We start from the raw sequence: 60,948 nt of genomic DNA on the forward strand, positions 1-60,948 counted from the left end.
GTCGGGTCTCCTGGAGGTCGTCTCTCCGTCCGTCCACTTCTACCCGGACTTCTCTCGCCTCCGAGAGTCCTTCGGAGACCCGAAAGAGAGAGTCAGGTGTGTGAATCCTGCACCTAAAGTGTGTGTTTGTGTGTGTGTGTATCCTGTCATTTAACCTGTCTTTCCTCCAGACGTTACTTCAGGTGATGAATCCTGAAAACTGTCTGGTTTCAGACGAGCGAGACCAAAACACCGCGGTGAATTCCTGCCATTGTTCTTATAATAACAGCTCATGGAGGAGTCAGATGGATTAATTCAGTTTGTCAAATGAAACAAACACATCAAAACCCCCCATTGTGACTTCGCTTTGAGTGTGTGTGTGTGTGAATTTGTTTTGATTGGAGCATCAGCCTCTTCTTACTTGAAGTGACTGTAGTCTGTCACAGTTAATTTACTGCTGGATAGAAACACCCAGGTGCTGCTCTATCTTAGTGAGAACCGCTTCTTCTTTTTTTTAATTCAGTGCCAGAATTAAATCTGACGTTTTCAAATAAAGTCAGAAAATGAAAGGGGTGATGTGGAGGTGCAGACACACCTGAGTGGGGTGTGATACCTGAAATAAACCCATTCCCGTGGCGACAGGGATTGATGAAGACGATTAAAATCTTTCAGGTCACCACTTTTCCCAGATTGGTTTTGTTAGATATTAAGTGAATGTGTGTGTGTGTGTGTGTGTCGGCGGGCTGGGCTTCAGGAAGCTGCGTTGAGGAGAGTGTGTCCTTGAGGAAAACACCGAGGTCTTCAGGATAAAATCCAGACAGCGGCTTGTTTGATGAGCCGTGGTTCAGAGAAGAGAGAAGCCGCTGTTGAAGCCCCAGTCTGGTTCAGGTCTGCTTTCATTTGAACACAGTGCAGCCATTCACACACTCCTCTCCGGCCCACAACACCGCTTTCAAAACTCTGCCACATAAATGTGGAAGTTTTCTGAAGCAAAATGGCGTTTCCACTTTCTTTAAATGTTTAAGCTCCATGGTTTTGAGATGTGGAGCAGCCGAGGAAGAGAAAAACACGTCATTCTTTAAGGGATTAAAACTTCCTAAAAGGTTCCAGAATCTGAGTTTAAGGTTCATCATGTGATGAAGACATGAGGTGTTATTCAGAAAATCCCTCCAGCCGTCAATCCTCTGCTTTACTGGGTCATATGAGCTCTTCCTCCTCCTCCTCCTCCTCCTCCTCCTCCTCACCACACAGCAGTTTGTCCGCCTCTTTAAAAAGCTTTTCTTTTAACTAGTTGGACTCGGTCGTCCTTTTACAAGCCCGCCGAGGTCCAACAACAATCCGGAGGAAAAGCGTTTTTATGGAGAAGCAGTAAAGTTCACACAGAAGCGGCCTTGTTTCGGCCGGCGCTGCCCGGCAGCCGTCGGCCCGACCGTCTGAAGTCAGCTGCTCCGTCACCACAAAGGGAAACACAGGGAGGCTCAGTGTTTACACGTCGCAGCGGATCGGACGCTCTCCTCGGGCGCATTGCTCCGAAAGACTCCGATTCCTGTTTTCCAGACCACGTGCTCGCCGTTTAATCAGCGGCATCGTCAGACTGATGTCCGTTAAAAGTTCAAGAGTCAACAAAGATCAAAACGAATCAAAACTCGGCCTCCAAACTACACAGACACAAAACTTTATTCAGTAACAACAGCTACACAAAGCAATGCAGAGTTTAAAAAAGTAGCTCGGAGAAGAAGTGAGAGGAAACAGTAAATAAGAAATGCTGAACTTTAAGATATATAAACAGAAAGACTTGGAAAACAAAGACCTGTGGTCTAACCGAACAGCTTGAAATGACGCCAAAGACACACAGTCAGTACAAACTACTAGAAAATTGCACAAAATTAACTTCCGAGACTAAAAAATAATTACAAGACAGTGACGAGGTGACTGTGAATGGCAGCGGAAGCATACAGTGTCACCACAGAGCTTTGCTAAGCTGAATAATGGATGAATGTGAGGATGTGTGTTTCAGAGTGTGTTTTCACTTTAATGTCGCCGTCGTCCGGAGACGGTCAGGTGGAAAACAAACCCAGCATGTCACCGTGTTCCGTTAATGGGAAATAAATGCAATTATTAATAAGTCATTATGGGAAAGGCTGACGTGAGCCCCCAGTGGACGAACACACACACACACACACACACACCTTCCACACCAGACCACTGCAGAGCGTCTTCCGTTGTTTTCTGGACAGGCTGAGGTGGTTTCGGCTCCCGGTGAAGTTGTTAACGGTGGAAAGTTTGAGAGTTGGACAGAAACCTGCTGCTGCGTCTCCTCAGACTTTCTTCTTCTGGTCTGACGGTCGTTAATCAGCTTGATTCACTCTGATCGCTCCTCCTTATTACACTCTTATCCCCCTCATCATCTTTTAATGTGTGTGTGGCTCCTTTATGCTTCTCCTTCATTTTTATTACACCTTTTCCAGTTCTTGGTATTCTCCTTATTTTATTTTATTGCTTTATGTCTCTTCCTGGTTTTGAGATTGACTTTATTTTTAGTGTGCGGCTGTTTTTCCCTTTATTCTGCATATTTTTTATTTATTTAAGATGAATTTTAAAGTTGTGTTTTTGAAGATTTCGATCAAATCTGGTTATTTCAGTCTTGCGTCAGCTTTTGTCATTCAGAATCTTGGTCATTTATAATCAACGTTTGATTGTTTCTTTATAATCTTGGACAGATGTTTGATTATTTTGGTTCTTCTTCTTCGTCACTCAGGTTCTACCACTTTCTGATTGTTCTTTCTTTATTGAGAAGGACTTCCTGTGGCAGGTTGTGTCTGTTTAGTGCCTTTGAGATATTAACGCTCCTTTTTAGATGTTTTAGTTTTGAATCTCATTTAGGTGTAATTTTTTTTGCAACACTTTGGAGCTTTAATTCCACTTTTATTTCATAACATTTTTCCTCCCATATTGCTTTGATGTTTTCCATGTTTTTTATAGTTTTGCTCTTAATTTCACTCATTTTGATCATTTTAAATCACTGCATGTAATCTGTATTGTAATGTAATCTTAATTTTCTCTTTTCCAAGATTAATTTAGTAGATTTTAAACATGTCTCATAATTTTGTGTACTGTTTATATACCTTTACACATATTTTGAATGATTTTGATTGTTTTGCATCTCATTTGAATGGATTCATTTCAGGGATTTCACTGGTTTTGTTTGCTTTAATTGATAATCCTGTATAAATTTAGGGTTTTTTTTTTTTGTGTGTGTTTTTCAGGTTTTATGTGCCATTTGATGGTCATATTAGAATGCTCCGTGGTTGATTTTAGATTATTTAGAATGTCTTTTCTTTCTTTCATAATATTACAGAATTCTCTCTCTTGTTTTTCATTTAGCATCACTGTGCAGTTCTTCCTCATCTTCCTTTTGTAGTTTTGCCCATTGTCGGCGTAATTTGATCAATTTTGTGTCTCATTTTACACGGTTAGCACCACTCAGCGGTTGTTGCTCCCCACAGCGCCGCTGTTTTTGATCACTTTCCGTATTATTTTGGCTCGGTCAGCGATCCATCTGCGAGTTTTCATGAGAGGAATTAAAATTAACGGAGCGGCGGCTGGCGGCCGTTAATCCGTCGCTGAGCCGCAGGTTTATGCGTCTGTGGGATTGTACTGCAGTCACTCATTATTACAGGTTCATTCATATCATAGCTTATGTGCTTGTGTGTGACGTATCACCTCCTCCTCCTCCTCCTCCTCCTCTTCCTCTTCCTCTTCCTCAGGTGGAGGACGAAGCAGAACCTGGACTACTGCTTCCTGATGATGTACGCCCAGTCCAAAGGGACGTACTACGTGCAGGTAAAGCAAACTTTTCCACCCAATCACGACGGGTTGAAGTGAGGCGGCCTCTGATTTCTGTTAGTTTCTGCCTGTTCGTTGGATTGACTTCAGTTAAATTCGTGACTCGGTTCAGACCCTGAGTGAACAGATCATCAGACGCTTTCATCTCTAGAAGTTAGCTCAGACTTGCCGTTGTTTCATTTCTCATTTTCCATCAATACGTGCAAAATCATGATGCTTTGACCTTAGTGGCACATTTTTTTCCTCGTGATTTTTGGACACTTGCTGTTCTTTTTGTGTCTGCTTTTCTTCAGCCGTTTGCAGTCAGATGTTACTTTCTGTCTGACTCGATTGTAACAACAAAGGTACAACAGTCAAAAGTGATGAAAAACAATGCAACTAATCACAAAAACGAAAAAAAAAAAAAAAGAAAATGAGGCAAGGTAATGCACAAAACTGAAATCACCGCAGCAGCAGTTTCATCGTCACCAGACCTGTTTTAAACCGAGACTCGGCAACATTTTTAATGTTAATTACAGTTAATGCTGTAAAGTCAGTTACACCTGTAGGTACGTTCAGGTCTGAAACAGCTGGAAAAATGACCAAATGACACGAATGATGAAAAACCAACACGAAAAGAAAAAACCAAATCACTTGTATTCCCTGAATATAGACGCTGTGTGAATCAAAGTGAGGAACATTTAAAGAGACTTCTTGTGCCATCGCTGTGGCCCTCCAACCAGCACATGGTCTGGTTATTCAGCTTCCTGACAGACTCTCTGCTCGTGTGTCTCACACACACACACACACACACACACACACACACACACACACACACACACACACACTCCCCCTTCACTGACGCCTGCCTGCTGTGTGTGTGGAGGAAAAACAATCCAGCAGAGTTCAGACAGAGTTTGAGGTGTCAAAACATTGAAACTCCTGTCGGCGGCCCGGTGAGGAGCAGCGGAGCTCCGTCACATCCAGCAGCATCACCGCGGAGGCCGCGGTGCGTTCAGGGACACAGCTGCACGGCGGAACTCCAGCCTCTGGACACGGTTCAGGTCTCAGAACGCGGTGCATTCAGGGACACAGCTGCACAGTGTAGCTCCAGCCGCTGACAGTTCAGGTCTGAGAGCGTGGTGCATTCAGGGACACAGCCCAGGTCTGAGAGCGTGGTGCATTCAGGGACACAGCAGGTCTGAGACCACGGTGCGTTAAGGCTGATTTTATATTCTCATCTTTCTTTCTCATAAAACAAAACATGATCTTAGGATACTTTTCTGGTGCTTTTGTTGTTGCTTTAAATGTTTTCTGCGTGAATTTTATTGAAGGGCAGTTTTGCTCTGTGTTTTATTTTTTGCATGTTTGACATGAATTTCAGCGTTTCACACCACTGTGCATCATTTTGATCAGTTTGTTTCACCGCATTTGAATCATTTCAGTCATTTTCTGTCCATTTTTTTTCTCAACTTGATCTATACTTGTTTCCTTGCTTTTAAAAAAAGTAACAGCATAAATGATTGACCCGATTCAGCCGTATTAAATGTCTGATGTGTTAATCTCGATGATTAACGAGAAAATCTCATGTGTCACATATGTTATGTATGAGAGTTAGAATCTGAGCTGGACTGACAGCTTTAATTAACATTTATGATCCCAGCGCAGATCAGTGCGTTCCAGCAGCTCCTTCATGTTTGACTTTAATCTCTGGGAGTTCTCAGTCTGACCGGCGTTGATCGCCGGGCCAGATGTTCCTCCTCCTCTCACCTCTGGCTCTCCTCGTGTCCCACAGCTGGAGGACGACATCGTAGCGCGTCCAAACTACTTCACCACCATGAAGAACTTTGCTCTGCAGCAGCCGTCGGAGGAGTGGATGATCCTGGAGTTTTCTCAGCTCGGCTTCATCGGTGGGTCACGGCGCTGCGGATCCATCGGGTGGAAACAGCTTCCAGAGTGACACTTTTGAAAACAGAGAAAATGGTCACAGTAGGAGTTTTTTGTACATGCGAGGCAACACCAGAAAGATGCAAAGCACAGCGTTTACAGTATTTATGTGTGTACAGTGATCTATCAGAGGATTTTCAAATGAATGAGACGACGAGGCGTGTTTGATTCTTCTGCCCTCCTGCTTAACAGAAGCAGGAGTTTGATTAATTTTAATGAAGACGTCGATTCTTTACAGGAAGGAAGGAACATGCATTAGAATAAGCATGTTAGCATATGCTAATTAGCTTTAGGCCAGCTGTACTCGGTGAACTGTTGCAGTGTGGTGTCACACAGTGAGAGCGGTTCACAGACCTGTTAACGGGTTCAGAAATTTCACATCTGCTTTCTAATTACATTGCACGTGGCCGCTGCTACGAGCGCCGGCGATGAACCGGGTTCATAACCCGAACCGAGCTAACCGAACCCTGTACTAACCCGACTAACGGAGGTATGACCAGTCGAAATGTACCCGCTGTAGAAGTGCTTCCTGACTTCATTCCCACTCAGCAGGATGTGGAAGGTCAAAAGTCTTCAGGTTCACGTCACACCTTCTCCCTCACCTGACATCCAGTCACGTCGCTCGTCCCTGCGGCCCGGCGAGGAGCAACCAGCCGGTTCCCCGGGCTCCAGAACACACAGAATGGCTGAATTGATTGTTTTCTGCGCTGCAGTTAGCATGATCAATAATTCACAGTGAAAATGTTGAATTTCTTCTGATGGAGGGAGCGACGCCTGGAGCAGACTCGCGCACATTTCTGTTTCTGCAGCGATTCAGAGCGAAGATTTAGAAGGAGAGCCATTGGATTTAATGGCAGAACACAAAGAGGCTCAGTGGAAATTTCCAGTCCGTCTGCTTCTTCTGAGGCTCAGTCTGGAGCATTAGTGCGTCTCTTTGTGTCGGTTTATCTTTATTTTGTTACTCTCTGTGATCATTTGTACTTCTGGATGCTCTTGAGTCATTTTGTGGTCACTGTTTGTCTTCTTTAAGGTCATTGTTGTGTCTCATTGTTTCTTTTTGTCGTCATTTCTTATCTTCTTTCGTCTCTCTGTGTCATTTCGCCTCCTTTAGGAGTTTTTTCGCACTTTAATATCCTTGTTTCTCCTTTAAGGTCAATAGTTTTGTCTCTTTTTGGGAAGTTTAATCTAATTTTGTCTCAGTTTATCTGTTACTCCGACTCTGGCCCAGAAATGTTTTTCCCCATGTGCTGGACTGTGGCTGGACTGGCACCTGCGGAACTGGGCAGCGTCCTCCATCTTGGATGGTGCCTCCAGTCCAGGATAGTACCCTGGTCCTGGATGGTACTCTGTTCCAGACGGACCCTGGTCCTGGACTGACCCCCCCGGCTGCTGGAACAGCTGACCGGCTGCATCAGATCAGACGCCGGCTGCAGGGCTTCTCTCTAATCCGACTCCTCAAATTCAGGCGTTTGCTAAGTTTAGCTCGGGTCCGGCCTCGCCTGTGTCTGCGGGGTAGACTTCTTCTCGCTGCCTCGTCGAGCGCGCGTCCCTCCAGAGGCCGAGATGTCCGAACGGATCATGGCGGATCAGACGGGGCAGGATGGGAGCGGGACGGGGGCCGAGCTCTCCGCCGGCCTCTCGTCAGCGCGTCGGCCCGGCGAGACGAGCAGCGGGTTCAGACTTTGACCTTTAATTCCCCGAGAAGCCTCTCCGGCCCGGCCGGCTCAGGAAGCGGCGCACTGCAGACGTGCGGTTATTTCAGGCGTCTGGAGGAAGCCACGGGCCGGCTCTGGAAACTGAGAGACCGGAAACTGCCTGAATCATCAGAGTGGGAGAAACAGCTTCTTTCTCAACAAAATGACTAGACTACAACTCCCAGGATGCATTTCATCTTTTAATGAAAGAGGCATAAGGTGGAGGTAGAGGTTACTCTGTTACTGTTACTTCATTGTTTGGTGCTCACCATTAACCATTAATCACCCAATGATCAGTGATTTCCTTTTCTTGCTCTTCTTCTTTTTCTTGTTCAGTTTCTTTTTCTTCTTTTCTTGTTCATTGTATTAGAAAAAAAACTGTATTTAACTTGAGATACATGGAAATTTCTGCATGTTTGAGTTAAATTTGTGTGAACTTGATGTTCCTTCTTCACAACATGTAGTTAAACTTGTTTTTCTGCGTATAAGACAGGATAATTAACATTCCTCCCCCCGTCCTGCTGTTCCTCCGCTGCAGGGAAGATGTTCAAGTCTCTGGACCTGTCGCTCATCGTGGAGTTCATGCTCATGTTCTACAAAGACAAGCCCATCGACTGGCTGCTCGACCACATCATGTGGGTCAAAGTGTGCAACCCAGAGAAGGACGCGGTGAGTCGAGCGAGGAAAAAAAGGTTACTGGAGCTAAAGCAGCTCAAAGTGTTACAGGAAAGAAAAGCGTTTTAAGCAGGAGGATTTCCATTCATTAAATTCAAATGTATTTCAGTTCACGGGTCACACACAGCTGAATTTACACCCTGGTGGGCCAGAATGATAAAATTCCTCCTTCATTCATTATAATTATTTTTTTTTAATGTAAGAAGTTTAGTGTAAAAATCTGTTTGACGCAGTTCATTAAAGTTACATTTATATCCTTTCTCGTTGAACACATTGAAAACGAATGGATGGACGATTCATAGAAGGATAAATAAATGATGAATTGATGGATGGGACCAATAAAACAATAAATGTTCTGTATAGTGGAATATGAATGGATGAATTAATAATGATGTAAAGGTATTTGAATACTTTAGCAGATGGATCTTTGCTCGTCTTGTCTTAGTTTAATCCAGCTCCGCAGGTCTTATCCGGCCTGCTCTGCGGTTTGTGAAATGAGTCCTTCAGTCGTGGTGGCTGGTTTGATTTCCACTGGGTGTTGAAGAGGGCGGGGATCTGACGCGTCTCGTTCCTCCATCAGAAACACTGTGACCGGCAGAAAGCCAACCTGAGGATTCGCTTCAAGCCGTCGCTCTTCCAGCACGTCGGCACCCACTCCTCGCTGGCCGGAAAGATCCAGAAGCTCAAGGTGAGCTGTCTCCGAAATAACACCGCGTCTCCAGAGAACCCAGTTCAAGTTTCGTCTTCAGGACCTTTCTTTCTGGAGTTCACATGTTCTCACTGTGCATCTGCAGATTTTATTCAGATTCCCCCAAAAACACTTGAGAGAATCCTGCGTTATTAAGCTTGGATGTACTCCAACGCCCGGCAAATCAGAGCTGGATAAAGCGGTATAAAAGACGGATGTAGGAAGCAAATCCAAGAGGGTTGGTGGGGAAATTTCCTCAACTGTTCCGGCCAGAGCAGCTGTCGAGCAGCCGGAGGTGAAAATGTGGAGTTTACCGAGTCTGAAGCGGCGCGGTTTGAGTTCAGTCCAGCGTCTCCGGAGGGATGAAGATTGAAAGCCTCTGCAGCCGTTGGCTGCTCGGAGCCGAGCGCCTCGGCTTAATTCCTCTGATTACTGTGTTAAGAGCGATGGATATTAGCCCCGCTGACTGCGGCTGTAATCTGCTCCAATCAATTGGAAATCGATCGGGCTGTCCGGCCCGGCCCGCCGCCTCCTCGCTGTGGAGATTGAAGCCTGGAGAGCCGGCCTGCACGGAGCCCGCTGTGTTCAGGCTGCTGTCAGCCTCCAGAAGGAAGAAAATCAGGCCCGAGGTTTAAAAGAAATCAGACTTTCATTGGAAGAATAAAGCTGGAAGTGGGGTTTATTCATCTGTGGAGAGGCGAGTAATTAAGAAGGAGAGTGAAATCCTGAGGTGTGCTCACAGAGGATGGAGGGAAGCGGTTTGCCATGAGGACGTTCTGACGTCTTCATCAGTTCTTCATCTCGACCTCTCGGTGAGATCAGCGCTCAGGAAGGTGTGTGCAGACGCTTCTCCATGGCAGCAAACATGACTTCTGTTGCTCCTCTCTCGCGTTTCCGCTCTGAACCGAGGGCGGATTAGTCACCGGGGCCGGCCATGATACCGGCGCCGCACATCGTCTTCTGGTCAGCGCACAGCCCGTGTCGGCGCGGCGTTTCTGCCGCACACGTGACTGCACAATGCCCCACGTTTAATCTGTGAGATTCAATCCAGACGGATTGTGCCGCTTCGGTTTAAACTTGGTGTTCAGACTTTTGCAATCAAAAAGTCCGTGACTGGACTGGGAGGCGGTGCAGAGAGGATCCAGGAGATATTTGATTGGAAATGGAACAAATCACATCCAGAGACTCTCCGTGAAACCAGAGAAGCACGGATAATGCAGCATAAAGTCGTGTTATCCACTGACACCGTGCATCTGAAACGTTAGAAAGTATTGAGTGAACCTCTGCTCAGCTTCCTGTCTCTGTGTTTCAGGATAAGGACTTTGGGAAGCAGACTCTGCATAAAGGTCACGCCAACCCGCTGGCGGAGGTGACCACCAGCCTGAAGACGTACCAGCACTTCACCCTGGAGAAGGCCTACCTGGGGGAGGACTTCTTCTGGGCCTTCACCCCGGTGGCCGGGGACTTCATCCGGATACGCTTCTTCACGCCCGTCCGCATCGAGAGGTCGGGAGCTTGATCACGGCGAAATAACCTCCGCTGCTCCCGATCAGCTCCGTAATCCAACCTCCGCCCGTCTCTCTCTCTAGGTTTTTCTTTCGGAGCGGAAACATCGAACATCCAGGAGACAAACTCTTCAACACGTCAGTGGAAGTTCTGCCCTTCGATGTGAGTCTTCACACCCATCACGCCGTGGTCATTCAGCTCACATCCAGATCGTAGAGCATCTTCCTCCCTCTGACATGCAGATTATAGAGCATCTTCCTGTCTGTAACTGAATTAATACTTCACCAAGTAACTAGTTACTCTTTATATGAACTTCCTTCTGAACTTTTAAAGTCTTCTAACTGCTCACAGTGATCGATAAGTAATTTTTACTGGCTCGTCCGACGCTGCGCTGAAGCCATGAGCGCAGCCTCAGCTTGCGGTCTGTACAGACGGAGGCTGATAGATGGATCGCTGCCGGTTTCCGCTGCGAGACCAGTGCTGATTACAGCCGAGAGCCTCAGCAGGACGCTCGGAGACGGATACAGGAGAGGAACAGGAGGCTCTCCTGCTGAGATCTGCCTCCGCCGAGCGGAGAGCGATGCAAGGAGAGGGGGGAAAAAAACACACCACGCGCTCAAAGGAAGCCCGGCGCACTCAGGGAGGAGGGAGGCGGTTTCCTTAGCAACGCTGACCGATGAGGAAGAGGAGGGAGGCCATGCTGAGGGCTGATGGGAAGGACCGGATGAACCTCCGGACAGCGAAGGCGAAGCCTCTGAAATCGACTCATCTGCAGCAGATCGCTCCATTAATTCCAGTTTTATTGGGAGTAAATTTGCTCCAAATCCATCTGCAAATAAACTAATTGAGCTGGACTGTTTATTCTCTATTTGAATGCTTCGTTTTATTTCCTGCCAGTGATGTTTAGGACATTTGTATCATCTTTAATTAGTTCATCAGGGACCTGCCCAAGATAGAAAGATGCGGACTGATCCTACAAAACTTTCATCTCTGTTCAGCTCACTGCTGCCAATCGATTTGTGCCTCATTAAGAGATAAATATTTGAGTGTGTAATGAGCCGGCCTGTGTGCGTTTGACAGAATATCCAGGCAGAGAAGGAGGCCTTGACTGAAGGACGCGACAAAACGCCAAAGTACCATCGAACCGAAGATGGATTCATCAGGATAGGTGAGTGAAACCAAACTGAACCAAACCCAGCGGTGACCTTCAACACCGTCCTCCAAAAACACATCCACGATATCTACGACTGCAGATTTCAGGAAATCCCGCCCAATGTGGCATCCAAGCGTAATAACAGCGTGTCGTGACTTCTGGTGAAGATTTTCTGGGTTTCATGATGAAAATTCTAAATAGGAGGGGGCTTGTTCCCCTTAGTGATCCTCATTGGGGCCGACTGTCCGCAGATCTCTGATGAGCTAAAACAGGCCGCTTCCCTGCAGACAATCTGACGCGCCGCGTCTTGTAAAGGGCAGCGGGTGAGGGTGAGCTCCCGCCGAGCGAGCTGCAGCTCCGTATGATTCACATCCAAACATGGCTTCCAACAGGAGGCGCTCACACCGCGGTTCAGCAGGGGAAGTCAGGCTCTTATCAGAAATAAATACATGGCCAGAGGTCTCCGTGAGGAACGAAATGATCCTCAGTAGAGACAGGAGCAACTAGAATCAGGCAGTTGCTTGGGGTGATTTTGCATTTCTGTGTAACCTGTGTTAAGGATCTGAACATATTAGGGTATTTTCCTCTTTGCTCTGTTGATATGGAATGAACTGATGTGGATCTGGGACTGGCTCTGGACCACATTCAGCCCAGACCGGACTTCACCTGCTCTGTGTCGTCGCTTCTACCGTTTTTGCACCTGGGCCTGAAGGATCTGAGGACGACTCAGGGTGATCCGACATCATAAATTACCAGCAGCTCTTTATCCCCTTCATTAAATTTTCAGATGAGTCGGGCCGATCGATCCGGCCGGCACTCCTTCGCTCTATTAATTCCAGCGTGCTTCTGCTGTCAGACGCAGCGTCCCGCTCCAGACATATCCACTCGATCTGTGAATGTTTGGGTAAATGCCGCCGGTAGATGAGGAAGACGATGCGACCCTTCTCCTCGGTATCCCTTCGCCATATAGATAGAAAGAAGGGACTTTGTTTTTCTTCTTCCGTTTGTTGTGTCTTCTCAGAGTAATACTGTGTTGCTGAGAACATTTCCGACAGCCGTGCACATGTGGCTGGATATCAAGTGAAAGCTATAATACCCACAATAATATGAGATAATACCCGCTGATAAACAATAACACACAGCCCAGACGCTGCTCTTTGTCGGGATTACAGTCGCACTCGTACCTGGGAGCATCGCAGCCTGCTCCATAATCCCAGTGAATAAATCCTCAGAGGGATTACTGCTCCGTCGAGGTGAATTTCCACCCAAACCCGGAGAGTAAAAAGATTTGGTGCCGGCCTGTTCTGATGTAGACGGAGGTTTATTTTGAAGTAAAACCCAGCTCAGAACCACCGTGGTCGGTTAATGGAGTTTGGGTGAATGTAATGGCTCTTAATAACCTTTAATAACCCTGTAAATCTGCACAGGAAGCATAACAATCCTTTAATTACTTCAGCTTCCATCAATAAAGGAATCATAAATAATAAACTAGAACAAATCCCTTTAAAACTTATGAAACTAAACCTGCTCTCCTCTCGTTTTCATGAGTGGATAAAGAAGGGAAACCATGACGGACGCTGAGGAGTTTCGATCCATAAACCCAAACATCTTCTGAAGAGACGTGACTTTTCTCCCGTGTTGATTCATCCCGTCGCTCTCTTCCAGGAAACTTCCAGAACGGGATTGCCGAGGGGGAGGTGGACCCCAGCTTCGGTCCCCTGGAGGCCATGCGTCTCTCGGTGCTGACGGACTCACCGGTGTGGGTGATCCTCAGCGAGGTGAGGGGTCAGCAGCACAATGACGTTTCTACACCTGAGACTGAGACTTCGTCTACAAGTTGCAGCTGTTTTTATTCACACAGCGTTCTCTCTCTCCTTCTCAGATCTTCATAAAGAAAGCAGAGTGACGCTCCTCCTCCTCCTCCTCCTCTCCCCCCTCAGCGATGCCTCCTTCAGCCCAGCCGGCCAGAGGCTCGCCAGCTGCCGTCCTGCCTCCAGTCCAGCTCTCCAGACCCTCACCGCGGTGCCACAGCGCCGCCGTCTGGCCGGCCCTCGCCGCTGCGGGACAGAGACTGAGAACAGACAGGTGTGGGGGTCTCCTCCGAGAGAGCTGCAGATGTAATTAACTCCTGAGGATTCTGTATTTATGTGTACATACGGTCAGATTCATGTTGAAACACTGGTGACCACGGAGGAGGGAGTGCCCGGCCGCCTGCGCCACCGCCTCTGATCATCAATCTGCTGCTTCCAGACTCAAAGGCCTCTTTCCACATGTCCCAGACTCCCCCGCTCCCCTCCCCTCGGTGCACCCCCCCCCCCCACCTCACTAACCACAGATATGCATAGAAACTCTCATGTGTTGGTGTGTTGTCGCTGCTCGGGCATTCAGACGTTCTCCCTCTGCAGCCATTTTGCCTTAAAAACAAGAGCAGATTTCACAAAAGGCGCTCCAGACCAGACCATGTAGCGTACCCAGAATCCTTTGCTGCACCTGAGACCTGCTCACATCATTGTGGCTTGAAACTACTGAAGATGACGGCGGCTGTTTCCCTTTTTTAAACTGTCTTTTCAAATGGTTTTGAGTTAACTGAGGCCTTTTTACTGACGACCGCTCGGTGTCTGACTCCACAGCACTGCACAGCAGCGACTCCCCACCCGGGGAGCCAGGGCCTCCTATTGGGGACTGGTGGATAGCTCAGATTTGCACATGTTGAAGAAAACCGTAATTCAAGTCGTTCTAGTATCCAGAGTTATCCTTTTGTATGTTTGAGGAAAAGGATGGGTCCAAAGTGTCGGTCTGCTGCCTTTCTGTAGCACTCTTTAATGACTATTGGATCTGAACCTGGAAAATTGCCCAGTGCGTTTATGCTTTTATTTTGAAGATGGTCGTGGTTGTGTTGGGTTCCAGTGATCTGGGCCGGGCTGGGTTTGTCTGGGTTGGGAGTGGCTGCTCTGCTGTGCTCTGTCCTCCTGGTACTGTGCTGTAGTTTTTTTCCAATCCAGTGCGCAGACACGTCACGTCTTTACTTTACCTCCTTTGAATCACACAGGTTTGATTTAGCTGTTTTCTGTGAAGACGCCGCCTCCCCTTGTCAAGTCTCTGATAAGCCGTTCCCTTCGGTTGCAGATTCTCCTGCTGATCTTCGTCCACTCAGATGAAGAGTAGGTGCCTTCAGATCTCATTCATGGAGATTAAACCTGTTGAGTCATTTTCTCGTCTCCTCGGCTCTTTTGACTGTTTTTTTTTTTTTTATTGATTTCAGTTTTAATTTGATCTGTATCATCTTTCAGAACCAAATCTCATATAGAAATACAAATTCAGAAGCTGTAACAGTTTGATTAAAACATCAAGGTCTGAACATTTCTCTAACTGTGGCTAGAGAAACTCACGAGGGTCTGATAAACCCCCAACAAAGCTCCACCCAGTTTTTTTTTGGCCTGATTTGCAGCTGCTTTTAAAACGTATGTGCAGTTTCCACATCGAAATCCAGACCATCCCTGGTTTGATCATATCATCGTTTCCTGTTTTCAACAAGCCTTTCCATTGACTAACTTCACTACACACCCGTGCACACAAAAGTCTTATTAGAGACACATCCTCATTATGCACATACACACACACGCACATCCACTTTCCACTACTACACAAGCTCCATATCCAGCCATCGTATGAGGAAGCAGCACTGTAATACTGCTCACTGAATACAAACAAACCCTTCTCTCAGAACCCGGAGCGCGTCGAGACCGACTGTGAGCCTGTGAGCAAAGACTGAGGGCAAAAAAAAACTATTTATGATCTTATATGTGAAATTTACTTGTAGGTACTTGATCTAATCACATGAAGCACATGTCCACACAGCTCTGAGACCACAGTGCAGCATTATCCCACACAGGAAGTGGGTGATGGAACTAATGAGGGAGCAGAATGATTTGTCTGTGCATATTTAAAATTATACAGATATTCCAATTTGTGTGTCTGCAATGAGATGTGTGTCATTAACAAGCTGCACGATGGTTAAAAGATGAGTTAACACACAGTGAACACGGAGCAGCTCACAGCCTGGAAAGAGTGAGCCTTCCAGTCTGTACTGAGGGCAGACAAAACCCAAAACCAGAGACAATCTGCACTAGTGAAATGAGCAGACTGAGAAATCACCCACACACAGATACACATGAAGAAATTCACATAGATGCCAATGTTATTGTCATTGATATCCCCATAAAGATGAATGTAGGCCCACATATAGATCTGTACACACTGAAATTGATGTATTCATACATGACAAAACCCGTATCTAGAGGCAGGCTGAATCTTGCTATCCTCTGATAAAAATAGTGCAGACAGTCACAGGAACATGGGAGGCTGACTAACGTTTTCCCCGATCTGTCCCCAGTGCTCCTCCCAGGGTTAAAACTGAGAGGACCGGTCTCTCCATTCACAAACTCCAGATCGGCACCGTGCGCAGCGCTCATGCCACTCAGAATGGATTCCGGCAAGAATCCAGCCAGTTATGACACAAAGATGAAGACGGAGACGTTTAAAGTCCTTGTCAGCACACAGAAAAGACAATAGACAAATAAATGATATTACATATACATTAATTGAAATACATGCGCAGAGAAATGTAACTACACATTCACAACACACAAAGCTCTCCGCCCCTACGTGTTATCCTAATTCTTTATTCATCCCATTATAAACAGTATAATGTGTAGCAGCTCCACTTTCTGGTCCAGCTGTGTTGTTTTCCATTATGCTGATGGATCTTTTTGTTTTTGTCCGTCTCATTGAGCACAGCGCAGATAAACAGCAGCCTTTTAAACGATTATACAGTCACATAACAGCTCCGAACAACAAAGGCCCTACATTAAAACCTTTTTAAATGACTTTTTTGTTTCTACTTTTACGTATTAAAAGCAGCTGAATCAAGAGTCAGACGTCCGCTACATGTTAAAGCTCATCGTTTCTCAGTCATCCGTGCGTTTGAATATTTCACTGAGGGGGTGAAGCTCAGCCGTGTGGAGAATCTGAGCGATCTGATGGGAACGGGTTACCCAGAAGCAGCTCGTCATCCAGCTGCAGCTCGCAGGAGTTTCAGACGTGGAGTTAAAGCATTAGTGAAGTTAGGTCAGATCAACAAGATGAACCCAAGCTTCACGAAACGTCCTGACCTGTCCTTCCCTTCCTGAGATGCACTGGAATGCATTGCTCCCATGTTGTATTTGTCTTTTGTATCCTTTAGATAAACTCTATTTAATTGAGCTTCTATCTGATCTGTGAATTGTAATAAAGACAGAAATTTAAAGGATTTTTGGATGTGTTCTGCTTTTTGAACCAACTCAAAGAAAACCCTTTCTGTACTTGATACTGAGGGCGAGGTGACGTTAGAAGACAGCTGATGAGACTCCACTCCACAGCAGCAGCAGGTCCTGATGGAGTGATCCCCAGGAGACCTGGAGACCTGCACCCCGAAGTGCATGTCTTAGACAGGAGCCTGCCTCCAGAGGGCCCCTGTGCCGTGGGAGCCGTCCTGATCTAAAGTGGCTGAACAGACCGGTCAAGACAGCCAGCAAAACCACTGGAGCCCCACAGTCCTGCCAGGACTGTATCTGGCTTTACTGCTATGCTTTTATTTTATCGTGATGTATGCCATGTTGTCCATTGCACTGCCGTCACTGATGGAGATGGCATCATTCACAACCCATTTTTGAGTCCTTCAACTACCCAGGCCCTGTGAAATCATTTCATGCCGAAGCTGAATTCTTTTAATGCCTCTGACTCAATTTTACAGAATTTTTGCCATTCGCTTTATGAACGTCTTTTAACATTTTCCTGAATACCTGCTGATGTTTTGGGCTGTCTGTAATAGACAAGAACAGTTTGAACAGCATCGCCAACATGTGCTCCAACATCATTAGGACTTTGACACAGTCTGGGTGGAACAAGTGACTGAAAAGCCGAGAATCATCAGCCAATCAGAAAATGCTCTGTCAAAAGACTCTCTTATGCTTTCAGGCTCCAAAGAAAAACAGACCTCAAAGTCTTTCATTCCCTGCTATCAGGCTTCTAAACACCGATCACACCCATTTTAAATTACTTTTAAATAACTTTTCAGTGATTCTGTCGAGAGGACATTTTTTTATTTCTTGTCTTGTGCACTGCTTTTATGACTCTTCTTACTGCGTTTTTAAAATTACCTTTTATTGGCTTGTTTTTTTTTTTTTTTATCTCATGTGCTTATCTTTATCGTATCTGGCTTTATCTTGCTGTTCCGAAATCTCCCTCTGCCTTTTAAGTCAAGTGTAAATTGTTTCCTTGGCAGATGGATTGATGATTGATTGAACAGATTATTTATTCAGTTGTGCAATGAGTGCTGGGATGTGAGGGAGGCTGTGCATGAATTCCCCATTGTGGGAAAAATAAAGTTTTCTGAACTGAACTGAACACATTGTCCATCTACATGAGGAGATAGACAATCTTTGTCTAAAGAATATCGTGACTCCCAGTCCAGATTCTCCTGAACTTGGCAGTTTGCAATAACAATCCAATTCTTCCTGTTCATTTAATTGTCAGTGCACTCACCATTCTCAATGTTTATGGTGTATATGTGCTCATGTGTTGTTTCATTATATTCAGTGGTGCACACTGGCGGAACTTACAGGAGAACAGAGTATTCAGCAGTGCTGCCATGGAAACGGACATTGCTTCCAAAACATTTCCGTGTTAACGTGAAGCTTATTCAAAATGAAAGCAAAAGACATGATTTCACTTGAAACTTAGTGTGAACGGAGACTAAAAGCGCGAAAATGCATAAGTCACAGGATATCCTTCCTTCCTGTGGACATTCGACTCTAATTCTTACACATATATACTGCTTGTTATGTTTTTCTGTCTCAGTTCAGCCTTGTACATATTATATTTAACACTTACTTATTTAATTTTTATTCTGAATTGTTTGATCTTTTAACGTTCTTTTGTGTTTTAATCTATTCATTCCAATCCGGAGCAATGCTGTAAAAGAATGTCCCTCTGGAATTAATGAAGTATTTGTATTCTACACTGAATCTACAATTCTGTAAATAGATGGGTTTCCAATGCATCGTTGAATTTATAAAAAGCTTCTGTCTGTTATTCTCGACTAAAACCATGACTCAATGTCTTTTTTCGCCTGATATAACATCTAAAAACATAATGTTGCGCTTTTTTAAACTTCCTGTGTTATTCTGAAATCAGTTTCAATCTATGCCAGCCTTTTTTCACCAGCTCCTCTTCAGCCAATCAGCAGCCGCTTCCTCTCACAGCTCAGCCAATCATCGCTGTCCACGAGGTGCAGCTCCGGGGGGAGGGGCAGCACAGATTTCCTCTTGGCCAATCAGCTGATGACAGTTGACAGCAGCCGCCATTCATTTGATGTAAAGGACCAATCAGCGACGAGGGCAGGGAAGCGTATGCCCTCAGACGACCCACGTGACCCTCCCCAGCAGTTCCCAGGCGGTCGCAGTGCAGAGCCGGAGGTGAGTGAAAAAGCACCAAAATGAGCAATTTAACTCCGAAAAACGAGCCGGACATGACTATTTCCGTATTTAATTACTTCTATATTTGCTGCATACGAAGTAAATCTGCACATAATGTCAGTTTTGTAGCGGCTGACTCGGGGCTCCGTGTATCCAGCGTGCTGCTAGCTCTGATAAACCGCAGGTGAACTGCTAGCTTCGGCCTTTTAGCACATTTAATTACCTTCTAATAACTCACTCATATCAACTCACGCCTTTTAATTTCCTTTAATTATATGTTACCTCAGACGTTTATAGCAGTGCTGGAGTTCTCTTAGCGGGGCTGCATTGCGTGCATGCCCTGCCTCGTTAGCAGCTGAGCTAACGTCAGGCTAGCCTGATGACCCACGTCTGTAGCTTCTCCGTCCGGACACTCCTGACATTTAGACCCTCAAAAGACTTTTTAGCCGCTGTCAAAACACACAAAAACGACGGGACGAAGACACAGGAGCGCGTAGTGTGTTGACAGAAAATTAATCAATGTAAACAGTCGAAATTCGTTTAATTAAGATATCTAGTTCATATGTATGGAAGGGTTTTAGACGTCAGTGTCATACTTCATTTCACGATTACACCATTTACAGCTGCAAAACCTGCTAAAATGTACACATTTCTTTAACAAAGCCACTTAGAAATTGAGTGAAAATCAATAATATTGACGTTTTAGCAAAGTTGAAACAGTACTGAGAATATGTTCCTTGTACAACTTTTTTTAAAAATATAAGGAATAACAAAATTTATTTGCAAAGTACTCTGCTGAAAGGTACCGTCTCTCAGCACGTTGCTCAAATAAAGTTAAACTACAGTGTTGTTGCAAACTAAAAACTAATTTGTATGCGGTATACTTGATTGACTTTTTTCTTTGCACCAAAATTACATTTAAATTGTAGGGTAGGTGAGAAATTGAAAAACAAAATGACGATTGCAGGGCATTATTTTTTGTCTTTTAGCTGAATTTGATGAAATTAGCACAGATTAGGCACTGCTATTGGTAACAATAGGTTTCTTCTGGATGAGCTGGAGACATGTATTGCCTTATGGAAAATACAGATGAAAGTATTTTTTTATGATTGCTGTTTGTACCCTTGTTTTGTAGCAACCTGTGATTGTAAAAGTAGTACATTTTAATTGGTGTAGGTTTTACTGTAGTATGAGCATAGTTTCTGAAAAACACTGACTTCATAGAAATTAGAAGTTAAATTACACAAGTTGTTTAGGAGCTGTTGCTTTATGCATAGATATGAATAAAAACAAATGTATTTCGGCCTAAAAACAACAAACCAATGCTCACTTAGAGTAACAGGGGTGTTTCTGTTTAGTCAAAAAAAAAATAAATACAGTCTTCAAAAAAAAATTGTATTTATTAGTGAAAACAAGACAGGTGTTAAATGATCTCGTACACACAGTACGGATAAATCTGTGATGGTTTAGATTAGAATTTCCTCTTAACACTTTCCTGTTCAATTTTTGTGAGGCAACCATTTGACCGAGACCCGTCATATTTAGAGAATTTGTATTTGAAAATACTATTTTTGAAGCAATAAAATGTAATTTTAGTACAGATTCTTAAACCTGTTTGTTTCCTGAGGTGAATATTATCAATGCAGCTCATTAAAAATCTTGAACATTCACTGTGTCGCATGACCTTCAGGTAAAATATTAAATGTGCCCACTGTGCTTTTAGATGATTTAAATGTTTTTTTGTTTTTTTTTAATCTCTTCTGTGCAGAAAGCAAAGCTGGACAATGAGAATATTGGCAACCTCTTTTGTCATAGTGAACGTCAAATGTCCTGCATCATTTCAAATCCAATGTGGTTGTTTATGGTTGTTGAAGATTGTGAGTAAAATCTTTAAAGTGCTTCTGATGCATTCGATATATTTTGTGGGTAAAGCTCTAAGTACTCATAAGCTGAGTGTCTCATCTTAATTTACTCGACAGAGACATTAGTGACCATGACCGTCCCGTCTCTTGGTGGTATTACAGCATCTCGGGGTAAATAGTGTCTAATTGGAACTGATGTAGGTAAATGTGGTGGTTTCGCTCCACTGGAGTGATTACAGACTTCTCAGTTGATTTGAATGCTGCCTGATGGTTCTGTAGTGCTGACTGGTGGCCAGCGGCTGCATGACAGTTTAACTGCGCTTTGTGTTAGAATTAAACAGGAGCAGGTGAGCTCAGCTGACTACTCACACACATCCCTAGTTATCCATTGTCCTATTCCTGTAGATTTCATCTGGTTTTAAACTGACAGTTTGAATATAAAGATATCCAGAGTAAGTCTGAGTCTGCTGCTGACTGCACAGCTCATTAAGGAGTTCACCTGTTTTCATTCCTATCTGCTCAGGTAAAGTGGTGAATCAAGGCAGGAGTGTAACTTAGTAAAAGCATTTAGGCAAAAATATGTTCCTTCTCTGTGTGAAAGACATTAAGTGCTGCAGTGCACTGATGTTGCAATGCCTCTTCCACAGGGACGTTATACAGCCTCTTATCCACAGTTTGACAGAGGCGCCTCTCTCTGCTTATTTAAATAGTAACCTGACCGTCCTGTTGGGTGAAGATTTACCCAATGCCAGCCGTTGGTTGACTTTCATTTCCCAGCAGGAAACGCTCGACCACCTATCTATATGTATTCACCAATAGAGAAAGACCTGTTCTAGATCAGACACTCAATTTTGAACACAAAAATTCAAGTGTTGGCTTTTCTCAATCTGTCTTCAGTCACTCCCTTGGTTTAAATGTTCATCAGACCCTTGTTTGAAGGTTGAACTCATCTCCTTCATGTTCAGTCTGTTCTGCCCAGCTCTCTGGTTGGCTTCTAGCTCGTTAGCTTTTTGTTTCTAAGACTGGAGGCCACGTCTTGGGTCACCTCGTCCTCTACTCGAGACTTCACGCCATCTTGTGATGCCGTGTGGTTTGAGACTGAGCAGGTTGGACCTTCTTCATTTGCTGTATTTGTGGCACAAACTGTGTTATCCGGGTAGCTGTTTTGGGTTATTTTGTTTTTTCAGCAAAATTTAAGACTCAGTTTATCTTCATGTGGTGGATTAATTTATTGAGAGACGTTGGCATTGCAGCAACATCTACAATGATCACTTTTGACCCGGTCATGTCACTAACTCTCATTGTCTGCTGTTGCTGTGAAATTAACGTGCTATCTACTCATCCAGCGACAATGACTGCAAGCTAGCATGTTAGCGTCATAGCTGCTGACTCCCTTTTTCATCTTTTTTTTTTTTTTTTTTTTCATTTTAGGATTGCAACTTGTATCAACTCTCACCGTTTAGCACAGAACGCTGTAAACTTCAGTCATCTGTTTTCACAGGTTAGCATCCGTGTGGCTAACGTTGTTGGCTTTTCCACATTCGCATTAGAACCAGCAGGTAATCGCAGGACTTTGAAGTTTTGACATTTATCCATCAGGTGGCAGTAGTGAGTCACTGTCGTCAGTCTTCAGTCAAACTCGTTGGACTCTGTTTTGCCATTAAGGCCTCTGTTTTTCCAGACTGGACAGACCAAGGCTGGTTAGCTGGTTAGCTCGCTAACTAAAGTAGCTGCCGCACGACACACGGGCATCCATGGGAAAACTGTGACTGACTTTGTTTATTCATATTGAGAAATATGCCATACCATTTAGGTTTATTATTTCAGGTTTTTTTTTCTTCATTCACTTTATTTCCTGTGCTGGACAAACTTCAGGGCACAGATTTATTGCTGCTTTTCAGACTTCTACATAAAAAAAAAAAATCATGAGATTAGGGACCAGATGACCCAATGAAGCTGACTTCAGTACAGTAATTCTCTTTGTTTCATGTGATGGTTAGCAGAGAGCTCAGAGTTTGTGTTTAACGTTGTTAAAAAGCTGTTAGCAGCAGATGTCCCGCAGGCTGAAGGCTTTTTAATATCAGATTACCTGACTTGACATTGGCCTCAGTACTTTCAGTCTGGGTGGACAAGCTCGACTCCAGCCGCTGTCACTGAACTGATTAACATTAAGCGGTTGTTTTATCAGCCAATAAGGAGCCAGCCGAAAGCTCATTACTGCGACCACATTGCTGAGCTGCCGAGCTGTTTCTGTAGGGTGCAACAGAAAGAACAGCGTCTTCAGGGAGCTGAAGCAGAGTACCCCCAACCAGAGCTTTAACCTCAGCAGGAGCTTCACAGTAACACTGAAGGGCTGTCCGATGTTCAAGCTATCTGAAGAAACTCCCAGAAACTGTGTATTTTTTATCAACTCTACGGCCATAAAATCTGACTAAGGTCCAACTGGAAACTTCCCACCTGGGAGGTTTGGTGTTCCAGGAAGCTATCTATCAGCTCAATACAGGTTTTATTTATGGAAAAACAAAATGGTCACCTAACTCATGTAAACATTTTGAAAACACTAATTATCCGGCAGTGAAGTTTTAAACCGAGTCTTTAGAGTAGTTTGAAGTCACTTTGATAGATTCCTCCTCGCTCCTGCCGTGTGCGGTGGATGCTAACAGCTAGCACTGGCGGTTCTGCTGGTTCTGTTAATCCCTTTGCAGCGACTTAATCTGATTACTGACAGTCTGCTGAGAGACAAAGGCAGAGAAACCCGCTTGTTCAGATTTGATTGTCTTTGTGGTTTTAGTTGATGAACCAATCAGAGCGTCTCCTGAAGGAAGACAAGAGGAAGAAAAAAGATGGAAAAACCATCCGCAGTTAAATTTCCCCATAATATTTTCAAAATCACAATTTTCTCATAGGAAATTTTAGGTTTTGTTTGTGAAAATGTTCAGTGTTTTTGTAACTTTGAATATCTGCTGGTCCTTCAGTGTCTCTGTTTTTGATTGGATAGTGGCGCTGTGTAAAGTTATTGATTAATTGAAGGTGGGACATATCCCTGCTTAACTTGGGATGGAAATGCATTGTTGGATCTCTTGTGTGTCTATCGGTTTTAAATATTCCTGCATTGTCTTCCTGTTTACTGGGTGAAGGAACACAGACACACACACAGCTCTGTAACACACTCCATTTAGCCTTCCTCCGGGACCAAACACACTCTGAGGAGTTGAGCTCCTCTGATCAAACCCTGTGAGAAACGGTGTGTTTTATTCACATGTTGCATCTTCTTTCTTTTTATACTGGTTTTAAATATTCAAAATATTTAAGCATCTGTTTTTTTTTTTTATGTATATCTTTGTATAATGTGTGTTGGTGTGTGTGTGTGTGGGGGGGGTAATGTGTTTATGGTGTGTGTTGGTGTAATGAGTAACCTTGTGGTCTCCACAGTGCGGGTGCTCACGGTGTGTGTAATGAGCCGTGCTCGGCTCTGGTGGGGTGCTGCAGTAATCCCGGGGGGTGTAATCTCGTTACGGCTGAAGGAGCCCAGGCTGCGTGCCCTGTGGGTGCCGCTCGGTCTCCGTGGCGATGGGCGAGTGTGTGTTGACATTGGACGTGAACCTCCGTGCACACGGTGCACGTTTTGGCGTGTAGGTGAAGCGAGTGCAGACTGAAGTACAGGATGGTCAAACTCTTACGATTATGGACAGTCGTCTCATCATGGGCGTTGAAATAATCTTTCCTCCTCCTTCTACTTTTATGCCCCTCCCCCTCCTCCTCCCCCTCCATGCAGACGATGAATCCGAGGTTGGGGTTGTTGGTTCTTGTGGCTGTAGGCCTCGTCTGCCTCAGCCTGGCTCAGGTCCCCGAGGACGACGGTCTTGACGACGTGGACGTGGAGGACGAGCTGGACCTGGGTCTGGCTGGAGCCGACGACGAGGAAGACCTGGACGACGACCCCATGGACGACGAAGCTCCGCCCGCTCCCAAGACTCCTCCCACTCCACAGGTAGAGTCCTGTTTGCCCCCCGGGTTCTCAGGCGCAGCGTCGGTTACTCATTAACCAGTCCGATCGGGACTGCGGTTTGATAACCCAGCAGTGCATTGACCCGCTGATCCACTGACCCTCATTCACACTGTAAACCACAGAGACAGACACCAGAAGCAGTTTAACAAGGGCCACAATAAATTCAAGAATCTTTTCCAACATTGCATACATTTCTTACTGTCAACTAAAAATGTTTTCCTAGTTTGCTTTAACAAAACAAATATGACGAACCATTGAAGGTGGTTTGTTCTCAGACAGTAGATCGTGTGTCATGTTGTGCTGTTCTGTGATTTAAACTCCAGTTTGACGGCTTTATGTAATGTAATCAGCAAGGCTGAGTCAGTAAAACAAACAGTCTGAACCAAACTCACCGTTCACAGCCAACTCTTCCTCTTGGAGCATTTTTTACATTCTTTTTCAGCTGCTTTCACTTTGTTTTGTTTGAGCTTGGCTTCAGTCTTGTTCTTGACTGGTCTTTGGCCGATCCTTGGTTTTGGATTAGAATTGAAGCCAGAGTTAGTTTCTGTTCAGTTTTGTGGTCATTGTGAGTTCTTGTGTCTCTAAAGTCACCTTGACCTTCTTATGTCACTTCAGGATTAATTTTTGGGTAATTCAAAACTCGTTTTGGATCCCTTGTGGTTTAGTTTTCCATCAGACATGTTGTAGACCTTTGTGATATAAACTAAAATTATATTGAACTGTGTTGTGAATCTGTTTGTTGCTTCTCTTACATTTGTTTCTGACTGCATTTTAGTGAAATGCTGGATTAGTTGTGGATTGATTTACTTTATATTCAGTTCAGACTGACCTAACCTAGTTTAGTTGTGGTATTTGGCTCGTTTGAGGCTGGTTTTAATAATGTTTGTTTGAAATAAGGTTTGAGCTAGCTTTCATCTCATTTTTTATCAGGTTAGTTTGTAATTTGAAGTAGTATGAGCCTAAATTATCTCTTTTTTTGACTGATTTAGACTTGTTTAATAGCAATAATTGTCTACATAGAGGGGAAAAAAACCATTCTAAGTGAGATTTGTGTGTCAGGTGATGTACAAAGCTCCAGAGCCGATGGGAGAGCACTTCTTCGCGGAGTCTTTTGACCGGGGGACGATGGACGGGTGAGAACACACACACACTTGTCTTGTCCTCGGTGTGTGTGATCCTGAGCAGCTGTGAACGTCTGTGCTCCGTGTGGCTCTCAGGTGGGTGCTGTCCCGCGCCAAGAAAGACGATGCGGACGAAGAGATCGCCAAGTACGACGGTAAGTCTTCCTGACTCGGTGGGAACCGAGCTGTGTGTGAAACGACCGCAGTGATGATGAACGTGGCTGTGGTGTGCTCCGGACAGGGAAATGGGCCGTGGAGGAGATGAAGGACTCCAAGCTGCCCGGAGACATGGGTCTGGTCCTGAAGTCTCGAGCCAAACACCACGCCATCTCTTCCCTGCTGCTGCGACCTTTCACCTTCGAGGACAAACCCCTCATCGTCCAGTAAGACCAGAAACTCACTCCAGCAGTGCTGCCTCCAGCTCACATCAGAAATATATATAGTTAAAAGCAAAGAGCTACATGGACTCAAAGCTTTATCAGATTTTTTTTAATATGCCTTTAATATACCTGGCGAGATGCGGGAAGACAGACGGCGAAGCTAGCACAAAGCTCAAAACAAACTTTGCTGTAGAATTAGATTAGGACTGTGTAATCTCACCTCGGATATCATCTGTTTTCTGGTGCATGTTTAAACAAGAAAATGTGATATTGAAGAGCTGCCTGCACCGTCGAGCTGTCCACACAACCAATCTGAAAAACCACTTGAAACTGTTTTCACCTGCTTCCCTTTATCAGGTATATTTGGCTTCGAGGAAAAGCAGCTTCGTAAAGATCTTATTTTTTGTTTCTTGTTGAAATGAAACACTTTGGAAACGTTTATCAACAATAGAACAGAGAGCAGAGTACCGAGTTATTCATCTCAGCAAATCCTGGTTTCAGTATTGATTCATATAATTCAGAATGTGGTTTGGAGCACAATAGTGCAGCTTCTGAAACGTCGGTTTGAAACAAAAAGAATGTAAAGCCTGACATGAGAATCTAAAATTAACTTAAAGGAGCCCGTATGTCCATCGTCACGTCTGTTGTCTCTAATAAACTGATGCCTCATAGCAGTGCCCTCCTCTTCCAGTAAATCATGATCTGTTCTGAAATATGATTTTATCCCTGAATCCTGCTGCATACATGAGCTTTTTTCCCCAAATTAAATTTAATTCTGCTTTAAAATGACCTGGTAAACACCTAATTCCAAACGAACAAGGTTATTTGGAACTACATTTGGCTGATTTATTCTGATCTCAAAGTGAAATTAAATCATTCCTTGATCCTCTATACCTCGTGCACGTTGCCTCCTCCTTTCACAATGATGCAGATATTCAGAGCTGGCCGCACAGTAATTATTGAACCATTTATTGCAGAAATGCATATAATGAAAGCAGTGGGTGAAAGCCTGAAAATGCGGCTTTAATTTGAAATAATTAATTCTGAATCATTAAACATCATGTAGCTGTGGCCACATTGTTAGAGTTCAGCCTGTGTTACACATATTTAAACATGTTCAACTCTCACAGGTGGAGAAAAGCCTTCATTCTAATCACTCCATCTGAAGAATAAAATGTCTCCATAAACACAAAATTCTTTTTGCAGTTCAGACTCTGGTGAAGGTGGGCTCGTCTGAAATGAGACGGTGACAGTGTGTGTGTATATAACGGGACTGTATCGGCAGGCTGCTGGCCGTTCTGATGGGTGTTTGTGTGTTTACAGGTACGAGGTGAACTTCCAGTCTGGTATCGACTGTGGCGGCGCCTACGTCAAGCTGCTGACTCAGACTCCTGACCTGGACCTGGTCAGTGCCGTTCCTGCTTCCTCTGGATCTGCTCACAGAACTTTACTCATCCACAGTCAGAAGAACTGCGTCTCTTTTTTAAAACAAGCAAACAGACTTATTGCTACTGTTGTTTTTTTTTTTGTCTGTTTTGTGTGTGCAGAACCAGTTTGTGGATAAAACTTCGTACACCATCATGTTCGGACCGGACAAGTGCGGAGAAGATTACAAACTGCACTTCATCTTCAGACACAAAAACCCCAAAACGGGCGAGTTCGAGGAGAAACACGCCAAGAAGCCCGACGCCGACCTCAGGACCTATTACACTGACAAGAAGACACACCTCTACACCCTCGGTAAGAGACAGACGCGCGCACACACACACACACACACACACACACACACACACACACACACACACACACACACACACACACACACACACACACACACACACACACACACACACACACACACACACACACACACACACACACACACACACACACACACACACACACACACACACACACAGAGCAGGCCAGGGCCTGGTAGCGCTAACTGCTCTCTGCTGCCCCCCAGTGTTGAACCCTGACAACAGCTTCGAGGTGCTGGTGGATCAGACCGTGGTGAACAGCGGGAACCTGCTGACCGACATGACGCCGCCCGTCAACCCGCCGGCCGAGATCGAGGACCCCGACGACCACAAGCCGGAGGACTGGGACGAGAGGGCCAAGATCCAGGACCCCGACGCAGTGAAGCCCGAAGACTGGTCAGTCCGGGGGCTTTTCTCCACATGTCTTCCAGATCTTTGTCTGATGTGAACTTTCTGGCCTGTTTTTGTGGTGCAGCTTTACAACTTGATGATACTTTTAAAATATTTTCATTTGTGTAACTTTTACATTGAGTTTTAAAAAGTTTTAATTAGATTTTTGTAATTTTCTCTACTTCTGATATTTGAAGTTTTTATGTTTTTTTTTTTTTTTTTTTTTTTTAGTTTGCATTTGCGCAATGTTTTCATTGCCTTGAAGTTGATTTTTGACCTTCGGTTGTGTCCAGATCAGGTTTTTGCATCTCTTGTTTTGAATTTTTATGTTTTTTGTAAATATTCAGGCTCTTTTTGGGAATTTTTTTTTTTGATGTCTCCAAACTTTTGACTCCATCTGAGTTGCTTTTTGAGTTTCATAGTGTTTCAGCTGCATTTACAGCCTTATTATCAGTTTTTACATTGAGTTGTATTGTCACATTTTCACTTTCTGTAATTTAATTTATTTATTTTTTTGGGTGATGTTTATTTTAAAGTTTGTTTTGACTCAACATTTTTTGTTGAGTCAGTTTTCCTTCATCAGTAAACTCAGTGTTTGACAGCTTTTGATTTGCAGTTTCACAAGTGTGTTGGAGGTTTTCAGGAGTTTTCAGTTACATTTTTCTGACATTTAAACAGGTTTTTCAAGCTTTTTCAGTTCTTTGTAATGTCTCTTGACTTCATGTCGCTCTCGCTCTTTGAAGTCTCCAGTATTAAAGTTGAATGTGTTGTTGTTCAGGGACGAAGACGCCCCCGCTCAGATCGCAGACGAAGATGCGGTGAAGCCGGACGGCTGGCTGGATGACGAGCCCGAGTACATCGGAGACCCCGAAGCCGCCAAACCCGAGGACTGGTGAGTTACTGCTCCCGGTGGACTCGGACCGCCTGGACGAGTCGGCGTTGAGATCAACGTGTGGACCGGTGTGTGTGCGCGCTTCAGGGACGAGGACATGGACGGCGAGTGGGAGGCCCCTCAGATCCCGAACCCGGCCTGTGAGACCGCCCCCGGCTGTGGCGTCTGGAAACGGCCCATGATCGACAACCCCAACTACAAGGGCAAGTGGAAGCCCCCCATGATCGACAACCCCAACTACCAGGTGGGTCCAGAGACCCGCGTTGATGCCGTGGACGCCTGAAGTGATGAGAACCTGAAGGACTCAATGCTGTGCGTTCCACAGGGTGTCTGGAAGCCGAGGAAGATCCCCAACCCGGCCTTCTTCGAGGACCTGCACCCCTTCAAGATGACGCCGTTCAGCGCGGTGGGCCTGGAGCTGTGGTCCATGACCTCTGACATCTTCTTCGACAACTTCTTCATCACCAACGACCGCAACACGGCCGACCGCTGGGCCAACGACGGCTGGGGGCTGAAGAAGGCGGCGGAGGGCGCTGCTGAGGTGGGTTCAGGTTCTCACATCGGCCTCAAGGGGACAGAGGACCTGAAAATACAAAACTCGGAATGGGAAAGACGGTGGAATGTAAATGTGTTTATTGTGTGTATGCGTGTGTGTGTTACAGCCCAGTCTGGCCTCTCAGATGCTGACCGCCGCTGAGGAGCGACCGTGGCTCTGGATCGTCTACGTCCTCACTGTCGCTCTGCCGCTCGTCCTCATCATCGTCTTCTGTTGCACCGGAAAGGTAAACTACACACACACACACACACACACACACACACACACACACACACACACACACACACACACACACACACACACACACACACACTGCCCCCTCCTGGTGGTTTCACCTCAGACTCTTTGAACTCGTACCTCTACAGCCAGAGTTCTCCAGTGAATCATACACACATTCCATAGTTCAACCTATTCCAGATACAAGTTTACAGGTATTAATGTGACTTGTGGTAGGAGTGTATTTTTTAGCTGGTAATTAGCAAGTTGATGTAGTGAGCCCCATTTGCCCCAGAACCAGTTTGGTGTGAACATGCAGCGGATGTTGAAGTTCTCACTTCCAGGGTATTAAAGTGGACCAAGGTAGCTGTGTGTGAAGTTTGAGTTGAGAAAGCAAAGGCTTGACTGCAGTACTGACAGATTGTTTTGTTCGTGGCTGATACTTAAAAATCTGATGTTGTTTTTTTTTTAAATGTGATGCACCGTTTCTTGTTCCCTGGAGATCGTTTAAACTTCAGTATCAAAGCAGAAAAAGTGTTTTCACCACTTCGGGCTAAACGAATCAGTTGGGAATCGAATCGTTGGCTGACGTGAAGGAGTTTTAGTCATTACCACTGAATCATTTTGTGAGTTAAACATTATAGATGGAGAGAAAACTGCTTTAAACTGTTGCAGAATTTGTCTTCAGAAATGTTTTAATGAACATACTGTATATCACAATAAGAGATGTTTATTTGATGTCAGGAACACATTGAAGAAGCTTCTCCCCCCCAGTTGTGAAATAAATTGGTGTTTTATGGTGGTCAGTAGTCCACCAACATCAGTAAAATGTCATTAAACTCAATGGAAAAGACACTTCATACTAAACCATAGAATATTCCTTTTAAAACAGCAGGCAGGGTGACATTTACAAAACTGGAGAAATTCTCTCATGTATTCCGGAATCGATTCAATACTAAGTGTTAAAAAACCAGACAGGCGAAAAAGCTGCTCCAGAGTTTGTCGTTCTCTTTTTCTTCAAAGTGCCTGAACTGTTCTCCGGGTTTGAAGTGGAATGTACCATTTGTTGTCTAGAAGAAGAGCGCAGCCACGCCGGCAGAGTACAAGAAGACGGACGAGCCTCAGCCTGACGTGAAGGAGGATGAGGAGGGGGAGGAAGAGGAGGTGGAGGAGGAGAAGGCTGAGGAGGCTGAGAAGAGCAGTCCAGGTTAATATCACCTCAGCAGCAGCAGCAGCAGAAGGCGTGGCTCCGGCTCTGTGTAACATTTCACATGTTTCAGCTGCAGAGAAGAGCGATGAAGAGGAAAGTCCCGCAGAGAAGGAAGGGGCAGCTGAGGAGGAAGAGGAGGAGGGGGAGGAAGAAGCAGAGGAAGAGGAGAAGGAGCCCACATCTGATGAGGTACATACTCGTTGATGTAATATCAGCTTTGCTCTGAAATCTGTCAGGTTGTAAAGTCTGAGCAAATGACAGGAGTAGAGTTTACAAACCTGTGAGCTACCGAAGAATTTAATCCACAACAAGGGGATGAATAGATCAGAACACTAGAGACTTCATGAATGGAAAATGTGAAACAAGATGACTTACCCATGATGAAGAATATATACTGTGATAAAATGTCTGTATTTCCTATGGAGTGCTTAATCAATCAATTAGTTGGAATCAATGTCAATTCAGGCATACTGTAAATGTTGTCTAGATCAGCTATAAATGTGAGATATTCACCATAAATCTGTGAAATAATACAGAATATAATCTCATTATTGGGTAGTTTTAAGGGAACTGGAGGAAGTAATCAGCATGAATGTACATCCATGTGGAGAAATGTAGACCGTAGTACTAATTAGTGTATAATCTCAGATATAGATTATAATCTATGACTTTGTAGGACATAATATAAATACAATAAATGTAGGACACGATTTAAGTTTGAATGTACATTTCATCTGCAAATTATTCAGTTCTCCACGCAACACCACATAATGACAACATGAAAAGTTTTTTCCTTTTTGTAAATTGAATAAATCAAATCTCAGAAATGACATTTACATAAATTCTCACAGCCTTTGTTCAAGACTGATGCTCCTCTGCCAGCAGTCTGATGCTGCCTCCGCCGTGCTTCACCATAGGGATGGTAAAGGAGGTCCTGGTGGTCTCCGACAGAGATCCTCTCCCCTGATAGCTCAGTTTATGCGGCCAGCTCTAGAAGAGTTCTGGTGCTTCTGAACTTCCATTTGCAGAGGAAAGATTCCGCTGAGCTCAGGTTGATTGGCTGAAACCATGTTTGGTTTCAGCCAGTCACCGCAAAGAAAAAACTCTTGCTGGTCGTTTTTCAAAGAGGCAATAGAGGATTCATCCAAAATAGATTTAATCGCTGTCGGGATATCCCTTGTTTTCGCTAGCTATGCTAATATTATTAGCAGTCCGTCGCTTCCTGCTTTCGTCAAAGCTTCATGCCCCGCCCTAAACGACTCGTGATTGGTCCGAAGGAAAAAAATCCGAGCGCATGAGTGCGAGCAGTGCATGATGGATTCTCGTGGTGTGTGTGAACAAATACCGCGAGAATTCAGCTTGACGGCAAGGTTACTGGATTTGTGCCTGGAGACCGTCCCGTGTTGGAGGTCCACACACAATTCCTGTGACTTCTTACACTGTCCGCTGTGGGACCTCCAGTAAACAGTGTGTCTAAATCATGTCCAATCCACTGGTGAACTACAATGAAGCCGTAGAAAGTTGACCAGTGGAAATGAAAACAACCAGAAGTCAATAAAGAACTCCATGACAAGTGTGTATACTTACGTATATGGGATTTCTTTACTTTTAGTGATTTTGCTCACATTTCAAAAATCTTTTTTTTTTTTTTTTTTTCACTTTTTCATTATAGGGTATTGTAAAGCTTCTGAGGGAAAAGGAATTAATTCAGTAGAAGACAAAGTACCTTTGGATGCACTTTGTGGCTCACCTCTTATTTAGACCTGTAGGTCCTAACATTTGCTGAAGACAAGCGGCAGTTTTCAGAGCAAACTGACATTTTTCTGAACAGCAGCTGAAAGTTTTCTGGAAACGTCCAACATGAAATCCTCAAGTTTCCCCTCCTCTTCTCCTCTGCAGAAGGAGGAGGACGTTCTGCGGAGATCCCCCAGGAACAGGAAAGTCAGAAGGGACTGATATCTCTGAATCCACAGCCCTGACCTCCACACCTTCCTCCACCTCCTCCCTGCCTGAAGCGTCCCCTCCCCCCTCCCCTGCTCCGCCTCTTCTTCTTCTACTCCTCTGCTCTGAGGCCGTGAAGCCTGAAAGGAACCAGTGGAAGCAGCGACAGGAAACCAACCCAGATCTCCAGTGTGGACGCCTGATGATGATGATGATGAAGATAATGATTCCAGTATGAACTGAGTTAGTGTGATTATGATTCTTCTTTTTTTTTTTTAAGATTAACTAAGATTTACTAAAACTTCCTTTGTCATTCCTTTAACTGAGTGGATTTGAACCCACGAGGAGTCTGCCCCCGCCTGCTCCCAGCTCGCCCCGTCCACCAGCTGCCTCGTTAGCCTGTTAGCAAGCTGCTAATGCCCCCGGCAGACGACTCAACTGTCTAATGTCCGTCAGCTGTCAGCGATAACCTCTGAGCAGGCTAGTTAGCTTCGTCCAGCGTGCAGCAAGCTAGCGGCCGAACCATCATCAAGGCCGAGGCGGATTTCAGCTCCAAGTGACCGTCTTTTGGTTTTCATCTCGAATCTTCCAACTCGTTGACCAGCAAGCTAATTATCCTGCAGAGGACCTGACAGCTGAGACAACACTTCAGCCTCCTTTGAAACTCCACGTCTGAGTTATTGTAGAAACTTGTCCGGAGCCGCCCCTTCACTCATGTTGCTTCCTCGCTGCGATCCTGCTAACCATCCTTTGAGCTTCAGGGAGAATAAAGAGGCGACTGGCCCATCTTCACAGAGCGGCTGCTCAGGCCCACAGATAGCGTACGCGGCAGCAGTGAACTAACACTTCTAGAGTTTATGAATTAGCGTGCTAGCTGCCTGAAGTTAGAGATTATCAGAGAAGCACTGTGCTCATATTTAAAGTGATTAACTGGGAACACTCCTACGTTTTCTTCCCTCGTTTGTTTGATTTCTCGCTATTTTGACAAATGTGTTCGCTCTGAAGCAGTCAGCCGAGCGCTAGTCGTTCTGAAAGCAGTTTTCCAAGCCGAATCGAGCTTCAGCGTCTCGGCGTACGATCATGGAGTTTGCAGGACTTGTCGGTGGTTTCGGTTCAGTCGGGTCGGTCCGGACGTTGCATGTCGAGTCAGCAGCAGCAGCAGACCAGCTTCAGGCACCCAGATGTTCTGTCTCCTCTTTCCTTCATCTGCAGTGTGATGCTACAGTAGCTTCCGGGCGGTTATTGTAGATCTTAGCTCGATGAGCTTTACTCGTACTTCAGTTCTGAATCTCTTCTTTCTTCTCTGACGTGTCGCCTTCAAAGTAACGTTTTATACGAAGAAAGTCTTCCAGTTCTCAGCTGGATCAGTTTGATGACAAATCTCGTCTCGTCTTGTATTTTTATCTCAGTGGAGGCAGACACGGACGGACAAGGCTTCTGTTTTTTTCGCTAACTGATAGGAGAGAATCTACTACATCGTGTGTGTGACGTTACAGTCGATTACAAGCTGAATTATGTGTTTGTGTGTGAACATCAGGAGATCTCCAGGTTTTCTTCTGAAATCATGTTGTGTGTCTGTCTCGTTCTGAGCTTGGCTCTGGATTGGCTGGCGGGTCAATGCCTCCCTCCCTGCTGTGGGCCAAGCTCCACCCGGTTGGGTTTGGCCGTTTGAGATTTGGTCGCGAAGGCCTCGCCCTCCTGTCCTCCGGCCTCGCTGAACACTATCTGCCGGTGAAACTTTCCAACTCTGTAACTGTCTTCTGCTCTTTGTCTCGTCGTGTTTGAACTGACGTTGGTTGGCGTGCTGCTGACGCACGCCACGGGACGGCCCAGCTCTGAAGAGAAATGCTGTGATGACGGAGCCCGACGTTTGTGTGTCAGTTGTCTGTATGTGTGTATGTTTGCGTGTGTGTGTGTGCGAGACGGACACACGGTCAACATTTGTTTTGATGAATAAAAAAGGCCAAAAGGAAACTGAATCCGAAGTTTCAGTGTTTTCATTCACTCACACATGCATCTGTAAATTGCATACAGACACAAACACTAATAGAAATTGTGACAGAAATGTTTATTTTATTAGACATATTCTTTTATATTATACCTTTCAATGTTCTGTCTTCTTGTGCTCTGTAAATTTCCATTTTGCTGAGTTTCATTATTGCAGAAATGACACTCGAAACTGTCCGCAGTGTCCTGATAAGAAAGGGATTCGCTGGACCAAGGACGTTCTCGTGACTTCCAGCACATACAGACTGTGGAAACATATCCAGATCAAGAATACAGTTTTCATACTCCTTTTTTGTGTCCCTACACCGATTGCATGTAAGGTAGAAACTATCAATGTGGCTTTTTCAAATGTCCTTTTTGTCACAGTGCTTCTTTGGCTACTTTGCTTTCTTTCAGTTGCATTTGAAGTGATCTGTATATTTCTATTGCCATTTTTAAATTTTCAGTTTTGCTGTTGTCCCCTAAGTTGTATTCCAATAGGTAATCTGAAGGGCCGTCTTTATAATAAACATTTATTTTCAGCTGGATTTTTGTCATTAAATCAAAATAGTTTAATTTTTCAGTCGGTTTCCTGTTGTTTTTTAAACCTAAAGGCTTCTAATTATTAGTTGTAAAGTGCATACTTGATGTAATGTTTATGTTTGTAACTATTATCATTAAATTCAATATTTATCAACAAAATACATAGTAGGTTCCTTCTTATTGGTCCACTTTTCCAGTGTAGGGGCGGGTGCTGTCTTCTGAGTGGACAATTTTCGTGTCAGTTAAATCCAGACCTGGCATTTGTTTCTGATTGGCTTTGCCAAGCTGTCAGTCACTAATGGGGCGGGACCAGGGACATTCCTCCTGTCTGTCGTGGAAAAAAAAAAGAGAAAGTCTCCAAGATGGCGGCGTAGACCTGCCTGTTCGCTGGTAACAATAGAAGCAGCTCGCAGGGACTCAGCCAGCCCGTTCTCCCCGACAAACCCCGCTCCGGCTCGGCCACGGGGAGGACGATCCGCGGGGGCGATTCGGGAGGAAAATAGTTCCAGTATGACGGTTCATTTAGGCGTTTGAGGCTAGTCGTTAGCCCCCCCTAACACGGCGTTAGCAGCTAGCGGCTAACCGGAGGAGGATCAGCTGTTTGTGGACAGATGCTGTAGGAAGAGTCGGAGCACTTTCACAGTAAGTGGATTTAACACATAACCGCGCTGCTCGCGTTTAAAAGCACAGTTTTAGCCTCAAGATTCACCCTCCTGAAGTTTCAAAAGTTTTGAATTAAAAGTTAGTTGAAGCAGCCAAGTTGTTAGCCAGACAGCTAGCTCCTGCTAACCGAGCTAACTCCCGACGCTCCAGCCGAATAAAGTTTGAGACAAGTTGGAGAGCTGCGAGGAGGCTCGGACATCCCCGCAGCATCTCCTCCGGGGGCCGGGGAGCGGAGCCCCGCGGGGGCCAGCGGAGCCAGCGGCCGGTGTCACCCCGCACCACCGCAGCCTGCTGGTAACGGCAGCTCCGGGGACGTTTCCAGGAGTTTGGGCTTGGAGTGGAGGAATGCGCCGTGAGTTCACCGAGCCCACGGGAGTTAGTTTGATTAGCGACGCCGGCTCTCATTGACGCCGAGGCGGATGAAGGGGCGCAGGATTTGGCCACTTTTCGGGGTTAAATGGCAGTTTGCAGTTAGATTTTAAGGAGAAATCAAGTGGCTCCAGCAGCTTTGCTTTTACACGGCGACTCAAACGAGCTGGCGGTTCTTATCATGTTGGCTTCAAATGAGTAAATTCAGGAGGCTTGATGGTGAAATTCTCCTCTCCGGCAGTGAGTGCCGCGGTGACTGAAGGCCATTAGCAAGACAAAGGTCGCCTCCATGGAGCCAGCACAGGAGGCTTTGTAAAGGGCGAGGGGGGGGTGAAAAAGAGCCAGATTCAGCATTTTTTATGGACGAAACCTGAGCCGGGAGTTTTACTACAAGTCTTTATTGATGATGGCGGATTTTGTTACACCGCGACACAGCGCGGTGATGGAGAGGCTCCGCCGGAGGATCGAGCTCTTTCGGCAGCATCACAACAGCTGCGAGAGCCGCTACGAGAGCGCGACGCTGGAGCGGCTGGAGCTGGAGCGGCAGCAGACCTTCGCCCTGCACCAGCGCTGCCTGCAGGCCAAGGCCAAGCGCTCCAACAAGCACCGGCAGCCCCAGCCCAGCGGCGGCGGCGGAGGAGGAGGAGCAGAGCAGGCCGGCCAGAGAGCGCCCGGAGCCGGCGGCGGAGCAGGAGGAGGAGGCGGCGGAGCAGGGAGCGGGGAGCACGGGGAGAGCGGAGGGACGGCGGCGGAGCAGAGCCGGAACAGCACGCTGATAGCGGTGAGGGAGACCCCCCCCCCCCCCCCCCCCCCCCCACACACACACACACACACACACACACATATATACACACTAGGTTGGATGTTAGAACAACACACACTCGGACACAGACCAGGCTGGATGTCAGAACACAACACACACTCACGGTGTGTTAGTTGTAGTACAGGAGGAACGACAGCAGCAAAGTGACTGACTCACAGCAGGCTGGATGTGACTTCGTAAACAAACAGACTGAACGTTAAGAAGTCAGGCTGCAGAAAGCCACTGTAGTCTGTGTGTCTGCAGGATAAACACATGAGAAGTCACAAACACACCATCAGGCTGAGGTATCAGAGATAAACAAACAGCAGTGACAGCTGGAGCAGCTCATACACGCACGGTATAAACATGTTTTTCACACTAGTGTCACATCATTTTTAATAAGAGTGTGGCAGGTAGTATCATTTACACTGTGCAGCCCTCGGAGATGCTAACATACCGAAATATATTTGTAATTGTCACAGTTATCACTGTCTTACGATGTGCTGCCTATGTCGTGACAGTGATTTCGAAGTGCAGGTGTTGCAGTACTACTGTTTGTATTGATGATAATGGCAAAAATGTGACATTTAAGGTTGCATTGACAAGTGAAAAACATTCCTAACAATTATAAATCATTTGTTTCCTAAGCTTTGAAGTGACATTAACTCAGGTTTAGAGTGTGGGTGAAACAGTGTTATAACGCTGAATGTTATGTGCAAGTGACAATATGAGCAACAGTTGGTGTTTAGGATGCAGTAATACTTTATTTGCTTTAAATGATATAACTTGGAATATCTTGGATATCATTTGCAGTGCTTGTTGCTGTAGTTCTCTTCAGTTCCTATCGAAGCAATCACAGCAGAGCATCAAACACAGCGGATCAGAACAGTAGCAGGTTGACGGATGTAATGTTTTTTAATTTGACTTTTGTCAATACAGATAATGTCATTAAGACACATGTTCTTATCTACAAGAGAACACACATTACACAAGCCTACATAAGCATGCAGAAAAGTGGGATGGGAGTGTGGATAATGTCATGTGCAGCAATTTCTTTGTTTTATGCTTATTACAAGTGACGATAAACCTTGCTGCAGGTGTACAGTTTGTGTGCATTTCATATCTCTGATCGTCGTTTCCATATTGAGCCACCTCAGACCTCCTTTAAGTGCCTTGTTTTACCAGGTATGGGAGTCTTTCCCAGTTGCTCATGAACTGTTGCTGTGACCAGCAGTATTCCTGAAGCTTTTCTTTCACGATGCTGCTGTCATGTGTCTAGTGGTTGTTTTTGAGCAGTCTGTGGATGTGCTGGTAGGGAACCTCAGCGAGGTCCTGCAGGTCGGCTCAGGTGAAGCTGCTCCTCGCAGTGACAGGTGTGATGTGTTGTGGCTTTGCCGTCTGGATAACGGCTCTCCATCAGATGTCCCAATCTCAACCTGCTGTGACCTTTCACCTCCTCTTCATCTCCAGGCGACATCACTGAAATCCTTCAGTTTAACCACAACTTAAAACAGTGAAATTCTCCTGGTGTTTGGGTTGATCACCAGTAAACTCAAATATTCCAAAATTTTACAATTTTTTTGCTTAGAAATCATAGAAATAAAAAAACAAAATGTGATTCATTGTAAGAACGAATGTTTTTACTGGACATCAACATTATAACATTTAATTAATAAAAATACCAGAAATGCTTCACTTTTTTGTAGGAATAACACATAACTAAATCTGAAAATGTTTGTAAAAGTAACAGCCTACTGCAACGTTCATCCATGAAAGAGTTCATCTGAAAGAAATTAGATTTCAATCAATAAGTAACACTGAACGGTGAATTTTAATGTAACTCTTGTGCATGTGATTCTTTATTCTGCAGGCTGACTAATCTCAGTTTTCCTCTGAAAAGTCACAACAAAACACTGAGTGACTCGCCTTCAGAGATAAATAACAGACTTAAGCCAGCAGTTTGGAACCTGCTGTGGTTTTTAGTCCAGTTCTGACATTTTGAAGAAGCAGGAATGACTAAACTGAAGCCTTCACAGTTGATTTGTAAAACCAGCGGTTGTTAACAAAGTTACCACACTGCATGTGCAGTTATTGTAAACACGTTAGCATCTACAGCTCCCGTAGACAGGTACTTTAAATCTTTTATTGATCCAAATCTTGAGCAGAATGGATGTCCTCTGGAGGATCTCAGAGTCTTTAAGAAGTTATAAGAATCCTTTTAAAGGCTTTAGTGTCGGTGGAGGACATTTAGGGTCATTCAAGGGAATCTGATGGTCAATAACAAGTCTGTCAGCAGCTTTTAAGAGGGTCTGATTTCCACTGATGACAATTAAGACTGACTTCAGGATCTTTAAAGACCGTGTTAATGTTCTCAAGTAATTCTGGCTGATAGTCCCAAGTTTCTGAAGATCTTCTCAAGGATCTTGTTCATCGCTGCAGAACTTCTGATGACAGATTTTAAGTAAATGTGGAAGAGATTATGAACCCTTTTGACGAGATCTGATGGCCACCAGTGAGCTTTCATTGTTTCTATGATGCGTTTCAGCTCGAGTGGAGGTTTCTAAAGGTTATGGAGGCATTTTGACCAGAAACCATCCAGGCTTTGATGACCACAGAAGAGAATCCACTAACTGGAGGAGATTTTGTTGGCTGCTTGAGGCAGTATTTAATGGGTCTGAAAAGATTTACAAAGAATCCTTTAGATGTAGCTCAGCAAAGTTCAGTCTAAAAGGTCATTCACAAATGGTCTTGAGTCCTCCCAAGTAGTTTTTATAGCTCTTTTTGAGACTTGATGTAGAATTAAGTTGGTTCTAGCTTTAACTTTGAAACTTGTGTTAAAAAAAAAAAAAGTCTTCATATTTCTGTTGAACTCAGCAACCTCTCTGACTTGTCTCCTGAACTCATGAGTTCGGTGGTGAGCGGCCGTGCCGCTGTGGTGGAGGCTCCTGTTTATTTACCCCGGATATTAAATGGAAGTGGTGGCAGCAGAAACTCGCTCAGGCCTGAGTTAGAACTGGGTTTGTTTCTCAAACTTTTTGTGTGGAGTCCAGAGAGGTGAGTCAGTGAGCAGAAACCCTCTCCCCCCCGGTCCACTGACTCATCGCTCTGTTTGTTGGTCCTGAATGACAAACACCGAGGGGGCGGGGCCAGAGCACAGCTGCACTCCCATTGGCTCGCCCTGATGTCAGCAGTGGCGTCACTGGTGATGAATCTGCTTGAAAATGTGGTTTGAACTACCGACTCACTAAAACAATGCCATCGTACTGAGGCGCTCACCTGGCTACGTCTTGTTTTTGATCATGTGCTCCGCAGTGCTGATTGTAGACAAAGAGAGCGACAGTGAACATTGTGAAAATACCAGAAGTGCTCGGTAAGAATTCCAGCTTGAAGACATTGAGCGGCGCTGACATAAACACAGCAGATATTTAGGATTTTTGTGGCGAAGCAGGAGCCAAAAGTTCAGGATGAATCACGGCGAAGAGCTCAGTTATCTGCCTGCTGGGCGTCACGTCAAAATGCCTCAGCCATAACAAAGACTCCCCTCTTCAGCCTTGGACCCACGCAGCATCCTGCACAAATAACTAGCTCCAGTTGGAATCACTGTGAAATGTGCTGTGATGTGTGTGAATGTTACCTTACAGAAAGAGAGGAAGTCACCAGCGTGTCTGTCGCGGAGAAAAGCCTGGAAGTTACTCAGTTAAGACTGTTGTTCTGACAGCATGTGTCTCAAACTCGGTCACATGACAGCGGTGCTGGTAATCGCTGGAAACGTTTTGAAAACACTCCGACTGCATCTCGATGAGAACTGAGTGACAATGCAGTTAATCTGAAATGCTGCTGTTTAACGTGTGCAGCACGGTTCTGCTGCACATGGTCAGGAGATGGACTGTGAGAACAGTTTTCTTCCAGAGCGTCGTGACTCCCGGTCCAGATTCTCTGGAAACTTGCTAGTTTTACCGTAATAACAACCCAACTTGTTCGTCTGTCCCTGAAACCCCGTTGCCACATGTGTGGTTTCATTAAGAAAACGACCAGCAGCAGCCACTGGTGGCCCAGCATGGAAACTGCATATTTTCAGTGTTTCTGCTGTCTCTGTGGAAACGGACATAGTTTTCAAAATATTGTGAAACTTGCCTGCGAGGTGAACACAAAACAGATGCGTTTTCATTTGAAATGAAACAGGGTCTTGCGTTTAGTGTATTTTCTAACGGCAGTAGTAGCGTTAGTCCGAATTAACATGATGTCCCTACAGAAGTTTACAAGCTACAAACTGGTTGAAATTATTAGATTTGGATGTTTGTTTGTTTTTCTCAGTTTTGGTCAGTGATGGTAGAAAGTTTGACTGAAGTTGTATTTAAAGTAGTGACTTTTGATGAAGTAAAATGTGAAGCGGACAGAGTAGTTATTTGTAAGTTTTTGTTTGGTTACTGTTGGATTAGTAGTTTGATTGGGAGCTTGTTGCTTCATGGACTCGGATACCCATAATCCTGTGGTGCAGCAGACCTCCTCCCATCAGATTTGTCGCCATGGTGACACAGAGGCGTGGTCAAACCGGTATTTCAGGTTAAAGGAGGTCAAAGACGTTCAAAGAGATGCCGGTTTCATCTCCCTCTGCTCTCTTTGTACATCACTCTTCTCACGTTTTTTTTCTGTTATTTTACTCAACCTGAAGACTTGTTATTTTAACTAATTCAAAAGTTGTAAAGAAACTACAGCTTCAAGTGTTATTCTGGGTTGACTCAGTTTTTAAAATATCTTTCTTTTTCTAGTTGCAATCTGATGTGTAGAAAGCAGAATCAAACCCATGAGGCTAACGATGATTCCTGTTTGCTCTTGAGAATCATCAGCGTGATAAACTGAATAAATAAAGCTGCAGCAGTCAGAGCCGACTCTTCTGTCCAAATGTTTTAATGCTGCCATTTTGGCACCAGCCGTCTTAATCAGGAAATTCTCTGCATATTTTTTACAAGACGTCAGTTTTCTGCCTGCTCTGAAAGGATCGAACTTTGTGTCTCCTCTAACCTTTTTTTTTTTTTTTTTTAAGATGAAGAGCAAAGAGACGCTAGGCTAGAGAATGTGCTGCAGAGCATGATGAGAAAATCAATAGGAGAAAAATAAGTTCAAACAATTATAGATGAAAATGAACCTTAATTATGCAATAATGCAGTATGCACAATGAGTACAATGAAACTCGTTTGGTATTTATTTGTTCGTCGTTTACAACAGTGACACAACAAGAAAAATCTGAAAGGTTGAACTTTAGATGGAAATTTGCTTGTTCAAATAGCACGAATATTGTTGGGTTGATGTGGGAAACATAGTGTTCTAGTTCTCATCAAACATTGAAGTCTGAAATGTGGCTGCAGGGATGAAATACTGAGTTTCAAGGAAAACCTCCTTACTGGGAGACTTAGATGCCAAAAGTCAACATTCAAAACGTCTGTTGGTTTCTAAAATAGTTTATTTAAAGCGATGCAATCAGAAGAGATTGGATCATTGAAAATGGTGTCTATGTGTACCGTCTGGCTGTACCTGCCCGCCGCCTCTGGTGGAGGCAGTGCCAGCGATGGCGAGCCATCGGCGCAGCCGTGTGATCGTCAGCTGACGAGCCGGGCAGCAGCGAGGAGGAAGTTATGAGATCCGGTGGGCCGAGCTGCCTGCAGAGTGCGGCCGTCAGATCTGCTGACTGCACTGAGGAAGCTCTTTGTTGTCCCGTTATGTAACCGTGCCTGCAGCCCCGGAGCGGGGCAACTTTTTATTACCCCGACAGCTCGGTCAGCCGCTGCAGCGCCCCCTACAGCCAGCGCACTCTGTCTGCACACACTGAAATAGAAATGTCTCAGATCAACAGCTGGTACTCGGAACAAACAATCAAATCATTTCATGAGGAAAGATCTAAAATAAGATGAAGTGAAGTCATTCAACTGACTCTGGAGCGGTAGCTTTTTATATATACATTCAATGAACAGTTATTTCTTTATTCTTGACAGCAAGGATTTTATCTTTGTACAGGTAATAATCTTCAGCACTGCTTTATCAAGGTCAATGTGACAACATGTGGAGAAAGAAACAACTTTGTTGTGTAAACGAGGTTTTAGACGTCCTTCACTGAGCTGAAGAGGAGCTTCATGTTTCGCCGTCAGGGGTCCGATCGTGGCCGCAGTGCTTGACAGACGTGTGACAGTTGATGCGATCTCGTTGTTTGCTTGTCCCTCCAGCTGCAGGAGACGGTGAAGAGGAAACTGGAGAGTGCCAGTTCTCCACTGGGCAGAGATCAGGTCAACGGTTACGGCGACGGCTTCCCCCCCAACAAGAAGGCCTGTCTGGACAACGGCACGGCCAACGGCTCCCCGCTCGACTCCAAGCTCGGCATCAGCGACGCCCTGACCTCCAACGGCAGCCACGGGCCGGCGGGCGAGGGCGCGGACGGCGGCGTCGATCCCGGTTCGGACTTCCACCGGAAGGAGATGAAGCAGGAGCCGGACGACATCCTGCCCATCGTGCCGCCGTCCGGCGGGGGAAACAACAGCCTGTTCCCGGACCTGAACGAGCAGGAGTGGACGGAGCTGATGGAGGAGCTCAACTGCTCCGTGGTCTACGAGGACATCCAGGACATTTTCAACGACGGCTTTGCCGACCGGAAAGACCCTCTGGAGCTGGCGGCAACTCCTGGCGGGGGAGGAGCCGGGGGAGGGGCGGCGGGCGGGGGAGGCCAGTCGTCTCAGAGTCTGCTCCCGCCGGATCTGGCCAATGTGAAGGCGGAGTTCTCTCCGGCGTCGGCGGTCTTCGAGCAGGACTCTCGCACCGGCTCCCCTCACGTCCGGTCCACGCCCTCCGGCCCCCCTCCCCCTCACCCCACCAGCTCTCCGGTGGCCTCCTCGTCCGCCTCCTCCCCGGCCCTCCCCCCGTCGCAGACGGCCGCCCCCCCTCGGCAGCTCCAGGCCCCCCCGAACCACCTGCTCCCCCCGGGGCCCAAAGACCTGTCCCCCGCCCAGCAGCTGCAGCAGCTGGCCGCCCAGCAGCAGAGAGCCCAGCACCTCCACGGCCAGATGCAGCACAAGCCCCCCCAGCCGGGGGCCAAGTTCCACAACCAGGGGCCCCATGCCCACCCTCCACCGTGGCCCCAGATGGCCAACGCCTCTCAGAGCCCACTAGGGGGCGCGTTTGGTATGGACAAACCCACGAGCCCCTCCCTGTACCCGCCGGAGTTCAACCCCGGCGGTCAGAAGCAGCTGCTGATGCAGGGCCAGCCCAACAAGGGCTCCCCCAAGGCGGGGGCCGGCGGCTACATGCCGGGGCCCGCCGGGCATCCCAACATGCTGGGACACCTCGCGTCCGGGCCCCCCCTCAGCCACCCGCCGGCGGCCGCGGCCCAGGCCCCCAACGCCATGCTGACCCTCAACAACACCAAACCTCTGTCGCACTTTGAGGCGGGACCGGGCCCCCCGCGGCCCCCCAACACCCAGAGCCAGAATAAAGCCGCCCTGCTGTCTCTGCTCCGACAACAGCAGCAGATCAAACAGAAGAACAGCATGAGCTTCAGGCAGCACATCCCACACACACAGGTAAGACACACACACACACACAGATGTAGCAGGCCTACACACTCTTAAGTACTTTAACTTTGAAACGACTTCTTGAATTCTGACTCGGCTGTTGTAACGCCGACAGGAGGAGAGGTGGAGGGAGCTGTGACAGAGCAGCCTTTCATATCGTCTCGTCTCTGTGTATTTAAATTTAGCCGCTCCCGCCTGTATTTTTCCACCCTGTTGCTGCTCTTCACACGTCATTATATCCCCGGCTGATCGCTGACTTCTCCTCACGGATCAGCCTCGGCAGTCCTGGGAATACTCCTGAAGCACAAAGGATAAAATCATGTTTCACAGAGCGCCACCCTCAGTCCGAACACGGCACTTTCGGTTTCCTGTCAGTCACATTGTATTTCCACGCTGCAGCCTGTAGAGGGCAGCAGCAAGCTTTTAGAAGCACAATTGTTTGAATTGCTGTAAAAAGAAAAGATTTGGTTGATTTTGTGTTGAAACGGCTGCAGAATTGTTCTCCTGAATATTTTCTCTGAAAATGAAGTGTTGAATTTCTGAAGTATTTACTGATGCACAAACATTCAGGGTCATTTGAAAATTCCAAACTATATGAACATTTCTGTTTCAGTCCATAAAGAGTCTGGAGGAAAAAGGAAAAAATCAGAACCAACTCGAATTCAGACCGGTCTTGGTGTAAAACCCGACCCAAACCTGTTTAACTTCAGAACCAAACAAAATCCAAATCAAGCCGATGTACAGAATCATGTTATTGCCTCATCTGCTCCTGAAAATCTGTCATAGAAAAGTAGTGGATTTTCAGGGATTTCCAGCCCGTAATGACAGTTGGAAAAAGCAGAAGTTCAATCAGGCTGAAGCGCACGTTCCAGCATCTCAGTGGAAACTAAATATTCTGAAAGGCTGGTAAATGTCAGATAATCTAGGAAACTATCAACTTTTTCTCTCAGGCCTGAGGAGCCTCGTGATCATGTGCAGACTGATCTGTAGTTGGCGTGTAGCGAGTGTGTGTGTGTTCCAGTCTGGCCTGTTGGCGGCGTGTAGCTGTGTGAAACTCCAAGCCTTCACCTCTCCGTCGCCGTTCTCCTCAAACAGGACCAGAACACCTTCTCATCTCCCTCCCACGGCCCCACCAACGCCATGACGTCCGCGCCGGGGAACAACGCCATGGCGGCCCAGCCAGGGGTGAACGCCATGGCCGGTAACCATGGTAACGCTGCCTACATGAACAGCGCGGCGGTGGCGGCGGCACTGAAGCAGCAGCAGCAGCAGCAGATCCTGGAGCAGCAGAAGCAGCAGTACATGCAGAGGCAGCAGCTGATGGCTGAACAGGTAACACACAAACCTTCAGCCAGAACATTAAGACCACCACAGGCGGAGCTCTGTGCCATGGCACCTGTGGGACGGTCGGGGAACGCCGAGCACGAGTGGAAATGAAGAGCTGATTGTTTCCTTCATGGGACAGCAGAGGGAGCTGCTGTGTCAGAATTCCTGCAGAAGCCTGAGTTGTGCAGCTCCTCCCCTTGGTGGTACTCAGGTGTGTGTGTTTGTGTGCGCGCAGGAGAAGCAGCGTCAGCAGGACCAGCAGCTGCAGCGACACCTAACCCGACCGCCGCCTCAGTACCAGGACCAGCAGGGACCGCCGACCAATCAGAATCCCTTCCCACAGCAGCAAGTCAACCAGTTTACAGGTGAGAGTACATGTGCAGTAAGGGTTTAGTAACATCTGGATAAACAACACCAACATCAGAGTGTGTGTGTGTGTGCTGCTCACTCTTTCAACGGTACATTCACTACATGATCATCTGCATCAGCAAACACTGATTTCCCTGCAGTACATGTTTGACAAGGAACCACAGCTGAGAGTCTGTTAGGAGTCTGAATGTTTGCATGCACACACACACACACACACACACACACACACACACACACACACACACACACACACACACACACACACACCCCAACAACTGGCATGCAAACTACAGTGATCATTATCTTCTGTGGAAATAAATTCGCACTGTAATAATCCTGTGTCTCCAGTTTCATAACAGTTAAATTTTAAATATATACATATATATATATATATATATATGAAGTTGATGTCATTAACAAATTAAAGACCCGCTCTCCACTTAAAGCTAGGGTTGGCAATTTGAATGAGATACATTTTTTTAAATACTGGTTAAAATTATCTTTATGACTCGATGGGAAGCAATTCATGGCGTGTTCTTAAAGTAGTTTGGAAAATATCCGCTACCTACAGCAGGAGTAAAACAGGAAAAAAAGAAACCAATAGTATTGCCGGGACACCTCTTTTTTAAACCAATCAAATCCCTTCGCCGTTCGACCTGCCCCCTGCGCGTACGTGTCAATGGCGTGCACTGACCCTGGTTCAGTGTGCGCGTAGAAGGACGGAGCGTCGTTGCAGAACGGCGGAGAAGAGTGTTTGGGGGTTTACTTACCGTTGAGTGCGCCATAACTTGGCGTAGTGCAAATAAAGAAAAACGAAGAAACAAAGCGCTGAAGACAGGTTACGCCAGGGACGCACTGGACGCGGAAGCGCGGAACGTCTCCGCGTCTCCGCTCCCAACGGAGCTCCTCCAATGGGGTGGGAGCTGGGCGGAGCCTTGGGGAGATGCTACATTCGTGCTACATGCTAGTTTTCCAAGATCGCCAACCCTAGCTTTAAGCATCACAAGTCAATTATCTCAGTTCCATGAAAAAGTTATCATGACAAAATTAAGTTGTTTGGTGATTTTAAGTCTCTTCTTGCAGTTTGAAGACATATTGACATGTCATACGTGACTTTCTCGTCCTCTTCAAACGTTTTAACGTTTTAACAAACCCATATGTATTTTGTAATTGTGAAGCGGATTCAGAAATGCCTTCAAATGAGTGAATGTTCATACACAAGTTCTTTCTCAAGAGAATATTTGAGTTTTTATCTTCTCAGATAATTATTCTAAAACATTTTCTTCTTGCTTCACAGCTTCCTCTCAGCCAATGGGCAGCGTGGGCTCCATGGGAGGCCCCGCCCCCGGCTCCCGCATGTTTCCTCAGAACCAAGGCATGATGGGAATGAACATGGGTCAAGGCGGCGGAGCCCCGACCCCGGCGGCGAGCCAGGCGGACATGAGTCTGGCGTCGTGCGGCGGCGGAGGGGGCGGAGCCGGCGTGGACGTCCTCTACAACAACATGAACATGCACCCGAACCACGCGGCCCACCCACCGCAGCCCGGCATGCAGCGGCAGCAGCTGGGCGCCATGAGCGCCCCCTACAGACAGAACCTGATGGCTCAGCAGCAGCACCTGAAGGCGCAGCCCAACGCCGCCATGCTGAAGCAGCAGCAGCAGCAGCTGGCCGCCGCCGCCGCCGCCACTCGCATGCCGGGCTCCATGCAGGGCGGCATGGGCGCCATGCCCGGCGCCATGCAGAGCGGCCAGAGCGCCGCCGCCTGGCAGCAGCAGCTCGCTGGCCAGCCGCCCTCCACCAACGCCTTCAGCACCCCGCCCAACGCCTTCCACATGCAGCAGCAGACCCGCATCGCCAAGATGCCCACTGGCTCCGCCCCCTTCGGGCCCAGCCCCGGGGTGCGCCCGATGGGAGGCCTGAACCCCGGACAGCAGATGATGCACACGAACATGGCGGCCGCCCAGCAGAGGGTGCCGCCGAACCCGCAGACACTGGGCCAGCCCATGGCCAATCAGCAGCAGGCGCAGCAGCAGCAGGCCAATCAGAGCCAGGCCGTGCTGTCCGACCTGGCGGCGTTCGGACAGCCGCAGGGCAACGGTCGCCAGGGCCTGCAGTGTAACCAAGGCTACCAGGTGAGCAGGACGGCCGGCCAGCAGCAGCAGGTGTCGTTCGGGTACAACGCGGCGGCGGGAAGCTTCGCCGCCGAGAGCGACCTGGTGGACTCGCTGCTGAAGGGCCAGAGCACGCAGGAGTGGATGGCCGACCTGGACGAACTGCTCGCCAGCCACCACTAGTCCAGCGCCGCCCGACGGGACGGGAACGCGCCTCAGACGGCTTCAGAGCGACGGCCGGCTCCGGCTGCGGGTCCCGGTCGGCTCATTTCCATACTTTCAGGAAAAGTATTAGAATCATGCAAATGAGCGAAACAACCGGGCTCCTGTTGTTCAGGAAAACAAGCCGCTGTCCACCGTTTGTTTTAGCAGCGTGGTCGGCTGCGTGTTCCGTCAGCCGCGTCGTTCATCACACGCTTTCTTCCAGTGTCTCACTTCCAGCTCAGCTCTTTTTTTAATCAGTGAACAAGCGGTCATCCTGGTCCTGCAGCAGGTGAATCAGCCTCAGAAGAGCCGCTCCCTAAACTCCCAGCTGTTAGTTTCTGCTCAGTTTAGGCAGCATGTTGCATTGTGTCCACATGGTTCTCGCGTCGGATGTTACGACTGTTCGTGGCGTGGAGTGGATTCAGCCCGTCTGTCCCGTTCAGCCGTTAGCCGGGCGAGTGATTTTGGGCCATCCTGTTTTAAGGAGGAGCTTCAGCCCGGTGGTTCCATGTTTTGGGGGTTTTGGAGTCTGGCCCTGGTTCTTCCACTGAGGTCCCGGTGCGAGCCGCTCCCTGCCGAGGGCGGAGCTTCAGCCAGGTCAAGTTAAGTTATAACCTGAATCTGGGCGCTCCATGTTCAGGCGGCGCTTCAGGTCAGTTCCCCCAGTTGAAGGTCAATAGTTGACCTCCGGTCCGGTTGGCCCCGTTCCGGAGTCTGTGACCCCGCTTCCTGTCGGAGGCGGGGCTTCGGCCTGCTCGCCGTGTCGGAGGCAGAGTCTGACTGCGCGGCAGAGCGCCGCCCAGTCGTCTATCTACTGTACTGTTTTTGACTTTTTGTTTGTGTCTATTTTATTTGTGAGGTTCTTGTTGCGAAGCGACGGCTCGGCCCAGCGTTCAGCCTCGCTCCACCTCTGGGGTTTTCTGGGTCTGACTGTGTAAATGTCTATAAATATATTTTTTGTATGTATGCCTTTCCTAATGATCTGGAGAAGATAGATGTTATTTTTATATATTGCAGCGGATTTTTTGTAAGTATTTTATACTTTTGATATGGTTCTCTGTAAAACAAGAGTATTATGTAAATATAGTTCTTTAGAAACAAGAAGCTGTCTGAGTTTTTCTTTCAATCTGCAGGAAACATTCACTGAACTGCATTAAGGAAAAGAGAATCTTCTTCCAGCAGATCGTTCAATAACCTGGTTACCAGTAAACCGAAGACTGACTCTTTACCTGGCGGAGCTGAGTGACAGCAGTGGTTTGGGCCCCGCCTCCCAGAGTGGGCGTGTCCTCAGTGCCACCTGCTGTGTGTGCGTGTGTGTTCTCCATCAGAGTCCTGCTGCCTGCGGACGTGTGTGTTCCAGTGTGTGCGTGTGTGTTCAGGTTTGACACTGCAGTCATGATGGAGGAGGCGGTCGGCCTCGGCGCCGTCACGGTTCTCGCCGTCCTGGAACAAGGTAGGAGTGCATTCTGGGAAATCAGTCTAATTCAGGTAACTTCTCACTCCCCGGCTTGGGATGGGAATTGTTAAGAATTTAGCTATTCTGATTCCATTATTGATACCGCTTATCGATACGATCCCTTATCGATTTTCATGGAGCGAGAAATGAAACGATACAAATGAGTGTTTGCATTAACTCTAACGGAGGTTGCCAGATCTGCCCCAAATGTAATGTTAAAACCGTCTAACAATTGGAAGAAGCCTAAACCTCCATCTCTGTAGAAAATGCATGTTAAAACCGCAAAAACTGGATTTGTATAATTAAAAAAAGCACGTCACAAACAACCATTTCATCAACACACCCGTTGGGTTCAAAAGAATCCTGAAACCCACCCAATCTGGCAACACAGAGCCCCTCCGGTTTTAGAGTCATGTTTTGTGCGATTTTGGTATTGTTTGACTTTCCTGCAATGAGTAAGTACAACATCATTCATTCTTCTAAAGTGTGTAATGATTAGATCGTGTTGTTTGTTATATATTCTACCAGGGGGGAATTGCACAAAAGCGAGGATTAAGCCGGCAAACTGGTTATCCTGGATGAAGTTAGCCTCAAGTCGGTTGCACAAAAGCTGGCCAAGTTTATCCCAGACAAGTCAGCATGGTGACTTATTCTCTGCAGCTAGCTGCTCCACACCAGGCTAACTACCAGGATAAATTTAAGCCTGCGCTACTCTGTTGTCAACAATGTGAGAAACGGGCGTGGTTTACAGCATTTCCTTGCTTTTTCTATACATTACATTATTTAATCATCCTGCAGCCAAATCTTACAACTGTAGTCATTGCATTTTCTGGTTGGCTGTAGTATTATTTATTGGCACAGATTATATGAAGACAAAAATAACTTTTAACACAGACATTTTAGAATCCTTTCTTCATTAAAGCAGGTCCTACAATAAAAGGCTGAAAATTCTGATAAAGAAAATGGGGAAAAAAACAGACCTTACTGACATTGGCACTAAACCAAACTGATGTAAAAAAAATAAACAACAACCCTGAAGCTACACAATGAGAAAGAGGAGAAACAAAGGAAAAATAAATGTATCACACCACTGAAATCCAGTGGTGGGCCGTCAGGGCCTGCAAAGCCTTCTCTGCTGGCCTAAAAATTATCTGAATTACAGACTGATGTAAATTATATTTTGTCCATAAATAATTAATAAATGATTCCAAACGGTATGTTCCAGTTCCTTTCATAGTTTTCCCGTGGTTGCGCTGCTTCCAGACATGTTTTTTTCATATTAAATCATTTAACCAATCAGATTTCAGGCATCATCTGTTGCGAGAGTCAAAGAAATCTGCCCGAGGCCTTCGCTATCCGTTCCCGGTGGCGCAGTGAAGTAAAGTGAAGCGTCAAACAGACAGCTGCTTCAACCAATCAGACAGCTGCTTCAACCAATCAGACAGTTGCTTCAACCAATCAGATTTCGAGTTGGCAACTCAGCGCCTTCCAGCTTCTAACAACAGCAGATCCAGGCCCTCTGATTTACATTCACCAAGAGATACAGTAGGGGGCGGTATGCACCTAAGTTGTTGGTCGCCTACCGCAATTATTCCAAAGAAGAAGAAGAAGAAGACCTGAAGAGAAATAAAACTTACGCCAGAAATACCACAGGGAAAGCTGGACTTTCAGCCCTGGCTTTATGGAACTGAAACACATGGATAATCTATATGACAGAGCAGTTGAACTCTTTTTGAGGAAGGAAAGGAGGATGGGTTTTGTTTTCAAATAATCGGGATATTGGTGAGTAAAATGTTCCTCTTTTCCTAAATAATATTACTGTTTTATTAAGTTGTTGATGCTCATTGTATGTGCACAGATGTAGTAGGAGAATTGTGCACTTCAGCAAAGGCATTTATTCTGGCTGCACAAGTATCTATCTGCTGTGCAACAACTCTTTATGTGCATATCTGTATAATAAGATTTTTTTTTGTAGACAAAATAGTTATTGAGAGGTGGATTGGTTCAGGCGGATCTGTTCTGAAGGCCTTAATGTGAAATGCACGGTCCGCCACTGCTGAAACTGACTACAATATAACAGACAGCATATCATTTAGTCTTAACTGTCTCCTGAAAATAGGAAAATCGTCCTATTTCAGGACTTTAGGAGTGAACGGTCCCACATCATTCTGACTCCACTGTTTTAATGGCTAAAATCATACAGAAATTCATTCTCAGAAGACAACAAATTTATCACTTCATTTGATAATTGCTCTTTGGGCTACACTTAAGTAACTTACCAGACTGCAGAATATTTTTATGTTTGGTTTTCACCTGCTGCAGGTTTTTTTCTGGACGGACAGGTTTGTTCTTCATGACAGATGAGGGATGAAACAGAAGACAGCATGAGGACAACTGATTTATTCAATAGAGAACACGGACACAGAGTTGAAATTTGTTTGAACTTAATTATACTTCACATAACCCGAGTACCATGCACTTCTATGGGCCACATTAAAGAAAAACACTCAGCCCCCCTTTGAGACATAAGGCCCCCTGAAAACATGATTTGTGAAGTTTTTTTTTTTTCTTGGGGGGGAGGGGGGGCTAAATATTGGCAAAATGCTGTTTGCACTTCTGCTGATGATCCACCCAGCTTGACTAAAGCCGGCCACACACTACAGGATTTTTTCAATCTTCCCCGATTCAGACACCACACACTACACGACAGCAGAGGACAGATCGTATCCGATCTTCCTCTCCTGATCTTCTAGTGTGTGGTGTCACTCCGGAGCAGACCACACACCAGCAGATTCTTCAGCTGAGAATCGGCTCCTCACTCCTCCAAATCTCACGTCGTCCGACGTGACTTTGTGCCGTTTCCCTTCATTGCTGTTTTTACATTCATCTCCACTTTCAATAATAAGTGGAGAACTCATTCGTTCCCTCAGTTCATTCATTCACATTGGTATCGCTCCTTCAGTGCAGACCCCCACCCGCCGTGCGCACGGAGCACGGACTGTCAGCACCTTGTTAGAAAATTTAAATGTTCCAGTACAGAAGACGGAAACAGTTTCAGATCATTTTATTATAATTTACATTTAATAATAATTCAGCTTATTAGCTAATCTGTTTGTGTGTTTTTTTTTTTGTTTTTTTTACTTTTGAGTCCCGAGTGCAGCAGTAGAATAAAGTTATTAGCAGACCGTGTCACATAAAAGCTACTTTTTAAAATCTTTTTTAAATCATCAAATATCTTAAATCATTCTTTATGTCCACAGATTTGATAGTTTAAATCAGAGTAAACATACGTTGATTAGGAAAGTTTCATTATAGTCCGCTCTGTCTCTGAGGGCACGGAATCAGTGGAAAGTTTTTTTTTTCTTTTATTTTTTTCTTCCCCATTCTTCCGTGATGGTTAATAACGGAGATTAATTAAAACATTGGGATTATTGCAGGACTGGCGGAGATGCAGATATTAGATCGGAGTTTGAGTCTGAATGGAGGATCCAGTTCATCCAGGAGCGACAGGATTAACCATCACTTTCTGCACGGCTGAGTTTAGGAGCTCTGGCTTTTCTGTTTCACTGTCATATATAGTGAATATATTTCACAGACATATATTCATCATCCAGCTCTGACAGCTGTGAGTGGATGTTTTTAATCAGCAGCACCTTGGTGAGACGGAGCTGTTCATCCAATCAGAGAGCTTTATTTCGAGGGTGTGGACAGCTCTACTCAGAGCTGATCGGCGCCTCTCGGAGCGCACCACACACTACAGGATTTGCGATCGGAAATATTGAACATGTTCATTATCTCCGATCTCCCCTTCCGACGCCTCCCGAGAGGCTCCGACCGGAAAAAATCTCTCGGAACACATCGCACACTACAGGAAGATCGGACCCGAACTCATTTGCATACTCCCGACAATCGGACCCTGTCGGCCTCGATCGGGAGGAGAGGATCGGGGCAAAATTCGGCCCGATTATCCTGTAGTGTGTGGAGGCCCTAAGCCGCGTCTTTTCATCCTGGCTCGGCAAACGTGCAACCGATTAATCCGGGAAAGCGCCGACTAGGCTTACTCAAGCCGCGCCTCCTGATTTATCCTGGATGTATATTTACCCTGGTTTTGTGCAATTTTTATAAAAACACTAAACATAAGCTATCAAGTTTTACAACCTAAGGTTACAAAGAAGAGTCGTCCGGGAGTCGAGTCGCCTCTCCTCTGAGAGTTGAGCTAAAAAAGCCTCTCTGAACCCAACTTCCCATCACTGCATGAGCCGCTATAGTGTGAGCGCAACGTCACCCTTTGTGAAAATACAGATTCATTTTATTAAATTGAATTTCTTTTCAATCTGTCGTCAAATTGCATTTAATTGGGAAACATAGCTAAAGTTGTTATTATTTTTAAAAATAGGCCATGTAGTTTTCCCATTATGGAAGTTTTTGCTACATTTGCGAGGGGGTGCTGCAGCACCCGCCGCACCCCGAGTTCCCGCGGCCATGTTTAGGAACACCGAACACGGATCTACTTTCCTTCTGGCACCCGACCTGCTTGTGTGTAGGATGACACAGCAGGGCTCCGGTAAGATGAAAAATAGGATCCTTGCTGAAAATTTCCGGACCGTGGCGCTGTAGCGGCGCCGGAGCAGACCGCAGCCGCATCGGTTTATGGCCATTTCGTCTACTCCCAGATTGTCTACTACCCGTTTGGCAAACATTCTCATTTCGTCTACTTTTGTCTACTTCAACATTAGACCACCAAAATAACATTAATTATGAAATGTTTTTAAGAAACAGGATATTTATTATGAAAACTGCTACAACAGCTGTTTATGTCCCTAACCATAAATCCTAACCCTAAACCCTAACCCTTTCAATGCCCTAATCCTAACCCTAACCCTTGAAGTTTAGTATTTAAAAGGGTAAGAATAGGTCAAAATATAGTATGACAGCATAACCTGTGGAAAAGTAGTGAAACGTGGGAAAAATACACAGTAGACGAAAGTAGACGAAATGGGAATATATGTCAGAAACAGAGTAGACGAAATGGGAGTAGACGAAATGGGATGTTACCGCCGAATCGTGGCTGCTGTGAGCCCAGCGAGAGCCTGTTTATCTCGGTATTTCATCAGCCACACAATGGAACCTTCAAGGAGACAGACAAACAATTCCTTGGAATCGAGGCATGAGGAACCGGTTCTACAAAAGAACCGGTTCTCGATTCCCACCCCCCGACTGCTTCTCTTCTCACATCAAGATGAGTTGATCCTACTGAGTGATGGCTGCTCGCCGTGCAGCTTCCTGTCTTCATGAGTCCTGTGTGTTTGCAGTTTATTTCTCCCTGCAGGTGATTCATGCCAGGAGGAAGTACTCGGTGTCTCCGCCCGCCGCCGCCGGGCCCCCAGAGTTCCAGAGGATCTTCAGAGCTCAGTGAGTGATGATCAAACTGCAGCGGTGGAGCAGCTGCTGGCGCCTCCTGCAGGCTGATTCCCTCTGTCCTTCCTCCTCCTGCTCCATCCGCCTCCATTTGACTCTCGGCACACTCTGACAGGAAATCTTCATCTCCACGCCGCCCCGTCTTGTTTGAGTCACAGCTTTAAACTTTCTGTTTCCACATTTCTTCTCCTCTTCAGAGTCAACTCCAGCGAGTATTTTCCGCTCTTCATCATTCTGCTGTGGAGCTCCGGACTCTTCCTCAGTCCCGGTGAGCTTCATCATCCTCACAGCCCCGTCACACACACACACACACACACCCTGCCTCCTCTGAACCTTTGTGTGTGTGTGTGTGTGTGTGTGTGTTGCAGGTCTGTCCTCGGCCTGTGGTTTGCTCTACCTGTACGGACGCCTGCAGTACTTCTGGGGTTACTCCCAGTCCGCTGAGGGCCGGTGAGTCTCTGGGGGGTCAGGGGGTCTTGGTGGGTCTCTGTGGGTCAAATCCAAAAGCGATTACAATCGAGGCAGAAAATGGAAAGAGGACAAGAAGGACCTTTGAGACCTACATCCACGTCCGAGCAAGAAAACAGGAAGAGAAAAACGCTTTTGATTCAAAACCGTCTGGATTCTGTTTTCCTTCCAGCTTGGCTCCGCTTTACTTCACCGCTCAGGTTCTCTGGGTTCTCCTCGGGTTCTCCTGCCTCGGCGTCGTGCTCACCTTCACCCGGGTTTACCTGGACGTGGACCTCCTGCAGGAGGCGGGCTCCGCCCTGCACCCACTCTGGTGACGAGTGAAGCTCCTCGTTTCTAAACGTCTTGAAATAAAACCAACTAATAAACGTCAAACAGAAGTGTCCTCCAGCAGGATGCTCGTGTTCATGGAGAGGTTTCTGTTTTTGCTATTTTAACGAGGAAGCAGAAGAATGAGTGTGATTGTAGTCATGTGGAGCCTCCTCTCTGGTGTGTTTGTCCACATGGAGGGTTTCCCCTCCAGGATGCGAGGCTCTGCTGTCAGCTGGAAACACCAGCGGAAAACGTCTTCTAAACCACATTTAGGCCCAATTTACAGGCATTGCAGAATTAGAAAAATGAGTTTTTACTTGTTGTGTAAATGTCCTGTTTTTACATCCTGTACATCACCTAATGTCTCTGAAATCTAAGATTGTCTTCCTCGTTATATTGATAATATTAAAAGTCCTTTTTCTAATCACGATTATGACGTCTGAACATGTTTGCTTGTCTTCTTCCTCTTCCTGACATCTGTGCTTCTTCACTGCCGCCTCACACAAACTGACAGAATGAAGAGGAATGGACAAAATATAAGCTCCTCAGATCGAAGTTTCACTAATGTAAAGTTTGTTATTGATATTTTTAAAAGCTGAAGCCTCAGAAATGAACTGTAGATGTGGATGAAACATTTCCCAAAATAAGACCAATCTGATATTAAACATCCATCCATCCATCCATCCATCCATTTTCTACCATTTTCCCCTCGTTGGCGGGGAAGGAGCCTGAGCTTGTGAGGGAGGTTGAGAGGTACTGGCTAGATATAGTCGGGCTCACCTCCACACATAGCCTGGGCTCTGGAACCCAACCTCTCGAGAAGGGCTGGACTCTCCACCTTTCTGGCGTTGCCCGCGGTGAGAGGCGGCGGGCTGGTGTGGGTTTGCTTATAGCCCCACAGCTCAGCCGCCATGTGTTGGAGTTCACCCCAGTGAACGAGAGGGTTGCATCCCTGCGCCTTCGGGTCGGGGATAGGTGCCTCACTGTTGTCTCGGCTTACGGGCCGAACAGCAGTGTAGAGTACCCGGCCTTCTTGGAGTCCCTGGGAGGGGTGCTGGACAGTGCTCCGACTGGGGACTCCATTGTTCTACTGGGGGACTTCAACGCCCACGTGGGGAGCGACAGTGAGACCTGGAAGGGGGTGATTGGATCGCACGGCCTCCCCGATCTGAACCCGAGTGGTGTTCTGTTATTGGACTTCTGTGCTAGTCACAGTTTGTCCATAACGAACACCATGTTCGAGCACAGGGGTGTCCATAAGTGCACTTGGCACCAGGACACCCTAGGTCGGAGGTCAATGATCGACTTTGTTGTCGTGTCATCTGACCTCCGGCCGCGTGTTTTGGACACTCGGGTGAAGAGAGGGGCAGAGCTGTCGACCGATCACCACCTGGTGGTGAGTTGGATTCGCTGGCGGAGGAGGAAACCGGACAGACTTGGCAGACCCAAACGTGTTGTGAGGGTCTGCTGGGAATGTCTGGCGGAACCCTCTGTCAGCATGGCTTTCAACTCCCACCTCCGGGACAGCTTCTCTCATGTCCCGAGGGAGGCTGGGGACATTGAGTCCGAGTGGACCATGTTCTCCACCTCCATTGTCGAAGCAGCTGCTCGGAGCTGTGGTCGTAAGGTCTCCGGTGCCTGTCGTGGCGGCAACCCCCGAACCCGGTGGTGGACACCGGAAGTAAGGGCTGCTGTCAAGCTGAAGAAGGAGTCCTATCGAGCCTTGCTGGCTCATGGGACTCCCGAAGCAGCTGACAGGTACCGGCAGGCCAAGCGAACTGCAGCCCGAGCAGTTGTGGAGGCAAAAACTCGGGTCTGGGAGGAGTTCGGGGAGGCCATGGAGGAGGACTATCGGTCGGCCTCGAAGAAATTCTGGCAAACCGTCCGGCGCCTCAGGAGGGGAAAGCAGGTCTCCGCCAACACTGTTTACAGTGGAGGTGGGGAGCTGCTGACCTCAACTGGGGATATTGTCGGATGGTGGAAGGAATACTTTGAGGACCTCCTCAATCCCATCGCCACGTCTTCCGTGGAGGAAGCAGAGGCTGAGGTCTCAGAGGTGGACTCGTCCATCACCCAAGCTGAAGTCACTGAGGTGGTTGGCAAGCTCCTCGGTGGCAAGGCACCGGGGGTGGACGAGATTCGGCCTGAGTACCTTAAGTCTCTGGATGTGCAGGGGACACGTCTCTGCAACATCGCGTGGCGGTCGGGGACGGTGCCTCTGGATTGGCAGACCGGGGTGGTGGTCCCCCTGTTTAATAAAGGGGGACCGGAGGGTGTGCTCCAACTATAGGGGGATTACACTCCTCAGCCTCCCCGGGAAAGTCTATTCCAGGGTACTGGAGAGGAGGATCCGACCGATAGTCGAACCTCGGATCCAGGAGGAACAATGCGGTTTTCGTCCTGGTCGTGGAACAGTGGACCAGCTCTATACCCTCCATAGGGTGCTCGAGGGTTCGTGGAGTTTGCCCAACCAGTCCACATGTGTTTTGTGGATTTGGAGAAGGCATTCGTCCGTGTCCCTCGTGGTGTCTTGTGGGGGGTGCTCCGGGAATACGGAGTCCGGGGCCCCTTGTTAAGGGCCGTCCGGTCTTTGTATGACCGGAGTAGGAGTCTGGTCCGCATTGCCGGCAGTAAGTCGGACCTGTTCCCGGTGCATGTTGGACTCCGGCAGGGCTGCCCTTTGTCACCGGTTCTGTTCATAATCTTCATGGACAGAATTTCTAGGTGCAGCCAGGGGCCGGAGGGGGTCCGGTTCGGGAACCACAGGATTTCATCTCTGCTTTTTGCAGATGATGTTGTCCTGTTGGCTTCATCGAACCCGGACCTACAGCATGCACTGGGGCGGTTCGCAGCCGAGTGTGAAGCGGCAGGGATGAGGATCAGCACCTCCAAATCCGAGGCCATGGTCCTCGACCGGAGGAAGGTGGCTTGCCCCCTCCAGGTTGGTGGAGAGACCCTAGCCCAAGTGGAGGAGTTCAAGTATCTTGGGGTCTTGTTCACGAGTGGGGGACGGATGGAGCGTGAGATTGACAGGCGGATCGGTGCAGCGGCTGCAGTGATGCAGTCGTTGTATCGGTCCGTCGTGGTGAAGAAGGAGCTGAGCCGAAAGGCGAAGCTCTCCATTTACCGGTCAATCTACGTTCCCACCCTCACCTATGGTCATGAGCTTTGGGTCATGACCGAAAGGACAAGATCCCGGATACAAGCGGCCGAAATGAGCTTCCTCCGTAGGGTGGCTGGGCGCTCCCTTAGCGATAGGGTGAGGAGCTCAGTCACCAGGGAGGAGCTCGGAGTAGAGCCGCTACTCCTCCACATCGAGAGGAACCAGCTGAGGTGGCTCGGACATCTGTTTAGGATGCCTCCTGGACGCCTCCCTAGGGAGGTGTTCCGGGCATGTCCCACTGGGAGGAGACCCCGGGGAAGACCCAGGACACGCTGGAGAGACTATGTCTCTCGGCTGGCCTGGGAACGCCTTGGTATCCTCCCAGAGGAGCTGGAGGAAGTGTCTGGGGACAGGGAAGTCTGGGCATCCCTGCTGAGACTGCTGCCCCCGCGACCCAGCCCCGGATAAGCGGGATATTAAACAAGCCTACTTTAAAAGGTTCATGTTTAGAAAAAAGGACGTATTTATCATAAATTAAACCTTGTATTCCTTACTGAGCACGGGGAAACACATCATTATTGTGTTTTGTGTGATTCAGATGATCTTTAGATTTCCCACTGACTTCAAGCAGGAAAAAACACTTTCATTGGAAACACTGAATTTCAAAGATAACACAGTGAAAAGTGTCATAAAAGTGACTGCAGAACCTCCCAAAAGGCTGAAGCTGTGATGACTGAAGCTGATTCATGATTCATTATGTGACTTCGTTGGAAAAACAGCTCGAGGTCAAGTGTCACAAGCTGACTCAGTCTCTTTCACAAACATGTGATTACTTCTGAAATATCTGTAAAGTGATCTTTTTCTCCTGCTGTCTTCTGGAATCTTTGCGACGGTGGAGCAGCCGACGCAGTTTCTCCTCCTGCGTCTGAAATTTCACCATCTC

The 60,948-nt window shown here is 46.6% G+C and overlaps 4 protein-coding genes across 6 annotated transcripts in view; all 4 read left to right on the forward strand.

Annotated features, from left to right (window-relative positions):
* The window catches only part of mgat4b (alpha-1,3-mannosyl-glycoprotein 4-beta-N-acetylglucosaminyltransferase B), a 55,257-nt gene extending 40,702 nt beyond the window's left edge, over positions 1-14,555 (forward strand). Inside the window, exons 6-15 of the mRNA XM_030117835.1 lie at positions 1-96; positions 3,747-3,822; positions 5,600-5,714; positions 7,984-8,114; positions 8,701-8,808; positions 10,121-10,314; positions 10,398-10,476; positions 11,395-11,482; positions 13,133-13,245; positions 13,350-14,555. The exon at positions 1-96 is cut by the window's left edge and continues 18 nt beyond it. Of these exons, the coding sequence (XP_029973695.1) occupies positions 1-96; positions 3,747-3,822; positions 5,600-5,714; positions 7,984-8,114; positions 8,701-8,808; positions 10,121-10,314; positions 10,398-10,476; positions 11,395-11,482; positions 13,133-13,245; positions 13,350-13,373 (1,024 nt within the window). The 3' untranslated portion in view covers positions 13,374-14,555. The remainder of the gene's footprint in view (positions 97-3,746; positions 3,823-5,599; positions 5,715-7,983; positions 8,115-8,700; positions 8,809-10,120; positions 10,315-10,397; positions 10,477-11,394; positions 11,483-13,132; positions 13,246-13,349) is intronic.
* A 4,363-nt stretch (positions 14,556-18,918) lies between these two features.
* On the forward strand, positions 18,919-33,999 carry canx (calnexin). Its single transcript, XM_030117798.1, has 15 exons — positions 18,919-18,981; positions 24,619-24,834; positions 25,912-25,985; positions 26,070-26,128; positions 26,215-26,356; positions 27,677-27,758; positions 27,901-28,093; positions 28,320-28,509; positions 29,282-29,395; positions 29,483-29,639; positions 29,721-29,936; positions 30,058-30,177; positions 31,242-31,374; positions 31,448-31,566; positions 33,277-33,999. Exons 2-15 carry the CDS (start codon positions 24,622-24,624, stop codon positions 33,331-33,333), a joined length of 1,869 nt encoding a protein of 622 aa, XP_029973658.1. The 5' UTR covers positions 18,919-18,981; positions 24,619-24,621; the 3' UTR covers positions 33,334-33,999.
* Positions 34,000-36,213: 2,214 nt separating this feature from the next.
* maml1 (mastermind-like transcriptional coactivator 1) lies at positions 36,214-50,349 on the forward strand. Of its 3 annotated transcripts, none has more exons than XM_030117767.1 (6): positions 36,214-36,489; positions 37,121-37,660; positions 43,900-45,246; positions 46,333-46,569; positions 46,799-46,928; positions 48,230-50,349. In XM_030117767.1, the coding sequence occupies exons 2-6, from the start codon at positions 37,283-37,285 to the stop codon at positions 49,225-49,227; spliced, it is 3,090 nt and encodes a 1,029-aa protein (XP_029973627.1). In that variant the 5' UTR covers positions 36,214-36,489; positions 37,121-37,282; the 3' UTR covers positions 49,228-50,349. The 3 variants fall into 3 exon arrangements, with proteins under 3 accessions (XP_029973627.1, XP_029973628.1, XP_029973626.1); XM_030117768.1 differs by having other exon boundaries at positions 37,315-37,660; XM_030117766.1 differs by having other exon boundaries at positions 36,214-37,660.
* A 217-nt stretch (positions 50,350-50,566) lies between these two features.
* On the forward strand, positions 50,567-57,335 carry ltc4s (leukotriene C4 synthase). Its single transcript, XM_030117937.1, has 5 exons — positions 50,567-50,701; positions 56,017-56,116; positions 56,320-56,390; positions 56,491-56,572; positions 56,763-57,335. Exons 1-5 carry the CDS (start codon positions 50,644-50,646, stop codon positions 56,905-56,907), a joined length of 456 nt encoding a protein of 151 aa, XP_029973797.1. The 5' UTR covers positions 50,567-50,643; the 3' UTR covers positions 56,908-57,335.
* Positions 57,336-60,948: the final 3,613 nt, after the last annotated feature.

Source organism: Salarias fasciatus, chromosome 2 (assembly GCF_902148845.1).
Source record: "Salarias fasciatus chromosome 2, fSalaFa1.1, whole genome shotgun sequence".
NCBI classification, from domain to species: Eukaryota; Metazoa; Chordata; class Actinopteri; order Blenniiformes; family Blenniidae; genus Salarias; species Salarias fasciatus.

Coding starts and splice junctions, on each gene's coding strand:
- canx (XM_030117798.1), top strand. CDS start 24,622: ATGAATCCGAGGTTGGGGTTGTTGGTTCTTGTGGCTGTAGGCCTCGTC. Junction 31,375..31,447: donor GGCTGAGAAGAGCAGTCCAG/GTTAATATCACC, acceptor CACATGTTTCAG/CTGCAGAGAAGAGCGATGAA. Junction 31,567..33,276: donor AGGAGCCCACATCTGATGAG/GTACATACTCGT, acceptor TCTCCTCTGCAG/AAGGAGGAGGACGTTCTGCG.
- ltc4s (XM_030117937.1), top strand. CDS start 50,644: ATGATGGAGGAGGCGGTCGGCCTCGGCGCCGTCACGGTTCTCGCCGTC. Junction 56,117..56,319: donor CAGAGGATCTTCAGAGCTCA/GTGAGTGATGAT, acceptor TCTCCTCTTCAG/AGTCAACTCCAGCGAGTATT. Junction 56,573..56,762: donor TCCCAGTCCGCTGAGGGCCG/GTGAGTCTCTGG, acceptor TTTTCCTTCCAG/CTTGGCTCCGCTTTACTTCA.
- maml1 (XM_030117766.1), top strand. CDS start 37,283: ATGATGGCGGATTTTGTTACACCGCGACACAGCGCGGTGATGGAGAGG. Junction 45,247..46,332: donor AGCACATCCCACACACACAG/GTAAGACACACA, acceptor CTCCTCAAACAG/GACCAGAACACCTTCTCATC. Junction 46,929..48,229: donor GCAAGTCAACCAGTTTACAG/GTGAGAGTACAT, acceptor CTTGCTTCACAG/CTTCCTCTCAGCCAATGGGC.